The 72,089-nt window shown below is 40.7% G+C and overlaps 3 protein-coding genes across 3 annotated transcripts; all 3 read right to left on the bottom strand.

Annotated features, from left to right (window-relative positions):
* Nucleotides 1-2,169: 2,169 nt before the first annotated feature.
* Nucleotides 2,170-3,826, bottom strand: LOC137957193 (uncharacterized). Its single transcript, XM_068804929.1, has 2 exons — nucleotides 3,627-3,826; nucleotides 2,170-2,777 (listed from the first exon to the last, which is right to left on the bottom strand). The coding sequence occupies exons 1-2, from the start codon at nucleotides 3,651-3,653 to the stop codon at nucleotides 2,229-2,231; spliced, it is 576 nt and encodes a 191-aa protein (XP_068661030.1). The 5' UTR covers nucleotides 3,654-3,826; the 3' UTR covers nucleotides 2,170-2,228.
* Nucleotides 3,827-10,895: 7,069 nt separating this feature from the next.
* On the bottom strand, nucleotides 10,896-11,519 carry LOC137954888 (uncharacterized). The gene has a single exon (XM_068801786.1). It carries the CDS (start codon nucleotides 11,517-11,519, stop codon nucleotides 10,896-10,898), a length of 624 nt encoding a protein of 207 aa, XP_068657887.1.
* An 18,375-nt stretch (nucleotides 11,520-29,894) lies between these two features.
* On the bottom strand, nucleotides 29,895-31,082 carry LOC137954890 (xylose isomerase-like). The gene is made up of 2 exons (XM_068801787.1): nucleotides 30,822-31,082; nucleotides 29,895-30,716 (listed from the first exon to the last, which is right to left on the bottom strand). The coding sequence occupies exons 1-2, from the start codon at nucleotides 31,080-31,082 to the stop codon at nucleotides 29,895-29,897; spliced, it is 1,083 nt and encodes a 360-aa protein (XP_068657888.1).
* Between the last annotated feature and the right edge of the window lie 41,007 nt (nucleotides 31,083-72,089).

A 72,089-nucleotide genomic window follows, 5' to 3' on the forward strand; every position in this document is an offset into this window, starting at 1 on the left:
ACGAAAACAAATAAAAACTCTAAAAATCCTAGAAAGCAGTGGAATTTGGCTTCAGAGTCAAAATTCTGCCAAAACCGTAACAAGGAAAAACTTACAATTTTTTTTAATTTCTAGAACGAAATAATGATCACAAAGAGCACAAAAATCAACTAGAATCACTCCCCGGCAACGGAGCCAAATTTTGGTTTGATGTCGTAGGCAACAAAAAATAAAACCTATACTCCTAAAAATATATGTAGTAGTGCGAGTAAGGATAGATCCCACGAAGAGTGATTAGTCTACTTTTATGCTCCGTGAACAAGGATGGGGGGTTTGAGCATAACGAAAATATTTTTAAAAAAACAACTTATAAACAATTCAAATTAAAAGAATCGAAATCAATCAAGAGAACAAACCTTGGTCTAAGTCAGTATCCACCATCGAAATTCCACAACTGATCATCGATGCAAGCATATATCAATTCACACTTGAATATTCACCGTTGGAACTATCTTCCTATCTCTCCTTTCGTAGTTAATTAGAAAACAAGCGATCTAATTAACCCTAACAACTAAACAACCCAAGACAAGCACTAAAGGTTTAATCTAGCAACAACCTTAAGAAGTAGAGAGATCAATGAAGCTAAGCAACACAAGCACAAGTGGCTGCATTTAATTTAGTCCAGCGTTTTTCCCAAGATCTAATAATTTTTTATGCAACAAATCATCAAATCTCGATTGTTTCACAAGTTAGAGAGATCAAACAATTACGAATTTTACATCTAACCTAACAGTAGATTGCAGCGAGTAATAAACTAGTAGGCCTCCTAGGAATTAAATGAGACAATCATAAATGAAAAATTCAGAAGAACATCAGATACTAAAAACATAAATTGAATGATGAAAATAAATCAAATCTCATAGTTGTATGGATACTGAGGCTTTAGTTTCCTTTGACCAAGTCTGCAAGTTTAGCCACACAGGGCCGTGAAGAAATCTGAAGAAAAAAACTAGAGAAAAGAGAGAGGAAAAGTTTGAGAAGAGAAAATAAGGTCTGGGGCGCCGAACTCCTTTTTTTTTACTTTTAATTCTCCCATTTCTCCCCGTTTAGGGTTTTTCTTTTCGTGCATCTGGTTTGGGTCACAGTACACGTGCCGCAACTTCAAGCCAGGTTTTGACCTAGATACAACCCGTATTGCTTAAAATGCAAAACATAAAAGTTATAGAATGGTTTCTTGTAATCTTGAATCATCTCCATCCAAGCTCGGATGAGAGAGTTATGCCCAAATTACGAATCAATGTCGAAACTGTCCAAAATTGCCCAATTAACTTCGTTTTGCACTTAGCGCTTCCATTCACATCCTAAATCAAACTATAAAAATAATGAGTATATTTAGGCACCAAATAATTATAAAAGCCTAAGCATTAAGAGATAAAAATATGACATTTTGCATTCTCATCAAGTATTTTCTTCTTGTCCCCTTGATAAAAGATGGATCGAGCACTGGTAAGGTTTCCCAATTTGCAGTAACCAGCAATGAGAGCATGGCATACTGGTAGAGCTTGTTGGTCCCTGCTATCAAAAACGGAATGCTGATCTGTGATGTCGCTATATTTGGCATACATGTCAACCAAGGTCACTAGTAAATTGCTACTCATTGGAATATTGTTTCTATGAACCAAGGCATGAATCCATAGACAACTATCTATGTCCTTCAACTTGGCAGAAGTGGAGAGGACTGAAAAAACAGCAACACTCTCTAGCTTAACTCCTGCAGACCTCATATTTTTTAAGACCCCAATAGCCTCTTCAGGTGGCATAAGCAGGGCATACCCGGTAATCATACTAGTCCACATCTTGGGTCTGTTAGAAGAGGTTGGAGTGTACTGGTGACTAAGTTCAAGCGTTTCATGGGATTGACTTGCTCGACTAAGAACAGCCAACCTGCAGGCATCGTTTTCAGTCTTTGGAACCAGTCTATGTACAGAAAATTGCTCAGCAATCTTTACTAAAAGACCATAAGTGTAAGCACTGAACAGGCGCAGGTAAGTGACCTCATCTAGTCCAACGTCATGAGTTTTCATTTTACCAAACCATTCTAGTAAATCTCTGCATAACCCATGTGTTGCAAAACCAGCAACTTCCTCTATGGATCCATTACTATCCAGACCCATAAATAAGGCTGTCAAAGACAAAAAAAAAAAATCTGGAGCATCTGCTCAATTACCGCCAAAGAGTTATCTAGAAATTCACATTCTTGCATATAAATTCATAAAGGTAGAGCCTAGATTAATAGTTAGTTCCAACCTGTTCCATGTTATGTAGAATTGAACCCATTTGTCAGTCTCAAGAGGTCCAAGAATGGCACCTGCAGCAAAAACACATATTACATTTATTGCTGTCCCTGTGCGGCAAGAATCAGCAACATCCCACATAGGACTATATGTATTGCCCACAGCAACGGATAATTTTGCTTCATAATTTCTGCATTTGAGCTTTGCACCCTTGGCAACTGCTGCTTCTAAACTCAGGACTGTCTTATTAACAAAATCTACGGGTGGAGCCCATTCAACACATTGTGTCCGAACCTGCACAGCATTAACAGCCCTGGCGTGATTTGCCACCACGGCTTCCCCATTGGCAGAATGCAGCATGTCCCCGATAAGGGCAGAAGCCTTGGGAGACAAAGGAGAGTCGGATTTTGGAGGAAGATTTGATCCATATTTGTCAAGATCTGACCAGGAGAGGAGCTGTTGTTCTGATGCAGAGCAAAAGAGGGGGAAGTCGGTCCCATCATGCTGCATACATAATGTATAAAAAATATCCTCTAGTAAGCCCCAGTCATCACAGAATAATCGTAAAAATGCAAAGTAACTTCCTTCACAAAATTCCATATCCACATGACTGGCTGCTGAACTTTGCTTGTGTAACTTCTGCACACAAGGCCCACTGCCAACAGGTTGGGACTAGAATTTCAATTCCTTCAAAGTAACTGATATATACAACAAGGCAGGAGTATGCTTGGTCTTGAAATCACCTAAACAACCAATAGTAATTGGAAGAGTCTCAATAAATTTGTGCTTTCTCACCCTTGGAAGGTCAAGTGCTGGCTATGTCTAGCCACAAGCTGAGAGGACTGAAATAACAACAACCCCATCAAGCTTAACACCTTCCACTGGGTACAAGCCTCCTTGCCTGTTCTTAGCATACAATTTCATCATAAAAAAAGAGAACTTATCTGCCATTCTCTCAAACACCTTCACTATGGATTTGATAAACTGAGCTGGAGTGTCAATCCCGTCCCTTCCAAACCCACCCTGATTTCTGTAAGGGCAGGTAAATTTGGATGACAGCTCGCTGGATTTGCACTTCATCACTTCGGTGGTACCTCCCTTGAATACATAAGGGTTGCTACTCTTGGCATGATCCTGCAAATAATCATAAATGCTGGACTGAACATTGTGGACGCTAGGAGCCTGTCCTCCCGATAATACAACGCCAAGCTTCAATTTTTTATTCTCTCTGTAGGCTGTCGAAATAAGAGAGCTCGTTCCCAAGTCACTGCAGTCTGCTGGAATAAGAGAGCTTGTGCCCAAGTCGGTTTCCCATTCGGAGGTCGAGAGTGAGAGTGAGAGCGAGAGACTAACCTGATCCTGACGGCGAGCAGCAGCCATATGGGGCTTCTCCACTCGGAGAAGCTTGGAGAGGTTAGGTCAAAAATTTTATGAGACAGAGGTATCTTAGAAACGTTTCCTGTTCGGAAAAATCTCTGGAAATTTTTCCGTCTCCTGTTCGGTGAGACGTTTTGCTTGCCGTGAGAAGGGGTTGTTGCTGGCCTTGAGAAGGGAATTTCCAGGGTCCACGATGTCAAATTTCCTTGCTCGAGACTTTTTCTCCGTGACCTTTCTCTCTACGGCCTGGGAAAAATATTTGTCGATTACGGCCCCTTCACGCATTGCTGCCATTCATTTTCCCCTTTCGAGTATGTTGAATTGTTAGTTAAGAGTTGGGATTTCATCCAACTATTGCATGATCTGAGTAAACCTTGTCTCATTTTCTGCCTATGTGCATTCTTTTCTTTGATCAGCAACTCTCTTAACTCACTCTTATTGGTATGCCCCATGTTACCCTACTCTAATTATAGTTGTTATGGTCCTGGATCTCACACAGTGATTCATAGGGAAGAAGAAGAAAAGAGAAGAATCAAGCGGAAGGGAAGCTTGAAAACCATAGGTTTGTTAAAGGGAACGCACTCCCCTGAGCTCCTTGAGGAGAACTTTAAACCCTTGTTTACTCTAAATCAATACTTGCTTTTTCTCATTACTATAGGGTTCTTACACCTTTATAAGTACTAATGGTTTCTTAAGGTGCTAGGTGAATCATTGTTGTTATTTGAAAAACCTTGATGACTCCTACTGTTATGCGTGCAATAACATTGCTAAATTATTTAGAGTCTAATTAATTATTTTTATTTACTTTACTTTATTTTATTTCAGTTAAAGAATTAATAGGCCATAGGGGCATTTTTGTAATATTTTATCTTCAACCTTGTAAGGGTGAACCCTATTTAAAGGGTAAGAGTAATGAGAAAAAGCAAGTATTGATTTAGAGTAAATAAGGGTTTTGAGTTCTCTTCAACGAGCTCAGGGGTGTGCATTTTCCTTAACGAACCTAGAGTTTTCAAGTTTCCCTTCGGCTTGATTTTCTTCTTTCTCTTCTTCCTCCCTAAAAATCACTGTGTAGATCCGGGATCGTAATAACTGGTATCAGAGCAGGAACACAATGAGCGATTCTTCATCCCGAGAAAAATGGATGGCTATATTCGATCTATTGGGAGAAATACGCACAAGGGTTTTAGCATTGGAAGAAGCATCGTGTGATGGAATGGGTGAATTTTCCATTAAAATTTCTGTAATTGAGAGGCATTTTGCTGAGGCCGTAGAGAGGAATGTCGTGCACCCTCAAATCTCCGAGCAGGGAATTCCACAGGCCCAGTCTAGAGCTTACAATTCCAAATACGGGGAGAAGGAAATTCTAGAGGCATAGTCCAGAGCCTGGAAATCCAAAATTGGGGACGCAAAAAATTTGAAATTGGAGGAGTATTTAGCACAACCCTCATCGATAATGACCGATTTGGGTTCGGTATCAACAACCCTCTTCTCACTGGAAGCAAAACGTCTCCCAGAACAGGAGATAAAAAATCCCCAAGCGGAGAAGCCCAAGAGATGGAAAATCCCCAAGCGGGGAAGCCCCAAAGGACTGATGTTCACCATCGAAAAAAAGTAAGACTCCGTTGGAAAAAGGTCTGGTTGGCTTTGGCTTCAAGACTCTCTCTCACTCTCACTATTGGCGGCCCAGTGGGAAACCAACTTCAACCAATTTTGGGGTAAGTTTCTGAGACGATTTTCTCCAACATTTGTCTTCTCCTTCTCAAACCCCTCCAAGTTTTACGAAAACCCCCTCCAATGGCGTCGGGATTGTTCCATGAAGCAAAGCAACAGAGAGGTTACTCCAATTTTGACGGAGTGCCGATTTTTCTGTCTAAAATGAGAGATGGGAATTTTTTGGCTATTTTGGGAACGGTGGAGAAATTTCTATGGGTGATGATTTTTCTTGTTGTTGATGAGAATAGGACCAGTGCGTCTGTTCATTGTCGTATATCCAGTAGTAGTGGTCATTCTGAAAACTTTGTACTTAATTTTTTGGGTCATATGTATTCCGCTCGAACACTGTTTGTTGCAATTCTTCAACCAAGTGTGAGTTCTAGAAATGATATGGTAGCCGACATGAACAAAAATGGGGAGACTTCTGGGTTGAACAGACTAACGAAATTTCAACTTGCTGCTACTATTTCAGTGCAGAAAGGGGCACAATGACAGAAAATAAAAACTGTTAGAAAGGATACAGATGAGCAGCACTTGGAATATTTAGAGAATAAAAGGGATATTTCTATCAAAAATATTTCAGGAGAACACATGAAGACTGAGATGATGAAGAATTCTAAAATTGTTGATGTTGTTGCAGTGAAGAAAGATGCAGAACAGCAGAAGATGAAAAGTGACAGTAAGGATTTGGAAGAAGTTGAGTAGAATGAAGCAAGTGCTGTTAATTCTGGAAAGACTGACTTAATTTCATCAGTGGCAAACTTGGGTCTTCCAGTTGAACAAGGGACTGTTGGTGGCACTGCATTTCCTTCACCAATGGATGTGGAGAGGAGACAAGAGGAGGCCGCTGGTTGTGCAGCACATGGTTTTTGCAATGATTAACTTGAATTGTTTGGTAAAATGCACACTCAGGCCATTGGACTAGAACAAGTAACTTACCTGGGTTTGTTAAGCATGCTGCTAAGTGCTTGCACACATGGTATTTTAGTACAGCATGCTGGTAAATGTGTGTTATGGTCACTAGCCACGGATCTAGTAACTCAGCGAGTTGAATAAGGATCCAACACTGTTTGTGGGTTTCTTAACACGTTTTTGTGAAAAGAACTCTCTTCAACTTTTCCTGTTATGTTAAGGATTTATACCTGCATCTACTGTCTTATACGTAAAAGAGACCAGAGAAGACCTTTCCAAACACGAAAAAGGTAATCAGAAATACCTCTTGAAGATCTCCTCCAACCAGTAACTCAAAACCCTCCTCCTTTGATGATAAGGCTCACGCAAACCTCCCCCTCTTGCTTCTGGTTCGTGGCAGAGGTAGATTGCTCTTGCAGCTTGGTAGAGAAGGGTGATTCCTCATCCTTTTTCTTCCAAGATCTCCTCAAAGACTCCCCAATGGATGCAGCAAACCACCAAGAGAGTTCACACCAAGAACCCTAGAATAGGGATCCTAGCAAGAACCTAAATTACCCTAGTTTATGCTAATTCCGAACTTGCTTTATTTCTCCATCCTTACCCCTTAAATAGGGTAATTAACATCAACATAGGTTAGCTTTATAAAACCCAATTCCACCCTTACCTTTAAGTCTTATTACAAATCAATAAAATTTGAAATTAAAAGCAACATAAATAATAAAATTAAAGTAGATGACTCAGTGTTATTGAGTCCATAACATCTGCTCCCCCTTGGAGATCAAGCTTGTCCTCAACCTCAGAAGCTGGGTAGACCTAGTGGAAGTTGTCGAGCTGCTCCCATGCTGCGTAGTTGTGGCCGATTGCTGCCCAGTAATGGCATACAGGGAGACATCCGGTGGTTCTTCCTCTATCATATCCTCTGTCACCTTGATATCCTCATCTTCAACCTTATCGATCAAAAACAATCTTTTGCACCGATGCCCAACCTGATATGGTTCATCATAGTTGTAACATAGATTCTTAGCCCGCCGTTCCGCCATCTCAGCCCTTGTCAATTTTTTTATATAAGGAGGTGTAGGATGACTAGATCTCGGATCCCCTGTCAAAGTAATACTCGGGTTGTTTCTTGGAGGAATGCGCTCCCCTTGCTTCGTGGATGGATTGCTCCACTCCCCTGACCATGGAGGTAGTCTGTGCTGTGCCTTCTATCGCAATTCTAAAGCACGAGCTATATTCATAGCTCTGGATAAGTTAACAGGTGCATAGAGCTCCACCTCAAGCTTTAACACCTCAGCCAGTCCTGCTGTAAGCAACGCAACTTGCTGATCCACTTGTACAATACTGCTGGCTCATGCTAATTTTTCCTGGAACAGTTTTTGATATTGCTCCATGGCCCCAGTTTAGGGTAACAAAACCAAATCTCCCAAAGGGTTGCTATAAGCTGGAGGACCAAAACGGAGAGAGCACAGTAGCTTAATTTCATCCCAATCTACCACGTCGCTATCAACCTCAACTAACTGGTACCAAAGTTGTGCTTCCCCTAGTAAGTGGAAAACAGCCACGTTGACTTGGTCATAGGTTGGGGCTCGCTGATGGCCAAATTTTTTTTCGCATCGATACAGCCATATCAAAGGGTATTCTGACCCATTATAAGTAGGGAATTCCATTTTAGTATTCCTCGGAACAGTGCCTCCCCCCTGGTAGAAGTGTCCCCCCGGAATGAGGGGTCCTTGCTGTCCCGAGAAAATCGTGCACCTAGAAAATTCATCTCCCCCTCTATTATACGAATGGTCCCCTCCACTCTGATCTAGAATGAGAGGTACAATGCCTCCCCCCTGGTTGAGGTGTCCCCCCGGAATGAAGGGTCCTTGCTGACTTGAGAAACTCGTGTGTCTAGTAAACTCATCTCCTCCTCTGATCTGCAAATGGTCCCCCAGAATTGGGTTCTTGCCAGTACTCAGACCAGTCTCCATACTATCCATCCTTCCTTTCAAGCTTTCCAAACTGAGAGTGAACTTCTCCTCCAATGCAGCAATTTTTTTGCCAATAGTTAGACCAATCTCCATGCTATCCATCCTTCCCTTCAAGGTCTCCATATCGATATCAATTTTTGAGAACCTCTCTAAGACTGTATCAAATTTTCTTTCAAGCAATTCAAAGTATTCATTGGTGCTTCTCTCTGCCGATTTACCCTGCTATGATACCAAGTTGTTATGGTCCCTAGCCATGGATCTAGTAACTCAACGAGTTGAATAATGATCCAGCATTGTTTGAGGGTTTCTTAACTCGTTTTTGTGAAAAGAACTCTCTTCTACTTCTCCTTTTATGTTAGGATTGAAAAGGAGTTTCCTTTTATCAATTATAGATGCAACCAGCAAGTTAAAGGAATGTTTAACCACTCATATATGAATCCCCTATTTTATAACTCACGTCAACAGGTATAAATCCCTAAAACCATGCATCTACTGTCTTATATGTAAAAGAGACCAGAGAAGACCTTTCCAAACACAGAAAAGGCAATCGGAAATACCTCTTGAAGATCTTCTCCAAACAGCAACTCAAAAGCCTCCTCCTTTGATGATGAGGCTCACGCAAACCTCCCCCTCTTGCTGCTGGTTCGTGACAGAGGTAGATTGCTCTTGCAGCTTGGAAGAGAAGGGTGATTCCTCTTCCTTTTCCTTCCAAAATCTCCTCGAAGACTCCCCAATGGATGCAGCAAACCACCAAGAGAGTTCACGCCAAGAACCCTAGAATAGGGAGCCTAGCAAGAACCTAAATTACCCTAGTTTATGCTAATTCTGCACTTGCTTTATTTCTCGATCCTTACCCCTTAAATATGGTAATTAACATCAACATAGGTTAGGGTTATAAAACCCAATTCTACCCCTACCTTTAAGTCTTAATAGAAATCAATAAAATTTGAAATTAAAAGCAACATAAATAATAAAAGTAAAGTAGATGACTCAGTGTTATTGAGTCCATAGCAATGTGATGAACTTGGACAGGCTCCAACGATTGAAAATTGTGACTGCAAAGTGGCTGTTCTCAGTACAACAGGGTATGCACCTAAAAGGCCACCTGAAAAAGCTCATGGATTCTTCAACAAGATGATATCTGCAGGTTCCATTCTTAGAGCTCTTGACACTTACAAATGGGTTCAGAAACATAATAAGGAGCAGGTTGGAACTGCCTATTTATCTAGGAACTACTTTTCTGAATTTATATGCAAAATTTGAATTGTTAGATAACTCCTTGGCGGTAATTGAGCAGATGCTCAAGAAGTTTTTGTCTTTGACAACCTTAGTTTTGGGATTGGATAGTCATGGATCCTTACACGAAGCTGCTGGTTTTCCTGCACATGGGTTATGCAAAGATCCACCTATTGTTGGGGGTAATGTAGCCTGCAAGATCTATGTTGGCATGCTCAGACGGATTCAAACAACTGTTGGGTGCAGGTTTGAAATGGTGCCAATTGATATGAGAGGTGCCGCTGAAATTTTGTATGTCGTTCAAATAAATAATCTGGGTACTGCTAGTGGAACATTAGAGGCTACAATTTTTTTTTTCCAGCACTACACACTATTCTAGCAGTATTGAAGTGGCCAGTGAGTGCTCTCTGTGTGGTTCTTCTCTCTCTCCTATTCCGAAAGATCTCATGTATGAGATTGCAAGCTTTATTGGCTCGACTATTAAAATGACTTCGGGTTCATGTGTCACTCATGTGAATTCATCCACTGATACAACTCAAGGATGTTGCAGAAAGTTGGAGCTCCTTATGGGGATCTTGAATGGAAAGCGGATCCTCTCTTTTCATTTGGTTACAACGTTACGGTCCCGGGTCATGGGTCAAGTAACACGGCGTGGGAGTTGTGAATCCAGCACTGGTACTGAGTTGCTGGACTCAGTAAGGAGGGTTAAAGATCCCTTCTTTGGGTACTTTTCCACCAGTGATCAGTCTCCCTTTTTATGATCTCATTTTAGTGCTAAAGTTATAGCTAGAATGGAAGTAATTCAGGTGGAGAAAGAATGGAGGAATACTTATTCTTGCTCACGTTAATCAGGGTTTCAACCCTAATTTGATGCAGATCGTTCTAGGACTTGAAGGCCTAGCTTGGGGGGCAGCCTTGGCACACGTTGATGGCTTTCCTTGCTTTGTTTCCTTGATGAATTCCCAGCAATAAGAGTTGTTCTAACCCTTCACGTGAAAGAACCAGAATTCTTCCTCTTTTGCTGCTCGTCAAGAGGGAATTGAACCCTACTTGTGGTTGACACTGGTGCTGAGAGAAGACCCTCTCTTTGGGCTCGAAAAAGGGGCAGGGAGCTCCTTTTCTTAGTATGGATAATGAAGGATGAATTTGGGTGAAGATGGATGCCAATGGAGGGTGAAGGATAGGTTGGATTTTTGGAGTAAACCCTAAACTCGAGATCAAGAGGTGATCTCAATCTGTTTAGACTAGGTTATTCTAAAATCTCAAAGGTTACCTATTTCATTCATACCTTTCCCTTAAATAGGTCACGTCATGGAGTTTCAGGGTTAGGGTTACAATAATTCCCCATAATGCCCTTACATATAAAGTAATTAGAAATAACTCCTACTTAAAACAATATAAGAAATAAATCCTATTGAGTGAGTTGTTGTTGTCTCCTTCGTTGTGTGACTTGGTGTGCCATTGAGTCAACAACATCAGCCTCCCCATGGAGGAAGAGCTTGTCCTCAAGCTCAAAAGCTGGGTAGACTTGTTTGAAGATGTCCACACGTTCCCAAGTTGCAGCGTCGGGGTCAGTGTCCGTCCACTGAATGAGAATCTCCCAATGGCCATTGGTCAACTGCGCACGTAATACTGTGGCTGGGTTAAGAATAACCTCGCCATTATCAACTGGTGGTAGGAATGGAGTGGATGTAGGTTGTGCTCCGGGATGCGGTTTCAAAAGAGAGACATGAAACACATCATGAATTTTGGTTGTGTCTGGTAATTTGAGCTGATAGGGGACTGGTCCCACGCGTCGAAAAATGGGAAACGCCCCAAAAAATCTGGGTAACAGCTTATGACATGGAGGTTCCACAAGAGACAACTGACGGTAGGGCTGGAACCGTAGCCACACATACTCCCCAACCTCAAAAGAGACCTCACGGTGGTCTTTGTCGTAGACATCCTGCAATCGAGCTTGGGCACATCGTAGCCATTCTGTGATATTCTGTAGCAGCAGATCCCGGTCTATGAGTGCCTGATCATTTGTGTCCATGTGGGTGGACCCTGGGTTGTACGAGAGAAGGCAAGGTGAATCCCAACCATATATAACCCGAAAAGGAGTGGATTGCAAGGTAGAGTGGAACGAAGTGTTGTAACAGTATTCGACCCACGGAAGCCATTGAACCCATTGCTGCGGACGATCCCCCACCAAGCACCATAGATACATCTCGATGGTGCGGTTCACAACCTCAGACTACCCATCTTTATGTGGATGATAGGCGGAGGAGAACTTCAATTTTGTCCACTCAAGAGAAACAGTTCCCGCCAAAAGGTTCTCGTGAAAACTGCATCCCTGTCACTCACAATGGATTTTGGAATGCCATGTAAGCGGACTATCTGCTCCATGAAAGTTTGAGCAAACCGTGTTACTGTATATGGATGAGCCAGTGGTATAAAATGTCCGTACTTGGAGAATCTATCAACCACCACGAAAAGTACGGATTTGCCGGTGGACAGGGGTAGGCCTTCCACAAAATCCATTGAAATGTCAGCCCAAACCTGCGTAGGAAGGGCCAGAGACTGGAGAAGACCAGCTGGACTCAAGTGCTAGGCTTTGTTGCACTGGCATACCTGACAGTCATCCACATAAGTCGCAATAGAGGGTTTCATGGCTTGCAAGTAAAAATCAGCTCGAATTCTCTGCAAGGTCTTCTGGATCCCCTCGTGTACTGTCATGGTAGGACGAGAGAATAGCTGGAATCAACTCGGACTCAGGTGGAAGGAAAATTCGTTGCTTGTAATAAATAAGTGAATCCTGGATGGACCACATCAAATTCATTGTCCCTTCCGAAATCTTCTGATGCAGTTCTTGTAGTGCAGGGTGATTGGCATGTGCGTTTCTCACCAAGTCCAGAATGAGAAATCTTGGCTGGCTGATCGAATAGACTGACTACTGATCTTCAAAACACCGTGACAAGGCGTCTATCACCTTATTTAATCTCCTCACATGATACTCCACCGAGAAGTCAAACCCCAACAACTTATTGATCCAGTGCTGCTGTGGCAACGTCGTCAAATGCTGTTATAGTAGGAATTTAAGGTTGTAGTGATCCGTGCATATGAGAAAATCCCGGACCCAGAGATAAGGCCTCCAATGTTGGACTGCTTTGGCCAACCCAATCAATTCGTGCTCATAGGCTGCCAGCTTGTGATGATGGACTACCAACTATCTGCTAAAATACGCAATAGGATGGCCCAGCTGCTGTAAAACGGCCCCAATGCCCACTCCCGAAGCGTCGCACTCTACCATGAACAATTCGTCAAAGTTGGGAAGTTGTAATACTGGCATGGATGCGAGGGCAGCTTTGAGTGCCACAAACGACATGGTAGCCCTCTCATTCCAAATAAAGGAATTTTTCTTGAGTAGACTCGTTAATGGTGCAGCCACTGGCCCATAGTTTTGAATAAATTTGTAGTAGTAGCCCGCAATACCCAAAAAACCCCATAAAGCAGAACAAGACAGAGGCTGTGGCCACTCGTGAATAGCTAGGATCTTCTTGGGATCCACCGTAACCCCCTCATGTGAGATAATGTGTCCCAGATACACCACACGTGAAGTCGCAAAAGAACACTTGGAATGTTTCAAATAGCTGATGTGCTCGTAACAAGTTGAAAACAATCCTCAAGTGTGCCAAGCACTCCTCAACCGACTTGCTATATATCAAAATATCATCGAAAAATACAAGAAAATTTTTTCGAAGATAGGGCCTAAATACCTCGTTCATCAAAGCTTGAAAAGTGGAGGGTGCATTGGATAACCCGAACGGCATGACGACAAACTCAAAGTGGCCATGGTGCGTGCGGAATGTTATCTTCTCGATATCAGAGGGGTGCATCCGGACCTAATGGCATCTCGAAAGGAGGTCGAGTTTAGTGAATACCCACGACCCATGTAACTCATCCAGGAGCTCATCCACTACCAGAATCGGGAACTTGTCTTTTACTGTCTGCACGTTCAACTCCCGATAATCCACGCAGAACCTCCATGTCCCATCATGTTTCTTCACAAGTAAGACAGGTGAAGAGAACGGGGAGTGGCTGGGACGAATAAGACCCTGTTTCAACATCTCATGGCACTGACCCTCTATCTCGTCCTTCTGAAGGTGTGGGTAATGGTATGGTCGCACGACCACTACCTTAGAACCTGGTTTCAAACAGATCCTGTGGTCACAGTGCCTCATGGGAGGCAACCCAGAAGGCTTCTGGAAGAGGTCAGAGAACTCCTCAACTAGACCATCACTAGTACTGTCAGGCTGATCCTGTGTCTACAAAGTGTGCATGCGGTGGGCCCTGTCCACCTGACAACTCTGTAAGAGCACCCGACTTCCGGCTAAATCAAAGCTCATGGTTAAAGCCGAAAAGTCCCACAGAATGGGCCCCAATGTTTGTAATCATTTCATGCCTAATACCATATCAAATCCCGCCAGGGGAATAACAAAATTTTTTACAGTAAACAAAGTAAAGCCAATGGAAAAAGTTACCGCCTTACTAATCCCATAGCTAGGGACCTTCTCGCCATTAGCCACTGAGCGGTGGCTGTCGGATGAGTGTGTATATGGAGCTGGAGAGGTTGTACGGCTGTCAAAATCAGAAAATTGTGTGTAGTCCCCGAGTCGACTAGTCCCACCAGTTCTCGGTCGATGACATGAGCTCGGACTTGCATTGTAGTAGGCGATTTCTACCCAGTAATAGCATGCAAGGATATCTCTGGTGGTTCCTCCTCGATAATATCTTCTGGCTCCTCTGGATCCACTGAATCCTCCACCTCGAGCCAAAACAATCGTTACATTGGTGTCCAACCCAATACTGCTCATCGCAGTTATAACATAAATTTTTGGACTACCTTTTTGCCATCTCCGCAGTCGTCAATTTTTTATAAAGCTCGGTAGGGGATTACCAGGGTGGGGATCGGCTACCCGAGTCGTAGTCGGAGTGTGTCTGGATGGTGCTACTGTAGATGCTCCCTGAGCTGAATTATAGCGGTGCCCTTGCCACGTGGAGGAAGTGTTCCTCTCACTCGACAAACCCGGCTTACGTTGCTGCAGTTGTTGTCATTATTCCATTGCTCGGGCCATATTCATGGCATGAGCTAAATCCATGGTCATAAGGAGTTCTACATCTAGCTGTAAATACACATTGAGTCCTGCTTTGAATAAGGAGATCTGCTGGTCAACCAATACCCTCTCACCAGCATGAGCCAACATTTCCTGGAATAGTTTTTGATATTGTTCCACTGAACCCGTTTGTCTCAATAGGACTAACTCTCCTAGGGGGGTTGCTGTTGGCGGGAGGCCCAAATCTAACTGTGCATAGATTTTCAAATTCTCCCCAAGTCATTCCCGATCTCTCTTTCTCTACTTGAGTAACCCATAACATGGCTCCATCTGTCATATGGAAAGAGGCCAATTGCACCTTATCCCATTCAGTAGTCCCTTGGTTCATTTTTTTTTCCACATCTATGCAACCAAATGAAGGGATCTACAGAACCATTGAAAGAGGGAAACTCTAACTTGGTGTACCTTGGGAATGTGCCTCCATGCTGAGGTCCATGGACAATAGTATGCCCAGGCCACTGCTCCCCTCTTCTATGATACGGTTGAGCAACCTCTCTCACCTTTGGACTCTGATGTCTCTCTGTCCTCAAATCCTGTAGTATGTTGATGACTCGGCTCATCTCTTCTTCCAAACCACAAAACTTTCCCAACACTGGTTGTGCTATTTCAAGGCTATCTTCTATCTTTTGTATCCTGATTTGGATTTCTTCATTGCTGATATTATCCCTCATCTTACCCTGCTATGATACCAAGTTGTTACGGTCCCGGGTAATGGATCAAGTAACATGGCGTGGGAATTGTGAATCCAGCACTGGTACGGTGTTGCTGGACTCGGTAAGGAGGGTTAAAGATCCCTTCTTCGGGTACTCTTCCACCTGTGATCAGTCTCCCTTTTTATGATCTCATTCTATTGCTAAAGTTATGGCTAGAATGTGTTGGAAGATGGGCTCAAGCCCACGAGCTCAAGACAAGAAGCCCTCACGTCAAAGGAGTGGCATATGTGTAAAATATGGTACTTTCCATAAAGATGGCATAGAAGTGTAAATATGTGTTCCTTTTATGTCTTTTGTTTTATCAAGTTGTAGCCCTAAGGGTATTGTAAAACCATAAATAAAGGCATTGGCTGAGAGGTAGGGCATTGAAGCACTCTCCTCTCTTTTCACAAATTCGTCCAACCCTCATTTTTCTTTTTGACGCAACCCTCTTCTCCCTTAATCCAAACTCTCTTCTTCCACGTTCTTCTTCTTCTCTTCTCCTTCTCTCTTCTTCTTCTTCTTCTTTCTTGTTGATCTAAAGTTCCTTTCATGAGATCCTAAATTCTACATGGTATCAGAGCAAGGAGTGTAGGATCTCTTCATGGAGTTATTATGAAATATGTTCAAGAAGTTGTAAAAGGAGTTCAGTCATAAAGAAATAAGTTCATCATCTTCTTATTTACGTTTTTTTTTTGTTAACATACTCCTTTTTATTGTTTTTCTTTACTTCTTGAATTTTGAGTCACATCAAGTCAAGATAAACCTTTATATGTTTTAAAGATTTATTTCTATGACTAAATTGATGTTATAATCTTGACTCCTTGTAAATCAATTACAAGAGTGATCAAGATCATTTGCTATTTGCATCTTATTAAGATTGATGGGTGAAATTCAATTACCTCTATGTAATTTGGATCCATCTCATTTGAGGTAGAATTCCAGCACATGTTGCTGTATCTTCTCCTACTTTAGGTTGCTCATGGGTTTGATGAAATGCCAACAGCCATTTACCCTTTGTAGTTCCATTTTTTTTAACTTCAACAATTGAATTTTTTCTTACGTTGAAGTCTCCCATGAGCTGAAGATAAATCTCTTCCAAGTGTCATGGTTTGTCGTTAAATCTTCTCTAAATTTTTGTCTATTGTTCGTTTGTGTTGGAGTTTGGATTAAGGCCTAATCGGTTGCATCTACTTTCTTCTCTTTGTTCTTATGAATACAAGAGAAGTTGAGTGATGACTGGATGTTATTATCACTTTCTAAAGGCACAAATTTGTTGTTAATTTGGTGCTTGCCCTTGTGAAAGAAATTGGTTCTTGTTCTCTTTTGTTGGTGATTGATTTGGTCTATGGGTTCTTCAAATTACATAGAGTAATTGTTCTTTGAAGAAGGCCTTTTCCCTTGACCTCCATATTTTACTTGCCTCATCATGGGGATTGGATACAATAGTAATAAGAGTGATATACTCCGTATTACTACAATTCCACTTAGAGGTCTCTCCAATTACATGAGCTGGTCACAATCGGTTCGAAGGGTTCTTATTACTCGTGACCTCTTGAGCCACATTGTTAACTTTCCTCCTCCGATTGATGAAGAAGATGTGTCCTACCACAAGTGGGTTAAGGATGATAACATGGTGATAAGTTGGCTCATTAATAGCATGGAAGAGCAAGTGGCCAACAATGTGGTCCACTTGGAAACCGCTAAGAACATATGGGACACTTGTGCCAAGCTTTACTCAAGCACTGCTTCATTACAAAAAATATATGATGTCTTACAAAACATGCTGCATACGAAACATGGAGATAATATTCACGAATTTTTGGCACGGTTTCGCGGTCTTCTTCAAGAATGGAAACTAGCTCAGCCATATACCACTGATAATGGGTTCTTCTGCTCTTCCATCCTTCGATGATATTAGTGCTACATTACTTAGGATACCGAATCCATCCCCTCCTTCTCCTATTGATGCTCCATCGGCGATGTTCTCTGGAAATCGGGGAACAACTTCCTCATCCCAAGGACGGGGCAAAAATATGAGAGGGGGTCGAACTTTGAGAGGGGCTGAAAATAGAGGTGGTAGAACGGGTTAGAATTCTTTCCGTACTGAGCCTCAACTTTGCACTTATTGTGGCCGTCAGAACCACCTTGTGGCATCATGCTGGAAACTTCATGGCAAGCCTGATTGGGCCACAGCTAACCAGTCTTAGTTAACGTTGAGAAAAATGAAGGTAAGGCTGAATCATCATCCGAAAATGTGACTCTTACGGCTGAGGACTATGCTGCATGTCAGAAAATGAAGTCCTTCATGGAATCATCTATTCCCTCATCATCTACTGCTACCACTACTATTGCCTCAGGTATGCTTTCTTCCTCTTCTTCCTCTTCCTCTTGGATCATTGACTTCGGGGCCTCCGAACATCTATCAGGTAACAAACACTTGTTACAGTCCTTATCTCCTTGTTATCCTCATAAATTCGTTACTATTGCTGATGGTACCAAAACCAAGGTCCTTGGCAAAGGTTCCTCCTCTCTTACTTCATCTATTCCCCTTCAAGACGTTTTGTTTGTTCCTCAATTTCCTTTAAATTTTCTCTCGGTTAGCCAATTGACCAAACAATTAAATTGCTCTATCACCTTCTTACCGTCTTCTTGTGTCTTTCAGGATCTCACTATGAAGCAGGTGATTGGTGGCGGCCATGAAAAGGGGGGTTTGTACTACTTCACTCTTCCACCATTAGCTGCATTATCGTCCACTACATCTGAGGCCCAACTTTGGTACAACCGACTTGGTCATCCTTCTACCCCTTCACTTTGTTCTTTGGCTTCATCTTTAAAAGGACTTTCTAATATCAGTTGTGAGGTTTGTCAATTAAGTAAACATATCAGTAGTACATATTCTCCTCGTCTTACAACTACAAGTACTGCTCCATTTGAGCTAAGACATTCTGATGTATGGGGCCCTTTATGTGTCTCAAATATTTCCCAAGTTAAATATTTTGTCTTTTTTGTTGATGATTTTACTCGAGTGACTTGGTTTTATCTATTTAAAGAGCGTTCCGAAATTCTTCCTTTGTTTAAAAATTTTCATGCTATGGTCTTGACACAATTTGGGAAGAAAATTCAAACCCTTAGATCTGATAATGTTAAGGAATACATGTCTCGTGACTTCAAATCATTTTGTGAGAGTAATGAGCTTGTTCATCAAACATCATGTGCCTATACTCCTCAACAAAATGGTGTTGCTGAAAGGAAGAATCGTCATCTTCTTGAAGTTGCTCGGGACCTCCTCTACTCCATGAAGGTACCATATTTATATTGGCCTCATGCTATACTTATAACATGCTTTCTCATTAATAGGTTACCTTCATTAGTCCTTCATCATAAAACTCCATACTCTGTGTTATTTAATGTTGAAGATCCTTTTTCTCTTCCTTTGAAAGTGTTTGGATGTACATGTTTTGTTCATGTTACATCTCCACATAAAAATAAACTTGATCCTCAGTCTATGAAGTGCATTTTTTTGGGATACTCTCGCACCCAGAAAGGTTATGTCTGTTACAATCCTACCCTTCGGAGGATGTTTATCTCTAGGGATGTGACCTTCTTAGAGGACACTCCCTTCTACTCCTCCCATGATGCTCCTCTAGGATGGACTTGTCCTTCTACTACTCTTTGTCCGCTTGTGCCATTTAATCTTGAAGTGGATCCATCCCCTAATGCACCAGCCGCACCTTCACCTGTGGAGTTGTCGGATCCACCCGAGGTAACTCCTTCTCCTCCTATGTATGGGCCTGAATTTGATACTCGGCCTATTGCTTTAAGAAAAGAATGTCGCTCTTGTACTACTTCGCATCCTATCTCAAATTTTATGTCTCACCATCGCTTGTCTTCCGAGTGTTTTCAGTTTCTTGTGTCCCTTTCTTCTATTTCCGTTCCGCAGTCGTATCAGGAGGCCCTAAGACATCCAGGATGGAAGGCGGCTAAGGATGAAGAAATGCATGCCTTATACAAAAACCAAAGCCGGTACTTAACATCACTCCCAAAAGGTAAAAGACCGGTTGGTTGTCGATGGGTTTTTTCGGTGAAACATAATCCGGATGGATCAGTTGCTCGTCTTAAAGCTCAACTAGTTGCTAAGGGCTATATGCAGTGCCATGTGATAGATTATGAGGAGACCTTCTCTCCTGTTGCAAAATTGAATTCGGTACACATCATCTTATTTATTGCTGCTAACTCCTCATGGCCCGTCTATCAGTTGGATGTTAAAAATGTTTTTTTAAATGGTGATATCAGTGAGGAAATTTATATGGTTCAACCACCTGGTTATGTGGTTGAGGGGGAGTCAGTATGCCGATTAAAAAAGTCTTTATATGGAGTTAAGCAGTCCCCTCGGGCTTGGTTTGATAAATTTAGTCAAACACTCCTATGGTTTGGTTTTTATCGGTGCTCAGTTGATCATTCCATATATTATAAAGATACAGTTAAAGGGAAAATATTATTGGCCGTATACGTGGATGATATTATCTTAACTGGTGATGATGCTTTGAGCATACAAGAGGTGAAACAGATGATATGTCAGGAATTCAAGACTAAAGACCTTGGTATGCTTAAATATTTTTTGGGTATAGAAGTTCTTCAATCCAAACATGGGATAATATTGTCTCAAAGGAAATATGTCTTGGATCTCCTTGAAGAAACAGGAATGAAGGGTTGTAGACCAGTTGACACACTTATGGATACAAATGTAAAATTATGTGCCACAAATGAAGAAGATATTGATATTGGCAAATATGAAAGACGCGTGGGAAAACTGATTTATCTCACAGTAACTAGGCCACACATATCATATGCTGTAAGTGTGGTGAGTCAATTCATGCATAAACTAAAAATTACCCACTGGCTGGCATTAGAGAGAATATTACGTTATCTAGAAGGAGCTCCAGGAAGAGGATTGTTGTATAAAAAACATGGGCTACAGAGCTATGGCCCATACCGTTAGTGAACTTTTATGGATTAGGACCCTTCTTATTGAACTAGGTTTTTATAAAAAGGGGTCCATGAATCTGCATTGTGATAATCAAGCAACCATTCATATCACTTCAAATGCAGTTTTTTATGAAAGAACTAAACATATTGAGGTGGATTGTCATTTTATACATGAGAAGTTTCAAGCAGGAATAATCTCTCTCAAACGTGTCATTTCAAGAGCAAGTAACTGATATTCTCACTAAACCCGTTACATCTAAAATCCTATCGTTTATATGTGGCAAGCTGGGTATTTATGATGTCTTTTCTCCTCCAGCTTGAGGGGGAGTGTTGTAAGATGGGCTCAAGCCCACACGTCAAAGGAGTGGCATATGTGTAAAATATGGTACTTTCCATAAAGATGGCATAGAAGTGTAAATATGTGTTCCTTTTATGGCTTTTGTATTATCAATTTGTAGCCCTAAGGGTATTGTAAAACTATAAATAAAGGCAATGGCTGAGAGGTAGGGCATTGAAGCAGTCTCCTCTCTTTCCACAAATTCGTCCAGCCCTCATTTTTCTTTTTGATGCAACCCTCTTCTCCCTTAATCCAAACTCTCTTCTTCCACGTTCTTCTTCTTCTCTTCTCCTTCTCTCTTCTTCTTCTTCTTCTTTCTTGTTGATCTAAAGTTCCTTTCATGATATCCTAAATTCTACAGAATGGAAGGAATTCAGTGTTGTGGACTCAATAGCACACCGAGTCACACAACGAAGAAGACAACAACAACTCACTCAATAGGATTTAATTCTTATATTTCTTTGAGTAGGATTTATTTCTAATATTGTTTTAAGTAGGATTTATTTCTTATATTGTTTTAAGTAGGAGTTATTTCTAATTACTTTTTATGTAAGGGCATTATGGGGAATTATTGTAACCCTAACCCTAAAACTCCCTATTTAAGGGATCGGTATGAATGAAATAGGTAAGCTTTGAGATTTTAGAATAACCTAGTCTAAATAGGTTGGGATCACCTCTTGATCCCGAGTTTAGGGTTTACTCCAAAAATCCAACCTATCATTCACCCTCTATTGCCATCCATCTTCACAAATTCATCCACCATCATCCCTACTAAGAAAAGGAGCTTCCTGCCCCTTTTCCGAGCCCAAAGAGGAGGTATATCCTCCTTCTTGGCAGCAGCAGCAAGAGAGGCCCAATTCCTCCCTTACCAAGCAGCAAAGTGAGGATTTTTATCCTTAAATCTTGAGCAATTCCTGGTGCAACGTGGGAGCTGATCATAGCATCAAAGAAGAGGTATTAATCTATCCCAAACTCATGTTTCAAGTTATTTAAGAAAGAAGGATTGCATTCTTAGCTAGAGCAGCAACAAAGAGGGCCAAACCCTCTTTGCCGTGACCAAGAAAAGAGAGCACCTTGCTCTAGCAAGGTCAGTGGGGTCTTCTACCTAGCACAACAACTCGGTAGGACCCTCAAAAGAGGATCTTTCCTCCTGGCCAAGCATTGGTTAAGGAGAAATACTCATACACAGACCCTTGACGTGAAGTGAGTAAATTCTGAGTGCTGGATTCACAAATCCCACGCCGTGTTACTCGATCCATGACCCGGGACCGTAACATTCAGGTGGAGAAAGAATGGAGGAATACCTGTTCTTGCTCACGTTAATTAGGGTTTCAACCCTGATTTGATGCAACTCGTTCTAGAACTTAAAGGCCTAGCTTGGGGGGCAGCCTTGGCTCACGTTGATGGCCGTCCTTGCTTTGTTTTCGTGATGAATTCCCAGCAAGAAGAGTTGTTCTAACCCTTCACGTGAAAGAACCAGAATTCTTCCTCTTTTGCTGCTCATCAAGAGGGAATTGAACCCTACTTATGGTTGACGCTGGTGCTGAGGGAAGACCCTCTCTTTGGGCTCGGAAAAAGGGCAGGAAGCTCCTTTTCTTAGTATGGATGATGAGGGATGAATTTGGGTGAAGATGGATGGCAATGGAGGGTGAAGGATAGGTTGGATTTTTGGAGTAAACCCTAAACTCGAGATCAAGAGGTGATCTCAACCTATTTAGACTAGGTTATTCTAAAATCTCAAAGCTTACCTATTTCATTCATACCTTTCCCTTAAATAGGTCACGTCATGGAGTTTTAGGGTTAGTGTTACAATAATTCCCCATAATACCCTTATATATAATGTAATTAGAAATAACTCTTACTTAAAACAATATAAGAAATAGATCTTACTCAAAGAAATATAAGATATAAATCCTATTGAGTGAGTTGTTGTTGTCTCCTTCGTTGTGTGACTCGGTGTGCTATTGAGTCCACAACATACAACTTGTTTGGCAGCTCAGTATCTGTTACAATGTGGGACCCACCATGAGGACGTGGGATACCAAGAGGAGTCCTCACCCAAGTTAGTATGAGTTAAGAAGATAAGAAGCACAAGCTAAAATGAGTTAGAAAACTTGAAGATCAAGTGGGACCCACAAAGATACCATGAGCTGGTAATCTTATGAATATGAGCTGGAAGATCATGTGGGACCCAAAAAGATAAGGCCACGAGCTGGCCTCCTCCCTTATATTCACGTTATTGAAGAAGAGTTCCAGTTCAACTAATTTTAGATTTCTAGTAGATTGTGTTATCTTTTCACAATAGACTTATCTTAGAGAGTTAGAGTTGGTATGTAATTAGGAGATTGAAAGGTTAATTGTATCAGGACTCTATCACTTCCTCTACTATAAATAGAGGTGTTGTAATTCGGAATTAATCAAGTTACACATCTCGTTCTTGAGTAAATCTCTCTCTCTTTGCTTGGTGAACATCTCTCTTTTCTTTTTTTCTTCTCTCTAACCGATAACTCTTCTTCCCTTTTCTTCTTTTTCTTTCTCCTTTCCCTTGCTCAGAATATTGGACAATGGATCCTAAATTCAATGTGGTATCAAAGCATTAAATTTAGGATCCCTCGTCAAAAGGATGCTCTAAAGAAGTTATGATCAACACCACTCAAAGAAGGCTCTTTTGTGAAGAAAGATCACAAACCGTGAGATAAGTCCTTAATTTTTTTTCCTTCATGTTACTGGTTTCAGAATTTAGAAGATGATTTAAAGATGAGTATGAGAATTTTTTTCATTTTATGATATTGTGGATATGGATGCCTCTCCATCTAGAAGAAGCTATCAAAATAGTTTTGTTGGTTTAGAAATTTTGTTAACCAAGACCGGTCCATGATTAGATTGTTAGAATTTTTTTTTTGTGGGACCAAGAAGTTCCTGATATAGAAAATTTTTATTGAGTCTTTTATAAGTGGTATTAGAGAAAAAATATCAGAATAATAATTTAGCATCAATGCTAAAGTTCTCCATACATCAAGTTGTTTGAAGAATACTACTTGGTGTTACTGTTAGTATTCTTGGGCCATATTGAGTTCTTAAGTGATTTGTAAGAATAGGTAGTGCACATATTGAGTTAATAGGTAGTGCACATATTGAGTTCTTAAGTGATTTGTAAGAATAGGCTGGATTCATTGTGAAATTTTGACACTTTCATGGGCATGTACTAACTACCTTTACCAAAACGTTAACTTTTTATATTATTGTATTTGGCCACTTCAGAAATAATGTTGATTTTTTTTTTAAATAGAGAAATGTTGTTTATGTAACAATAGAGGTTCCGCAACAAGTGGTATTTGGGTGCATTTATAGAAGTGTGCCATTACACTACATCTACCGTAGCATGCATTTACTGCTGGGTCAGTATTTGGGTTCTTTGTTACAGACACTAAAACGTTAGACAACTTTGGAAGCTTATTATTCTGTTGGCCAGTTTTATACTAGCCAGGTTTCTGGAATCTGGATGCCACGATGGATATTTAATCTAGTGGTAGCTGATCTTTCATTTCTGGTTCCACTCTTACTTATCTTTAGGTCCATTATCATAATATGTTTCACCAACAATGTTGATGTTGGATGCAGGACCCTCTTTCATGCTCTTTTCCAATTGAGAACCGAATAAATCCAGTCACCTTGTAAAAGGTCTTTAGGACTTCCTACAAACGGTTACCTGACAAAGATAGGGGCGAAAATCTCGCAGATTCTCATTAACCAAATCCTGGTATCTCTTCAAGCCCTCTTCAAAATCACCCTGCATATTGTGAAAATAATTTTCTTATTCATCTAAATATTTGAGAGCAATTTGCTGTCAGTCTGTGACCCACTCTTCAATAAGTAGACAAAATTCTCTCCTCATTTCATTTCTTTTATTCACACATTGAGCTTGGACTGCTGAGAGCAGAGTACTAACCGAGGTAACAAGGAATCCATTTTTACGACTTCCAGTATGGAGCGCAATTCATTTCAGAATCTGAGACATCGTGGATGCCGGAAGGCCTGATTCTCGCAAGACGCGCAAAATGGTAAGCCGCTAGAGAGATTTATCAGAAGGGAGGGGGAAGGGGCTGGGTGAAGGGAACCCGACTTAAATATAGCCTTGTCATTTGCTATTAAATAGTTTTTTTTTTAAAAGTCATATCATGTTATTGAGTTAGCAATCCTTTTGTTTTTGACAAAAATAAACGTTGTGTCATCTACCTTTTGTTCCTTTTGGATGTTTTGGACAATCAGGGCATATTAAAAGAATCGTGAAATTTCGTGTTAACTTGAAATGGGAGCGAGCTCTGCTACTTGGATCAACTTAAAGATACACTAACAGAAATTCTTCCCTGTTCTGCGGAATTTACTGGATTTCATGTGAAACTAAGCATACGTTCTTAAAGAATCCAACTATGCATCATATGGCCCTTTTTGTAGATGAACTTCATCCTCGGAACCCCACGACGCTTAGCTTAGATCCTATGGATTTCACAACACCGGGCTTCTTCCTTTCCCCTCTTGTTCTTGGGCTGGTAGGAGAAGAAGTTTTTACTGGCTTTGCAAGAGTTACAGGCTTTTTTGAAGAAGGGCCTATCAAGGCCGTAGAGAATATGAATATCAAAAGTGATATATTGAAAATTACCACTATACCCTTATGTGGGGTATCAAATTTTATGAGTTGGTCCACATCGGTTCTGAGGTTCTTATAACAAAAGACCTACTTAGTCACCTCACCAGCCGAGCACCTCCTATTGATGAAGATGATATTTTTTTTATAACAAATGGTTGAAAAATGATACCATGGTGATTAGTTGGCCAATCAATAGCATGGAAGAATATTTCTCCAACAATCTCATTCATCTTGACACTACTAAAAAAATTTGGAAGACATGTGCTTAATTGTACTCTTGCCCGGATACTCTACATAGACCATATGATATTCTTCAAAGGATGTTGAATGCTAAACAAGGAGAAAATATCCATGAGTACTTGGCCCGTTTTAGAGGCTTTCCTCAAGAGTGGAAGTTAGCTCAGCCTTCAACCACATATATTTCTATCCAAGACAAGCAGAAGGAAGCCTTAATTACTATTTGCCTTGCAAATATTAAACCCCATCTTGAGATTGCCAAGAGTCAACTTCTGAGTGCTTCTATTGTCCCCAAGTTTGATGATGTCTGTGCAACACTACTCCGTATTCCAAACACTTCTTCCTCCACAACTGAAGTATCATCCGCTATGTATTCAGATCATAGAGGAACATCATCTGACCACGGCTGAGGCCGAGGAAGAGGTGGAAGGACTGGTGCCAGTAGAGCAGATAGGAAAGAATGATCTGATTGTAAGAAATTTGGCCACACTATAGATCAATGCTATTACAAAGATTACAAGGCATGCAATTATTGTGGACAATATGGTCATTATAAAGAAATGTGTTATAAAGCCAATGGACACTTAGAATTGACAAAGGCTAATCAAGCTTTTGTAAGCGATACAAAAGAAGAACAGCCCACAAAATGTTATGGGACAACAATCACAATGCGTCAGACAGGTGGATCCTGGGTTAAGTACCTATGCCTTCCGCTCCTAACAGGCTAGTCTTTTGGGTAGTATTGGCTAGGTGCTCAACATTTGGTATTAGAGCGAGTGCCACGTTGCGAGTTCGATTCCCGGGGCACATAGAGGCTGGATTAAAATTACTGGTAGGTCGCAGAAGTTGGATTAAAATTACTAGTAAGCTGTGGTTGGGCCAGTATCGCTGCGCCGCCATGGTCATCGGTGGGAGTACTGTTATGGGACAGCAGTAACAGTGCATTAGACAGCTGCATCATGGGTTAAGTACCTATGCCTTCCGCTCCTAACATGTCGGTCTTTTGGGTAGTATTGGCTAGGTGTTCAACACCAATTCATCAGCACAAATGTTTTTTACTAATGAAGAGTATGATCTATTTCAGAAAATGAAGACAATGCTTGGTTCTTCTCCTATTTGCCTCATCTTCATCTTGGATAATTGACTCAAGAGCCTCCGAACATCTTACAGGTAGCAAAAATTTATTACATTCTCTATCTCCATGTTTTTCACACAATTTTGTTACTATAGCTGACGGTTCTCAAACCAATGTCCAAGAGAAAGGATCCACTTCTGTCACACCATCACTTCCACTCACTGATATTCTTTTCATTCCTATTTTCCCTTTGAATCTATTATCTGTTAGTCAGCTGAAAAAATACTTTAATTTCTTTGTTACCTTCTCACCCACTTAATGTATATTTCAGGATCTTATAATGAAGCAGGTAATTGGTAGAGGCCATGAACAAGGGGGGCTTTACTACATTGACGTGCCAAAAATGAATATGGTTTCCTCTACTAAAAATGAGACAAGGTTATGGCATAATCGGTTGGGACATCCATTTGTACAGTCTCTTCATTATATGTTTCCTTCTCTTAAAGTAGGTCAGAATTTCATTGTGAGGCTTGTCAATTGAGTAAACATCAAAGGATTACATACTCTCCTCATCCAGAAGTCAAAAGTGTTACTCCATTTTCTTTAATTCATACTGATGTCTGGGGACCCTTGAGTGTCTCCAGCATTTCTCAAGCAAAATATTTTATTACATTTATTGATGATTTCACTCGTACAACTTGGTTGTTTGTATTTAAGAAGCATTCTGAGATACCATTTATTTTTAAGTCATTTTATGCAATGGTACTCACACAGTTTGGTCAGAAAATAAAAATATTCCGGTCTGATAATGCCAAATAATATGTTTCCAAAGACCTTGACTCTTTTTTAAAAAAACATGGCATAATCCATCAAACATCATGTGTCTACACTCCTCAACAAAATGGTGTAGCCGAACAATAAAATTGTCATATTCTTGAGGTAGCTCGAGGTTTATTATATGCCATGAAAGTTCCCTACTTTTATTGGCCTCATGCAGTCCTTACGGCTTACTTTCTTATAAATCATCTACCATCTTTCGTTCTTGGTAATAAATCTCCTTACTCTAGATTATTACCAAATGATGATCCATTTTCACTACCTTTGAAAGTCTTCGGATGTCAATGCTTTGTTCATAATTCATTTCCTAGACACAACAAACTTGATCCTAAATCTATCAAGTGTATCTTCTTGGGATACTCTCGCACAAAAAAGGGTTATGTTTGTTATAGTCCCACTCTTCAACATTTATTTGTGTCTAGGGATGTAACATTTTTTGAAGACTCCTCATTTTATTCTGACATTGCTCCTCCTGGTCTGTCCTCAGTACCAGGTTCCCCTCGATTGGTTGTGCCCCATGATACAGAGATTATTCAACCCCCAGAGCAAGTGGCCGATAGCACACCTGTCAACTTAACAGGTCCCACAGAGGTAAGTCCTTCATCCCCAGTTATTTTTTTCCCTCAATATGATACTTGTCCTATTATTATAAGGAAAGAACCTTGATCATGCACTAGATCTTCTACTTCTCATCTCATTTCATTTTTTGTGTCTCATCATCGTCTCTCAACTTTATGTTGTCAGTTTCTTTCTTCTGTTCACTCCATATCTGTTCCACAGTCCTATCAGGAGGCTTTACAACATCCAGGGTGGAAGACAACAATGGATGAAGAAATGAAGGCACTTGATGACAATCAGACATGGTCACTGGTTCCTGTTCCATCAGATAAAAAACATGTTGGTTGCAAATGGGTTTATACTGTCAAACATAATCCGGATGGGTCAATAGCAAGACTGAAGGCTCAATTTGTAGCCAAAGGTTATACTCAGTGTTATGGAATTTATTATGAAGAAACCTTCTCTCCAGTGTCAAAAATGAACTCGGTACGCATATTATTATCTCTGGCGACCAATTCATCATGGTCGATATATCAACTTTATGTGAAAAATACATTTCTGAATGGGGATATTAAAGAAGAAATTTATATGCAACAACCACCTGGGTATGTGGTTGAGGGGGAGTCTATATATCGACTAAAAAAATCTTTGTATGGTCTCAAGCAGTCCCCTTCGGCAGTGTTTGAGAAATTTAGTCAAGCCCTCATACTGCCCGGCTTTTATAGATGCTCTGGAGATCACTCAGTATATATTGAAAACACATTGAGAGGTAAGGTAATTCTAGCTGTATATGTTGATGATATCATTCTAACTGGTAGTGATTACGTGGGTATCCAAAAAACAAAGGAGAAAATATGTGCTGAATTCAAGACAAAGGATCTTGAACTACTCAAATATTTTTGGGTATTGAAGTATTACAATCCAGTCATGGGATTGTGCTATCCCAAAGGAAGCATGCTCTTGATCTACTAGAGGAGACAATAATGATGGGATGGAAACCAGCCGACACTCCTATGGATTCAAATACAAAATTATGTGGAGGCACTGGAGAAGATGTAGATATTGGGAAATATCAAAGACTAGTGGGAAGACTTATTTACTTGTGTATAACAAGGCCGGATATATCATATGCAATAAGTGTGGTAAGTAAATATATGCACAATCCACAACTTAGTCATTGGCAAGCACTTGAAAGGATACTATGATATCTAAAAGGAGCTCCAGGAAGAGGGCTTCTCTATAAAAACCATGGTCACTTTAACATTGAAGGATTCTCAGATGCAGACTGGGCTGGATCCCTAGATGACAGAAAATCTACTCCAGGATTTTGTACGATGGTTGGAGGGAATTTGGTTACATGGAAAATCTACTCACAAGATTATGTCAACCATCTGCTGCAAGCTGGGCATTTATGATGTTTTCTCACCCCAGCTTGAGGGAGTGTTACAATGTGGGATCCACCATGGTGTACGAGCTGGTGAGACCCACCATGAGGACGTGGGATACCAAGAAGATTCATCACCCAAGCTAGCATGAGTTAAGAAGATAAGAAGCACAAGCTTAAATGAGTTAGAAGACTTGAAGATCAAGTAGGACCCACAAAGATACCACGAGCTGGTAATATTATGAATATGAGCTGGAAGATTATGTGTGACCCACAAAGATAAGGCCACGAGCAGGCCTCCTCCCTTATATTCACATTATTGAAGAAGAGTTCTATTTCAACTCATATTAGACTTCTAGTAGATTGTGTTATCTTTTCATGATAGACTTTTCTTAGAGAGTTAGAGTTGGAATGTAATTAGGAGTTTGAAAGGTTTATTGTATAAAGACTCTATCACTTCCTCTACTATAAATAGAGGTGTTATAATTTGGAATTAATCAAGTTACACATCTCCTTCTTGAGTAAATCTCTCTCTTTTCTAGGTGCACATCTCGGTTCTGACCCAACTCATCCAATTCACCCTCATCAATAAGTTTTGCAATACTATGAAGCCCTCGAGCCAGGGTATCCATCCTAGATATATGAGCAATGAATAAATATTTTGGATCTGTAATCTCTTTCCGAAGTTTTGCATCAAAGTTGAATCCCCCAAGTGGCAGGCCTCCCTTTCTAACCACACATAGCATAATCAGAGTGGCCTCTCCAATGTCCACGAGGAATTGAATAGTGTCCCAACAATTCTGAGGGTCGCCGATGTTTGCATCAATGTTGCTAAGCAACCCACTGATCCTTGCAATTTCAAGTTCATGGAAACAATTGTGTTTGGATAGGGTAGCATGGTTACACTCACTGTTGGGTTCAAATTCCCCTGAAAGACCATATTTTAGGAGAAAGCTTGCTGGAGTTGCAGCATCCCACTCATACTGGTGCATAGTGGGTTCTTGTGGTTTAGTTCCAATCAAAAGAGTACCAATAAATCCAATTTTCTGCTTCCAATCAGCCGCAATTTTAAGAAAAGTTGCCATATGATCCAACTCCCTTTTCATATCTGTGTGTAAGAGAGATTGATATCCTTCCCTTCCACCCCAAAAAACATAATTTTGTCCTCCAAGATAATGAGTAACCTCCATGGCTGTCTTGACTTGCACTGCAGCCTTGTCAATTGAGTAACGACCCCACGCACAGTGACTGTGCTCATCAACAGCAAAATATAGCCCCTCACAAAAAAATTCAGCAATGGAAAAGATTTTGCACTCCCACTGAAATGAAACGTTTCCACTAACAATGCCCTAACAGCAAATAAATCATCCACAAAACAACCAAGCCACCCAAAAAAAAAAAAAAATTCAGAGGTCCCAAAAAACATTTTCCAATGGGTCCCGGCATTCTCCAAAAAAATTCAGCTCGAATTGCATATCCCCAATCTGAAATTCCAGCACTTGGGCATTGTTTCGCTGCTTCACGAACAGAGACCCTTCGTCCACAATTTTCGAGCAGCATTGCTGCTCCTCAGCCCCTCTAAGCCACATCAACGCCCTGAAAAACTTATTTTGATCTAAAATTTGAGGGAGTTTCTGACCTTCTTTGATCCTAAGATCAATCTCATTCAAATCTCTCCAACGCATTCCAGCAGGAAAATTAACATACACACCGGTATTGTGCTCATAAACAGAAAAACAGAGTTGCTTAAAAAAATTTTTGCCGAGACGCTTACCCCCTCCCCCCCCTCCCCCCCCCTCCCAAAATTTGAATTTGGGTTTGCGCTGGTCTGCCGAGAAGTAGATTGCGAGTGGGATGTGTTGGCTGAAAATCCAATCCCATCAGAGTTGTTTTCGAGTGCACTGACTGAACCTCCTCTTCCTCCAGTGGCCCACAAGAGGACGTCAATGTTAGGTTCTTCCCTTGCCATGGATTGAGTCACCCTTCTTTCCTCTCTTCCCTCCATGGATGATCTTGACGTTGGAAGAGAACCCTTGTTTCTTGAACGAGTAATGGTGGAACTCAATTTAGAATGAAGGAGCTTTGGAGGAAGCTCAACCTTGGACCTCAAAGGGAGAATCCGACCTTGATCTCTGAGGGAGAATCAGACCTGTAAAATATAATTTTCTCAATACTTGCCTCTCTTTTCCTTCACGTCCCCCTAAATAGGGTTGAGGACGAAAATACAAAGATGACCCATTAGGTCAAGTGGTTCACGCCATATTACACTGAACCAACCCAAAGTAAACCAAACCAAATAAAGTAAACCAAACCGAATTGAAAATTACATGAAAAGTATATTGACATAATTTAATTCCTATGCCTATGGATAACTCGTGATGCTATGGAGTCCATAACAGTCAAGGTGTCCCTGCTGGAGGATTTTCCATTGCCTGTTCAAGAGGCATTCTGATGCCCCTTTTTCCCGTCGCCCTTTCTCCCATGTGCTCCGCACCATGCCGGCTGCCAGATTGACGGACCCCAGTGGAAAGGTGTTGCGGTTGGGTGCCCACTGAACATTCTCCGACATGAAAAACACCTCTTAGGGGCTTCTCCGTGATAAGGGGTTTGGGAAATACCCCTCCGATTTCCTAAAATCGCCACCATCTGATTGCAGAAGGTCTAAGTCCAAAATCGGATTCGTGTCCTTCTCAACAATTTCCATGGTTTTCGGTGTCGGATTTGAGGTTGCCCCCAAACCTTCCGCAGGTGCTTCGGCCGGTAAACGGGATGAAAATTTTGATTTTTCCGGCCCTTGGCCTGTTGTCCCGTCCGAGATAGCTTCTGCTACCTCTTGTGCGCATATGTGGTTGCAGATTTGAGGTCGTGTGACCTGTTTTGCTGCAGTAGCGAGTTCCTCCCTTACATAACGTTCAATGGAAACATCAAACCATGCTCGTATTTCTTCCAATTCGTTACCCATAGCAATCCATCTTTCTTGGGATATAGAATAACCCATTGTGTTCCCGCTCTGATACCAGTTGTTACGGTCCCAGATCTGACACAAGGAATCGTTGGGAGGATCTTGGATCTGCCACGGGTTACGGGTATGCCATGCATTACTATAGGGATAGTAGGAAGACATGGGGAAGATGAAGATCAATGGAGGATGAGAGAATACATGGGTTTTTGAGGAAAACCCTAACCTCGAGATCAAGAAGGTGATCTCAAGCCTGTTTACGCTAGATTTAACCTAATTCTTAATGTTTGTCCATCTCATTACTCTTATCCCTTAAATAGGGTTCACCCTGTTAGGGTTTAATAAAATATTAAAAAAAATTCCCTATGAATAAAATATTGCAAAAATATCCTTATGAATAAATAATTCCAAAAATACTCATGTGACCTAAAACTAAAATAAAATAAAGTAAATTAAAGAAAACAACTAAAATAATAATGTTATTGTGTGCATAACACCATGACAGAACAAATGAAGGCATCCATAAAACATTGCATCGCGTTTGGGCAGTTTTTTATTGGTTGCCCATGATGACCACCAATGCAATATATGTCATAGTCTGCCATGTATGTCAACGCAACAAGGCCGAACACTTAAGTCTAGAAAGTCTAGGCCGATATTTCTATGAACTTCGTCGATGGTCTTCCCTAGACATCCGGCAAATAGCTATTATTTATGGTGGTCAATAGGTTCTCCAAGTATGCACATTTTATTCCTATGGCACACGCATATACAACATCCCGAGTGGCACAAACCTTCCTAGAGCCTATGGTCAGCTTGCATGGCATTCCAAAATCCATTGTTAGTGATCGGGTGCGGTCTTTACCAGCACTTTCTGGCGAGAACTTTTTTGTCTGACCGGCATGAAGCTGGAATTTTCATCATCATATCATCCTCAGACAGATGGCCAAATAGAGGTGGTAAACCGCACCATAGAGATGTATCTTCAGTGCCTTGTGGGCGATTGCCTCAAAAACTAGGTTTAGTGGCTACTGTGGGCTGTGTATTGTTACAACACTTCCTTCCACTCCGCCTTGCAATCCACTCCAATCAGGATTCTATATGGCAAATATCCTCCTTGGCTTCTCTCTTATACTCCAGGTTCCACCTGCGTGGAAGCAATTGATCAAGCCCTCATGGACTGCGACCAGGTACTACAGAATATTATAGATCGCCTCCTGTGAGCACAAGTTCGTATGAAAGATTTGTACAATAAGGGGCATAGAGATGTCTCACACGAGGTGGGTGACTACGTTTGGTTACACCTCCAACCATACAGACAACACTCCATTGCAGGACCACCGCGCCATAAAATCTCACCAAAGTACTTTGGGCATTTCCCCATTATTCAACGCATGGGACCAATGGCATATCAGCTGTAACTTCCAACCACAACCAAGCTACAAGATGTGTTTCATGTCTCCCTACTAAAACCCTATAAGGGCTCTCCACCCCCTACCACTCCGTTCCTTCCTCCATTGGACAATGGACATGTCATCCTTACACCAGCCACAGTGTTATGAGCCAGATTGGTTAATGACCAGTGGGAGATTCTTATCCATTTGACAACCACTGAAGCCACCTCAACTACATGGGAACAGTTCAAAAACTTCAAACAGGTCTACCTAGCTTACGAGCTTGAGGACAAGCTCTTTCTCCAAGGGGGGGCAAATGTTGACTCAATAGCTAACCTAGTCATCCAAAGGAGGTGCACTGAGTCACTCAGTTAATTTCTTTATTTCCATATTGTTTTAAATTCGTTTTTATGCTTGATTTAAGTTAAATTACCATAGGGGAAAAATTGTCAAATTAAACCCTAACACTATGTTGGTGTCAACCCTACTTAGAGGGGAAGGAGAATGAGAAAAGGCAAGTCTTGAATTAGGTTAAACAGGGTTTGGAGTTCTCCTTGACAAGCTCTAGGGTTTGGAAGTCTCCTTCACGAGCTCTAGGTCCAGGTTCCTTGTTGAATCTGAATTTCTTTCTTCTCTCTTTTATTTTTTGTTTTACCTTACTCTTGACCGAAAACAAGGAGGGATTTCTTCCTCTTTTCCAAACTCGACAAGAGGCTTTTAGCCTCTAATCCATGCAAAATAGAAAGAGAGGATTTGTCTCTTTTCTGAAAAAAAGATAGAGGCTTTCCCCCTATACTTAGAGCAGAAAAGGCCAGAGGTTCTTCAGCCTCTAATCCAGCGAGCAGCAAGATTAGGGACTCCTAACCTCTGATCCATGGACTGCCCAAGTTAGAGGCTTTTCAGCCCCTAACCCGGACAGCAGCAGGAAGGGTCCTAACCCCTCTCAACCGTGAGAAGGAAGGGGCCATCCCCCTCCTATTCGAGAGGAGCAAGGGCTTCCTAGCCCCTTACCAAGAACAGCAGCCTTGCTGCAAAAAGGAGGCTCTTTTCCTCCTAACCGAGATCAGCAGCTCTCTTACAATGCCGGATTTACAAATCTCATGCTGAGTTACTCAATTCATGGCAAGGGACCATAACATAAATCTGATGTCTTTGAAACGTTCAAGAGATGGAGACCAATGGTTGAGAATGAGACAGGTTTGAAGGTGAAGTGTGTTACAATGTGGAACCCACCATGGTGCTCGAGCTGGTGGGACCCACCATGAGGATGTAGGATATCAAGAAGAGTCCAAGAGGACGTGGGAAACCAAGAAGAGTCCTCACCCAAAGCAAGCACAAGTTAAGGAATCAAGAAGCACAAGCTGAATTGAGTTAGAAGACTTGAATATCAAGTGGGACCCACAAATATCTCACGAGCTGGCACTCTTATCAAGAGGCACTGGGAGATTATGAGGGACCCACAAGGATAAGGCTATGAGCTGGCTTATTGTTATGCCCCATTGGGATGGATCGATTCACCCAACGTTCTTCTCTCGGTTCCTAATTGGAATACGTTTGAGAAGAAGGGTTGAAGTTCTTGGAATCCCAGATCTGATATAGGGACTCGTAGGCAGGCCACCACCTGAACCCGTAGGCAGACATGGAGAGGAAGATGAATATAACCAAGCTTTTGAAGGAAGCTTGCACCTTGGACCTCAGAGAGGGAGAATCCGACCGTCTACACTATTTTTTATTCAATGCTTACCTTCATTCATCACCCGACGTCCCTATAAAAGATTAGGGAATGCACACCAACAAATACAAAAGAAAGGGCCATAAGTTTGAAGGAAATTACAAAAATACCTACTAATTGCAAAAGTTGGAAATTACATAAGCTACCCTCTACGTCTACTAGTTAATCTAGATGCTATGGAGTCCATAACATCACTCCCCTCCTGGAGAACGAGCTTACCCTCAAGCTCGAAGGTAGGTCTACTTGCCCATGCTGATATTTCCATCCAGACACAAATGGCAACCATGGTATCTGTGTCAGCCCTCATGACTACAAAAGTAGAGCATCCAACCAGAGGATCAAAAAAGATTTTTTTTTACCCAACTCTTCTCAAATTTTCGGATCACCCACTTGGAGTTTTATGTGTTCTGTCTAGACCTTCTTGGTCGTGGGCAGCAGCATCTGCCTTCTCATTTTCTTCTGCCTAGCCACCACTAGCACCTTGTTGGTCACCTGTAGCTGCAGAGCTTTTCTTTTCTTTTAGCGGTGCTTGAACAAGAGCGTGTTACTTTCCACCAAAGATAACCCCAAAAATGACGGTGACGAGGAGAACCACCACGGAGACCAGAATGCCAATAGGAAGGTTAGGCTGACACCCTCCCATCGCAATGACATCAATGATCTTGAAATGAGATGCTGCGAAGAAAGGAATATCTGAAATCTGGTAGATCACATCAAAGACCTTCTGATGAACAGCGAAAATTCCACCAGATGCGGCAATTGCCTCTTCCTGCTGCGTTTCCATCTCCAATTCAAACTGAGGCTTCGATGCAGTCACCCTGATAGATTCTACAGTCTCCTCATCCCCCTATAGGAATAGATTGTCAAAAAATACCCCAGCTTGTAGCGTCCCTATCTCAATTCCAATAGCACAACCAGGAGTAGAGTCACACGCAGGCTTATCAGTCGGCGGTGCCTCCCATGCACCATCCTCATCAGCAGCCCAATCTGCGGGCTTCTTAGGTTCGATGTCATCAATCTCCTCGGTTTCACCAACCAACCATCTGTCCGGCTTCTCGGCCTCCTCATCTTCAATTGTAATTGGGGCAACTTCATCCCAATCGTCAGGTTTTAGAGCTCTAGGATCTGGAATCTTAGTTCTCTCATCCCCATCCTCAGGATTCATAGCATCTGGATCGTGTATTGTCTTAGGTGGGATAAGTGGAGGCCCCAATTCAGCAGCAGCAGGACCCACATTCGCTGGTTCAGTATACTATGGGCAGCACTGATGTGTCAACAACTGTCAAAAGGACAATAGCACCCAACTTCCAAAGTTGCAAGTGGTCCTGAAATTCAGAAATTGCATTACTATGATAGATAGAAATAATTCTAATATGCAAGCTAACCACTAATTTTTTGACAGCAGCACCATAAGAAATCTGCACAGCAATAAAAGCCCAGGTGTGAACTGCATAATGATTAGGGTTGCCATCCTGTCCGTGATAGAAATTTTTGAGATTGTCACAAATTATGGCAAGATCCTTTTCATAGTTCCTCAGTAACTGTTCCACCGCCTTTCTCTCATGAGTACCACCAAGCTTCTCCATAGCTATATACACTGTTGAATCCCCTATCTCCAAACCTGTCCTCTGGATGGATGGAGGGCCCCTCTTCTCAAAAGTTTGCACGAAAATAATAGGACGTTGTATAAGTCCATTGCCAAATGAAGCAACCTATTGAAATAGACTGTTACTGCTGGAACAATGACCAGAAATAGCCACGCTGGTGCAGTGTGCATCCACAACTAGATAACTTGTCCCAAAAAAATTGATATAATTCCTCCGCAAACTAAATGTCAGCACCCCGATGTCAATTTGACTAGCCAAAAGAATTCTATCTCCCTTCAACAAAGAATATGAAACATGTCTTGCATCCATGTGTGCAGCCAAAATTGGAAGAGGCTCAGTGCTACTGTTCTCAGTTGTGGAAAAGGAAAACAACTTCGAACAAAAATTTCATGGCCGATCAGCATACATGGGATCCAAAAAATTAAACCCAAGGTGTGCAGATTGACTAGTACTGCTGGAAAGAAGAAAAAGAACAAACACACTAGTTCTGTTCTCATCAACATTAATAAAAAATTTCACCCATCGCATTTTCTCTACCGTTGCCAGAAAACCCAAAATTTGTCCGTCATGCATTTTATACAGGCAAACCTGAATTCCAGCAAAAATGTTTTGTTGCACAGCTTCACGGAACAGAAACCCGCCGTCCTTAATTTGAGGGCAGCGTTGCTGCTGCCCAGTCCCTTGGAACCCCAACAACCACCCGGAACAAGTGAATTGACCGTAAAATAGATGACGTTTCAGAAGCTTACCCCAATTGCGTTGACGAGGGTTCCCCACCGGACTGCCAAAAGCGAGTTTGCGACTGAGAGTGAGAATCCGAAAGCCAAAGCCCACCGAAGTTGTTTCTGATGGCACTTCCTCTTTTTCCGGTGGACTCTTGTGTCTGCTGGTGCTTGTAGATTTTCTGAGACAGAGGAGGGATGGCCGAACTGATTCGCCGTGACCAAGTCAGATCGAAATGCTTCTGTCTGCTATGCGGGAAGATTTTTTGCTGGCTGTGAGAAGGGGATTTGTGAGGTCGAACCCAAATCAGGCTGTACCGACGAGATTTTGGCAAAAAACCCTTCCAATTTCCAAAAATCTGGGTCCCCACTGTCTGATTTTGGAAGTTCGGAAAGCTTTTCTGAGACAGAAAGCTCTCGGATTTGATGCGTTTGTTGTTCAGGAAGACCTATGGCGTCTAGTAAGAAATGTTTGGATGGTGAACCCCCTTCCATTTTTTTCGACGTAGGTGGTGCTGAATACCCTGCCGACTTTGGACATTCGGAGTTCCCAATTGCAGATATCACTGTCACTGGAGAAATAGGGGGCTCTCTGATTTTATTGGGTCTGTGTTTCAACCCAAAATTCCTCTAGTTGCTTCCGACAATCGTTTAGAGAAGAAGAATCGCAGATGATGGTCCACTCTGATACCAAGTTGGTATGCCCCATTGGGATGGATCAATTCAGTCGATGTTCTTCTCTCGGTTCCTGATTGGAATACGTTTGAGAAGAAGGGTTGGAGTTCTTGGAAGCCCGGATCTGACACAGGGACTCGTAGGCAGGCCACCACCTGAACCTGTAGGGAGACATGGAGAGGAAGATGAAGATAACCAAGCTTTTGAAGGAAGCTTGCACCTTGGACCTCAGAGAGGGAGAATCCGACCGTCTACACTACTTTCGATTCAATGCTTACCTTCATTCATCACCCGACGTCCCTATAAAAGATTAGGGAATGCATACCAACAAAGGCCAATGAAAGGGCCATAAGTTTGAAGGAAATTATAAAAATACCTAATAATTGCAAAAGCTGGAAATTACATAAGCTACCCTCTACATCTACTAGTTAATCTAGATGTTAAGGAGTCCATAACACTTATCCCTTATATTCACGTGAATGAAGAAGGACTCCTAGTTCAACTCAAGTTAGTCTTCTAGTAGTTTAGTTTGAATAAACTTATATTAAAGAGAGTTAGAGTTGGAATGTAATTAGGATTGAAAGACAAGTTGTATAAGGACTCGACCTCCTCCTCTACTATAAATAGAGGTGTTGTAATTCAGAATTAATCAAGTTACACATCTCATTCTCAAGTTACTCTCTCTCTCTCTCTCTCTCTCTCTCTCTCTCTCTCTCTCTCTCTCTCTCTCTCTCCTTGCTTGGCGCAACCTCTCTTTGGCCTTTTATTTTTTCTTCTCTTTACCCGAGAGTTCTTCTTCCCTTTTCTCTTTTTTCTTTCTTCTTTCTCTTGCTCGGAATTATGGAAAAGGGATCATAAATCCAACATGGTATCAGAGCATTATATTTAGGATCCCTCTTCAAAGGAATGCTCTAGAGAAGTGATGATCAACACCACTCAAAGAAGGCTCTTTGAACACAAGCCGAGAGATAAGTGTTCAATTTTTTTTTATGCTACTGATTTTCGAATTTAGATGATGATTCAAGGATGAATATGTGAATGCTTTCATCTTATTATGTTATGGATATGCATGCCTCTCTAACTAGAAGGAGCTATCAAAATAGTTTTATCTGTTTGGGAATTCTGTTTACCGAGACCAGTCCATTATCATACTATGGAATTATGTTTTTGTGGGATAAGAGTTCCCTGATATAGAAGATTTTTATTGAGCCTCTTATGAGTGGTTTTTGAAAAAAAAATAAGAATAATAATTTAGCATTGATGCTAAATTTTTCTCATACATCGAGTTGATTGAAGAAGTGCTACTTGGTGTTATTATTAGAATTTTTTTTGAAGAAGAGCCTATCATGGTTGACAAAAATATGAATAACAAAGGTGATATACTAAGAATCACCACCATACCCTTACGTGGGTATCAAATTTTATGAGTTGGTCCACATCGGTACGGAGGTTTCTTATAACAAAAAAACTACTTGGTCACCTCATTACCCGAGGACCCCCTGTTGATGATGATGATATTTTTTATATGTGTTGGAATATATGATGTAATTAGGGTGGCACTGATGTAATTAGTTTATGTTTCCTGCTTTTTCTTCATTACTCGGAGGAGGGATTTTGATAACATGATTGAGAACGTCACGAGTGATGAGAACCCTCCAAACCGGTTGTGACCAGCTACGGTAATTGCAAAGACCTCTTAGTGGAATTGTAGTAATTCAGAGTATGTCACTCTTATTACTCATATTTCCACTCTCCATGTTGATGCAAATCAACTAGTAAGGTCAATTGTCAAAGGGGCTCAAATAACAATTACACAACGTAATTTGAAGCAACCGTAGACCAATTTAGCCACCAAAACTAAGTAGAGAATATTTTCATGAGAATAAGCACCTAGGTGCTTTTGTCAAGTGATAACAAGAACCAGCCACTACTCAACTTCTCTTATATTTATCAAAAAAATATAGAGAAGAGAATAGATGCAACTCTTATCCTTAATCCAAACTCAACCACAAAACTGAGAGCAACTTTAGACAAGGCCTTTCTTGGCAAATTGAGAGCAATTTCTTGGCAAAAGAAACTCCAACTCATGAGAATAATTCAACAAGACAAAAGAATTAATTGCTGAAGTTCAAACACAACAAATAATAGGGATAAGTGAGTGCTGGAATTTCATCAAACATATAATGGGCATCCAACAACATGACACACTCCCATTAGTAGCATTAGATTATAGAATTGACAACAACATATGCTGGAATCCCATATCAACAATGTCTGATTCCCGTTACATAAAGGTAACTGAATCCAAATAACAAACAAAAAAAGTAACCGTTGATCAATCATGTAATTGTACTACAAGATGATCAAGACTACAATATCCTTTTAGTCATACATGATAGATCTTCACAATTTTTATGAAGATTATCTTGCCTTGACATGAATCAACAATTCCAGAAGAGAGGAAAAAAAATTGAAACCGTAAAGAGAGAATATGAAAAAAAATGAAATTTTACCTATCTCATCATGGCAGAACTCCTTCTATACACAACTTCTTGAATGGATGACACAACTACTTGAATAGGGATTCTAACCTCCAAGCTCTGATACCATGTAGAAGTTAGGACCCCATGAGAATGACTCTAGGTTAACGTGGAAGAAGAAGGAGAGAAGAGAGAGAAGAGGGAGAAAGGAGAAGGACGTTTGAGAGGAGAGTTTGGATTAAGGGAAGGAGAGAATGCGTCAAGAGAGAAGAGGGGGTGGCTGGACGTTTTTCCAAGTAGAGGAGAAGGATTGAATGCCTTACCTCTTAGCTAATGCTCTTATTTATAGTGTTACAAAGCCCTTAGGGTTACAACTCAATAAATTAAAAGTCATACTAAGACAATGTATTCACATCTCCATGCCATCCTTATGGAACATACCATAAATAACCACTTTGCCAATCCTCTGACGTGTGGGCTTCCAGCCTTGAGCTTGTGGGCTTGAGCCCAGCTTCCAACAATATGAAATGGCTGAAGAATGATACTTTGGTAATTGGTTGGCTAATAAATAGTATGGAAGAACATGTCTCTAGTAATGTTATTCATCTTGACACTGCTAAACAAATTTGGGAGACATGTGTTAAACTATACGCATGCCCGGATACACTACATAGACCCTATGATATTCTCCAAGGAATGTTGAATACTAAACAAGGAGAAAATATTCATGAGTACTTGGCCTACTTTTGAGGCTTTCTTCAAGAGTGGAAGTTAGCTCAGCCCTCCACCACTGATATTTCTATCCAATACAAGCAGAAGGAAGCATTAATTACTGCTATTTGTCTTGCAATTGTTAAACCTCATCTTGAGATTACCAAGAGTCAACTTTTGAGTGCTTCTGTTATCCCAAAGTTTGATGGTGTGTGTGCAACACTACTTCGTATTCTAGACACTTCTTCCTCCACTACTGATGTATCATCCGCTATGCATTCTAATCATAGAGGATCATCCTCTGACCACAGCCGAGGCCGAGATAAAGGTTATAGAGGGGGCAGAGGAAGAGGTGGAAGGACCGGTGCTGATAGAACAGATGAACCCAAATGTACTCTGTTATGGACTCTATAGCATCACGAGTTACTAGCAGGCGTAGGAATTAATTAATGTATTTTCAATTTCCATGTAATTGAATTTGGTTTGGGTTGGTTTAGGTTGGTTTTGCATTTATTGGTTTGAACCATGGTCTCAAGGGGTCAGAATTGTATTGGGCGTCCTCAACCCTATTTAAGGGGATGGCTAGGTTAATGAAAGGTAGCAATTGAGTCTACTTTAGCCTAGAGTAAATTAGCTAAACAGGTCGAGAGATCCTTCAAGCTCTCTCCCATTTTTTTCCCCAATTCCTTTCCGAAATTCTTTCTTCATCATTCCATCATTGTACCTCAATGTCAAGCAAGGCAATGGAAGGAAGAGAAGAGAGGAGGGTGACAAGATCCATGGGTCGTGAGGATCCTAACAACATGGTATCAGACAGGTCCACCCTCGGTGACTCATTTTCTCCAGAGGATATATGTCAAGTGCTTTCAGAACTTCAACAACAATCCACTCTTCAAGGTACTGAAATTACTCACATCCACAATATATTACACATGCTGGAATCCTCTCTCCAGACAGTCATCCGCCAACTTGTTGCAATTCAATCGACAACGCCACCACCAGCCACCACCTTTCAACCCCAGCCAGTACATCACCCACACTTCATGCCACCACCACCTCCACCACTGCGCCAGGAACCTGTTCCCAACACTAATCACGCACAAAGACCAACTACGGTTTCTAGGTACTTCAAACTCAACTTTGCTACATATGATGGCTCTAAAGATACTTTACTATGGTTCACGAAATGTGAACAATTTTTTTATCATCAACAAATGGTGGATATGGACAAGGTTACACTGGCTGCCAACCACCTGTTCGATGAAGCGCTCATGTGGTTCCATCACTACCGAAATGTCCATTCCACTCAGGATTGGCTACACTTTAAAAATGCTTGCCAGATGAGATTTGGACCTCCAGCTAGCAGCAACCCAGTGGGAGAATTGATTAACTTTAAAACAGACTGGCACCTTAGAATTCTACCAAAAAACGTTCTAAGAAAGGTTGGCCCAAGCCAGTGAATTTGTTCCTCCTCACCTACATGTTTAGATTTTTAATGCTGGATTGACTGAGGCGGTTAGATTGGAAGTGGAATTACTTGGTCCGATAGACTTGGACTCAACCATGAATTATGCCAGAGCTGTGGAACACAAACAAAGATTTCTAAAAGAATCTTTAGGCAGAAAACCATTTTGGAACAACAGAATACAGGGTACTGCATTTGGCCAACATTTTGGCTCCTCTGCCCCTAACTGAGCAGACCAGTTTACCCCCCACACTCTTCCACGTAAATTTTTGACTAGACAGGAAATGGAAGCTAGAAAGGCCAAGGGCCTATGTTTTAATTTTGATGAACAATTCCTTTCAGGACATACCTGTAAACGTTTATTCAGTATTGAACTTTGGGAAGAAGGTACAGAAGAGCTTCCTGAAAATGAATTTGTTGAAGAGGAACAACAAGAACTAGAACTCTCCCTCCATTCCATGCATGGCGTGCGTAGTTCTAATACAATGCAGGTAAAGGCCAAGTTACACCACCTCATGCTACTTGCTTTAGTTGATTCTGGCAGCACACAAAATTTTATCAGTGAACCCGCAACGCAACAATTGGGATTGGAAATTCAACAACAAAGGGGTCTCTCGGTTTCAGTGGCCAATGGGGCTAAAATTTCCAGTGTGGGGTTATGTGCAAACACTCCTTTTACCATTGAGGGACATTCATTTTAGGCGGACTTACTGGTCATTCCTTTGGCCGGATTTGATTTGGTGCTCGGGGTCAAATGGCTTTAGTTATTAGGCCCTATATTATGGGACTTTCAGGCTCGAACTATGACATTTACAGCACCACAGGGCTAGATTACATTACAGGGTATTGTGGCACAGGTACCTGATACACTTCACACCTTACAGCTACAGAACACTGGTGATGGTCAGTTAGCGCCGTTACTTACAGCATTTGCAGATTTATTTAATGACCCTACAGGTCTACCACCAGTGCGTCACTGTGATCACCACATTTGTTTAAATTTGGGAACTGATCCAGTAGTGGTGCACCCTTATCGTTACCCACATATATAGAAAGATGAAATAGAAAGACAGTGCATGAATATGCTCGCTCAGGGAGTGATCCAGCCCAGTCGGTCTCCCTTCTCCTCACCTGTGTTACTAGTATACAAAAAGGATAAAACATGGAGGTTTTGTGTTGACTATAGGCAACTCAATTTGAAGACAATTAAAGACAAGTTCCCCATTCCAATGGTGGACGAGTTGCTGGATGAGTTACATGGTGCTACGATTTTTACCAAGTTAGACTTGAAATCGGGTTATCATCAAATTAGAGTTCACCCAACAGATGTGGAGAAGACTGTCATTTCGAGTTCCTCGTCATTCCCTTTGGTCTCTCCAATGCACCCTCCACCTTTCAAGCCCTCATGAATGAGGAATTTTCCTCGCTTCTATGCAACTATGTGTTAGTATTTTTTTATGACATCCTGGTCTACAGCAAGAATTGGGTCAAACATCTCCAACACCTCCATCGGGTATTTACCATTCTACGCTCTCATCATTTGGTTTTGAATAAATCCAAATGTTCTATGGGTACCTCCGAAGTGGCATATTTGGGCCGTCATATTAGCTGTCGGCGTGAAAGTTGACCAAAGCAAGATACAAGCGGTAACAGATTGGCCGATTCCCACCTCCATCACCGCATTAAGGAGATTTTTGGGCCTAGCGGGATATTACAGAAAATTTATCCAATCTTATGGCCAGATAGCAGCACCACTCAACAACCTTCTCAAAAAACATGCATTCAACTGGTCTTCTTCAGCGGATCAGGCCTTTCAACTCTTAAAGGAGGCCTTAGCCTCAACGCTAGTACTGCAATTACTAGATTTCGATGAAGACTTTGTGGTGGAATGTGATGCATCCGGGGGGGGGTATAGGGGCAGTGTTACAACAATTGGGACACCTCATTGCTTATTTCAGCTGCCAATTGGGACAACACCACCATAAATTAGCTGCATACGAGAGGGAACTGATTGGGTGAGCCAAGGTTGTCCAACATTGGCGACCTTATCTTTGGGGATGACAATTTCTCATTCGTACATATCATTGCAGCCTCAAGTATCTTCTTGAACAACGCCTCACCACATCACCACAGCAACATTGGTTAACTAAAATCATGGGCTTTGATTTTACTGTTCACTATAAGCCAGGTAGTTTGAATTTGGGGGCTGATTCTTTGACACGTCGAGATATTTCAGCAACACAAGTTTATGCTATCAGTCACCCACGTTCACTTTTGTTGGATTCTATTCATGAGGAAACACATCAATATCCGGAACTCATGTCATTATATCAGGATATTCAGCAAGGGACATCAGCTCAGCATTGGACTATTCAAGATCGTCTTATACTCTACAAAAACAAGATTTTTATGCATCATACGTCCCCACTTCTTCCCACCATCCTATCTTCTATCCATGATAGCAGACATGAGGGTCGACAGAAAACATATTTCCAAATCAGTTGGGATTTTTATTGGAAGGGCATGAAGAGCACAATTGTTGATTATGTAGCTGCTTGTCAGATTTGTCAACAGAACAAGGCCGAATCTTTAAGTCCTGTCGGCCTACTGCAACCTCTGTAACTACCGTCTCAAATCTGGTCTGACATTTTAATGGACTTCATTGATGGCCTTCCACTTCATCCTGTAAATCAGTGATATTCGTTGTGGTAGATCATTTTTCAAAATATGGTCACTTCATTGCTTTGGCGCATCCATATATTGCCGCTCAGGTCGTTCAGTTATTTATGGACAACATTGTCCGATTACACGGAATTCCCACATCCATTATCAGCAACAGGGATGCCATTTTTACCAGTATCTTTTGGAAGGAATTATTCAAATTACAGGGCACCCAATTGGCATTTTCGTCTGCATATCATCCACAAACTGACAGACAAATAGAGGTCATCAATCGCACGATTGAAATGTATCTTCGTTGTTTTGTGGGGGACTCACCTAAATGGATAGTTTATGGCAGAGATCCACCTCGTCTATTACCATATGAACCTAGGGCATCCAAATTCGTCACTTTGGACCAAGCGTTAGCTGAAAGAGATGTTATGATCACTGAGGTATGTACTCATCTCCAGGAGGCCCAACACTCTATGAATCTCTATTATGATAAGAAGCACCGTGAGGTATCTTATGCCCCAGGAGACTATGTGTGGTTAAAGCTTCAACACTACTGCTAGCTGTCCCTAACTACCTCCAACCGCCATAAACTGTCTCCAAAATATTATGGTCCATTTCAGGTGTTGGACAAAATTGGCCTCGTGGCCTACTACTTGAAGCTACCAACTAAGGCAAAGATACATAATGTATTTCACGTATCCCAACTAAAACCATTCCAAGGTGACTCGCCCCTATTGCACACTCCTCTACCGCCTCTCCATGAGGGCAGAGTCCTTTCTACTCCACTTCAAGTATTGAAAGCATGCCACATTCAAGGTGATTGGGAAATTCTCGTCCAGTGGGCAAATGCAGACCCCAGTGACATGACCTGGGAGGCGTTATTAGCATTTCGACTTCTCTATCCTTCATTTGAGCTTGAGGACAAGCTCTTTCTCCAAAAGGGGGTAATGTTATGGACTCTATAGCATCACGAATTATCAGCAGGCATAGGAATTAATTAATGTGATTTTCAATTTCCATGTAATTGAATTTGGTTTGGGTTGGTTTAGCATTTATTGGTTTGAACCATGGACCCAAGGGGTCTGAATTGTATTGGGCGTCCTCAACCCTATTTAAGGGGACGTGTAGGTTAATGAAAGGTAGCAATTGAGTCTACTTTAGCCTAGAGTAAATTAGGTAAACAGGTTGAGAGCTCCTTCAAGCTCTCTCCCATTTTTTCCCCAATTCCTTTCTAAAATCCCCTTTCCGAAATTCTTTCTTCATCATTCCATCATTCTACCTCAACGTCAAGCAAGGCAATGGAAGGAAGAGAAGAGAGGAGGGTGACAAGATCCATGGCTCGTGAGGATCCTAACATACTCATTGTAAATTTTTTGGCCACACTATACATCAGTGCCGATAGAGGGCATGCACTTACTGTGGAAAATAGTGTCATTATAAAGAAATATGCTATAAAGCAAATGAAAAATCAGAATTGACTAGGGCTAATCGAGCCTTTATGAGTGAGACAAAAAAAGAACATTTCACAACAATAGCTGCACAGAAAAATATTATTGACGAAGAGTATGAGCTATTTCAGAAAATGAAGACCATGTTAGGTTCCTCTCCCAGTTCCTCCGCATGCCACTACTGCTTTAGGTATGCTATCTGCCTCATCTTCATCCTGGATAATTGATTCAGGAGCCTCCAAGCATCTTACATGTAACAAAACTTTATTACATTCTCTATCTCCGAGTCTTTCACACAAGTTTGTTACCATAGTTGACGGTTCTCAAACCAAAGTCCAAGGGAAAGGTTCCACTTCTGTCACCCCATCACTTCCGCTCACTGATATTTTTTTTGTTCCTACTTTTCCTTTGAACCTATTATCTGTTAGTCAGCTCACAAAATATTTTAATTACTCAGTTACCTTCTCACTCACTTCATGTGTTTGTCAGGATCTTGTAACGAAGTAGGTGATTGGTGGAGGCCATGAACAAGGGGGGCTTTACTACTTGGACATGCCAAAAATCAATATGGTTTCTACTACTGAAAATGAGACACGTTTATAGCACAATCGGTTGGGACATCCTTCTGTACAATCTCTTCATTATATGTTTCCTTCTCTTAAAGTCAGGTCAGAATTTCGTTGTGACGTCTGTATTGAGTAAACATCAAAGGAGTACAAACTCTCCTCATCCAAAAGTCAAAAGTGATATTCCATTTTCGTTAATACATACTGATGTTTGGGGGCCCTTAAGTGTCTCTAATATTTCTCAAGCAAACTATTTTATTACTTTTAATGATGATTTCATTTGCACAACTTGGTTGTTTGTCTTTAAGGAGCGTTTTACGATACCATACATTTTTAAATCATTTCATGCTATGGTACTCACACAATTTGGTCAGAAAATAAAAAATTTCCGGTCTAATAATGCCAAAGAATACATTTCCAAAGACCTTGACTCTTTTTGTCAAGAAAATGGCATTATCCATCAAACATCATGCGCCTACACTCCTCAAAAAAATGGTGTAGCCAAAAAAAAAAATCATCATATTCTTGAGGTAGCAAGAGGTTTGTTATATGCCATGAAAGATCCATACTTTTATTGGCCTCATGCTGTCCTTACAACTTGCTTTCTTATTAATCGTCTGCCATCTACTGTTCTTGGCAATAAATCTCCCTACTCTAGATTATTACCGAATGATGATCCATTTTCATTACCATTGAAAGTCTTTGGATGTCAATGTTTTGTTTATAACTCACTGCCTAAACACAACAAACTTGATCCTAAATCTATCAAGTGTATTTTTTTGGGATACTCTCACACACATAAGGGTTATGTTTGTTATAGTCCTAGTCTTCAACATTTATTTGTGTCCAAGGATGTAACATTTTTTGAAGACTACTCATATTATTCTGATAGCGCTCTTCCTGGTCTATCCTCAGTACCAAGTTCCCCTAGACTGGTTGTGCCTCGTGATACAGAAATCATTCAACCCCTAGAGCAAGTGGCCGACACCACACCTGTCGAGTTAACAGATCCACCAGAGGTAAGTCCTTCATCTCTAGTTATTTTTGGTCCTCAATATGATACTCGCCCTATATCTATACAAAAAGAACCTCGATCATGCACTCAACCTTCTACTTCTCATCCTATTTCCAATTTTGTGTCTCATCATCGCCTCTCACCTTTATGTTGTCAGTTTCTTTCTTCTATTTCTTCCATATCTGTTCCACAGTCATATCAGAAGGCTCTACAACATCTAGGATTGAAGACAACAATGAATGAAGAAATGAAGGCCCTTACTGACAATCATACTTGGTCATTGGTTCCTCTTCCCACAGATAAACAAGTCATTGGTTGCAAGTGGGTTTATACTAACAAACATAATCTGGATGGGTCCATTGCACGCCTGATGACTCGACTGGTGGCCAAAGGTTATACTCAGTGCTATGGAATTGATTATGAAGAAACATTCTCTTCAGTGGCAAAAATGAACTCAGTACGTATATTATTATCTCTGGCAGCCAATTCATCATGGCCAATTTATCAATTGGATGTCAAAAATGCATTTCTTAATGGTGATATTAAAGAAGAGATTTAAATGCAACAACCACCGAGGTATGTGCTTGAGGGATAGTCTGTCTGCCGCCTTAAAAAATCTCTATATGGTCTAAAGCAATCCCCTCGGGCATGGTTTGAGAACTTTAGTCAAGCCATCAGACGGGCTGGTTTTCACAGTTGTTCTGTTGATCACTCAGTATTTATTGAAAATACAATGAGAGGTAAGGTGATTCTAGCGGTATATGTTGATGATATTATTATAACTGGGAGTGATTCCGAGAGCATTCAGAAAACAAAGGAGAGAATATGTGCTGAATTCAAGATGAAGGATCTTGGATTACTCAAATATTTTTTGGGTATTGAAATATTACAATCATGTCATGGGATTGTCCTATCCCGAAGGAAGTATGCACATGATCTACTGGAAGAAATAGGAATAATGGGACGCAAACCAGCAGACACTCCTATGGATGCAAATACGAAATTATGTGGAGGCACTAGAGAAGATGTTGATATTGGAAAATATCAAAGACTAGTGGGGCGACTTATTTAATTGTGTGTAACAAAGCCGGGTATTTCATACGCAGTAAGTGTGGTAAGTTAATACATGCACAAGCCACAACTTAGTCATTGGCAGGCACTTGAAAGAATACTACGATATCTGAAAGGAGCTCCTGGAAGGGGGTTGCTCTATAAAAACCATGGTCACTTCAACATCGAAGGATTCTCAGATGAAGACTGGGATGGATCTCTAGATGACAGAAAATCTACTTTGGGATTTGACAGAAAATCTACTTTGGGATTTTGTACGTTGGTTGGAGGGAATCTGGTTACATGGAAAATCAAAAACAAAATGTAGTAACATGGTCGAGTGCAGAAATAGAATACAGGGCCATGACACACACTGTAAGTGAACTCATATGGATAAGATCTATTCTCACTAAATTGGGATTCTACAAAGAAACTCCAATTGATTTGTATTGTGACAATCAAGCAGCTATACACATTACATCGAATCCAATCTTCCATGAAAGGACAAAGTATATTGAGATGGCCTGCCATTTTATATGAGAAAAGTTCAAAGCCAGTTTCTTATCTCTGAAAGCATATTTCATCACAAAATCAAGTTGCAACATTCTCACCAAACCGGTCACTCACAAGATTATGTCAACCATATGCAACAAACTGGGCATTTATGATGTCTTCTCACCCCCAACTTGAGGGGGAGTGTTACAATGTGGGACCCACCATGGTGCTCAAGCTTGTGGGACTCACCATGAGGACGTGGGACATCAAGAAGAGTTCTAGAGGATGTGGGACACCAAGGAGAGTCCTCACCCAAAGCAAGCATGAGTTAAGGAATCAAGAAGCACAAGCTGAATTGAGTTTGAAGACTTGAAGATCAAGTGGGACCCACAAATATCTCACGAGTTAGCACTCTTATCAAGATGCGCTGGGAGATCATGAGGGACCCACAAGGATAAGGCTACGAGATGGCTTATCCCTTATATTCACGTGAATGAAGAAGGACTCCTAGTTCAACTCAAGTTAGTCTTCTAGTAGTTTAGTTTGAATAGACTTATATTAAAGAATTAGAGTTGGAATGTAATTAGGATTGAAAAACAAGTTGTATAACTCTACTATAAATAGAGATGTTTTAATTAGGAATTAATCAAGTTACACATTTCATTCTTGAGTTACTCTCTCTCTTTTTCCCTTGCTTGGCACAACCTCTCTTTGGTCTTTTATTTTTTCTTCTCTCTACTCGAGAGCTCTTCTTCACTTTTCTCCTTTTTCTTTCTTCTTTCTCTTGCTCAGAATTATGGAAAAGGGATCCTAAATCCAACAAAGTGGTTGCAGTCAGATTGTTAAACACCTAGCTAATACTACCCAAAAGACTGGCCAGGTAGGTAGCAGAACGCCAAGTACTTAACCCCAGGATCATAACAATACTCCCACCGTTATGGGCTAAAGTCCACGACAGCCACTCTAGCGACCCGGACCGCCTTTTTGCGCTACACAGGTCTCTAGGTCGCCCCCTCTAGGTCGCCAAACCCTAAACAATGAGCTGCCTTTTTGCAAGGGGGCTGGGAAGCCCTTGCTGCTCTCGGACAAGAGGGGGATGGCCCCTTGCTGCTCACGGCTGGGAGGGATTAGGACCCTTCCTGTTGTTGTCCGGGTTAGGGGCTGAAAGGCCTCTAACTTGGGTAGTCCACGGATTAGAGGTTAGGAGTCCCTAATCTTGCTGCTCACTGGATTAGAGGATGGAGAAGCTCTGATCTTTGCTGCCCTCGGTATAGGGGCTGGAAAGCCTCTATCTTTGCTAAAAAACAAGAGAGATAGATCCTCTCATGCTGTTGTGCCTGGATTAGAAGCTAAAAGCCTCTTGCTGAGCTCGGAAAAGAGGAAGAAATCCCTCCTTGTTTTCAGTGAATAGCAAGGTAAAAAAGAAAATCAAAGAGAAAAGAAATAAATTCAGATTCAAGAGGAAACCTGGACCTAGAGCTCCTCAAGGAGACCTCCAAACCCTAGAGCTCCTCAAGGAGAACTCCAAACCCTATTAAATATATAATTTGCAATAAGAAAAACTCCGTATAGAGGTAAAAAATGCAAAGAAAACTATAAGTATAGGGACTAAAAAAAATAACTTCGAACCTAGACTTAGGGTTTAGGGTTTAGAGAAAATGATCACCTTACCTTCGTGAGTTGACCAAGTCAACTTGCAGAACCTGCTCTGATACCATGTTGAATTAATGAAAAAGTGAAATACTTCATTGACCTCAATAACTTGTTGTAATTAGAGTACATGAACCTTTATTTATAATCGAGGAAGGTAGTAGAGTCCAATTACAATAAAACTACCATTGTTCCAATTACACCCAAACTCTAACACTTAAAGATAAGTCCTAGCATAATTAAATAACTCAATATTGATAAAAGACAAACATAACTCAAACTAAAACTCTTCTTGGTCATGACCCTAAGATAAAGATATTTTTGTGAGTCCTTCTTGATCTTCCAACTGATGTGATAAGGATGTCAGCTCATGGTAATCATTGTGGGTCCTACTTCTTATGGGCTTGGGTCCATCTTGTGAGCCTTACTTGGTCATTGGCCCATCTTATAATAATCTTAGATATGTGGGCCTTCCTTGGTCGTGTGGGCTTGAACTTATCTTCCAACATCAGGTATGGAATTTGGGGAGGCTTTACTTGGTTGAATTCTGAAAATTGGGTTTTGGATCACATGTGGCGTTAATTATCGAGGAAGCAATATGAGCAAAAGAAAGAAACAAAAAAAATTGGTTTCTAGAATCCTGAAAACCATACTTGTGTGTCCTAAAAATCAATGTTTTGATACTATCTTGATTTTCAGAACTATATGGATTAGCTCATGGAGAAAAAGGAGAGACATCATATTGAGGAGAAAATAGGAGGAAGAATGAGATTATGGGCTTATGTAAAAACTCTCCCCCTGAAGCTCAATTTATAAATTAATAAATTATAATAATAATAATTATACCCCTGAAACTTAACTAATTATATCAATGCAATCTTTATAATATGATTCTTTATTTACCATCATGCCACCATGTGTGGGCCTTCTCTTTGGTCTATGGGCTTCAACCCATCTTCCACCTCTCTTGTGAGCCTTCCTTGGTCATGTGGACTTGAGCCCATATTTTAACACATTTGGGCGAGTAGGCCTTCCTTGATCGTGTGGGTTTGATCCCATCTTCCAAAAAACTTCTCAATGGGTTTTGCACTCCTAGTGTGTTCTACATCTCCCAATGTGTTCTACACCACATAGTGGGCTCTACACCTATTGTTATGTCGTATACCTCTCAACGAGTTCTAGTCCTCCTAGGGGGTTCTACTCTTCTTCTTCATTCAAACTTTTATTTCTCTATATGCAACTCCTTTAGTAGTCTCTCTCACTCATTATAAAGGTTTAAATACTTCCCTAGGGGTCAAATCCTTAAATTTGATCCTTTTCTCCCGTATATTCTCGCTTCCTTTATGTATTCTCACTGACTTCAATAGATGGTTTTGACTCCTTCAACCTTTGACACTTTATTTGATCGCCTTCTTTTACCCTTTACGCTAATTGCCTTTTCTTGACAGGCTTACCTCCAAATGCTATGGATAGTTTTTTTGGATGATGTGCTTCATGACACAAGTTGTTTGTTCTTGTTGGAAGATATGATGTAATTAGGGTGGCACTAATATAATTAGTTTAAATTTCTTGTCTCTTATTCACTTCTATTAGGGTGAAGGGTATAGATGTAATATTGATACTTTTGATACCTACAAATATGACTTATGGGAGAGGTTTGGAATAAGTCCAAGACCATAATTTTTGCTTCCTTTTTTCCTCATGTATTCTTCTCTCTTTTCTCTCTTGGATGTGTATCATACTCTTTCTTCTCTTCCTTCTGCTCCCATGTTCTGATATCAGAACTGTGATTTTTATGATTCAAATTATTTTTCCCTTTTGGATTATGCGTCATGAAGGCGTTGTTATTTTGATGAAATCTGACAGAGTCTTATTCTGAGCAGGATCCTCTTCTCTATTTGTTTATTGTTGTAAAGCATAATTAGATTCTGCTCTGATTGATTCTGAGAGCTCAATATGCTGCCTCTCTTTGCTATCTCAGCTGGCTCACGTATCGTGGGGAAGAAGGAGACATTGATTAAGACCCTGTCTGTCGGCATTCTGTTGGAGTCGAGCAGTCGGCTCTCTGCTTCATTTAGTAAGTTGTTGTCTCTATTGCTGGCATATTTTTTCTGAAGCATACCTGTTCAATTGGAGCTTGGGATGTCTTGCTATGTTCATAAGTGTGTTGTTGTTTCTGGAGTCTTAGAAATCACCAGCATCGTGGGGAAGAAGAGGACGTTGGTTCCTCTGTTTGATGGCTGATTTGTGTTTTTTCGATATTTCTAATCCTATCTTTTGGTATTGCTATTTTTCGAGTTGACTCTGGATTGTATCTTCACTACTGCTATCCATTGGGAAACTCTGGTTTTCCTCATTTCCTAGTCATAACCTATACCGAATGTGAGTTGATTACTTTCGAGTTATCTGACTGATTAATTACTCTGCTACATTGCTTCAGCATTAACCCACTCAAGTTAATTACTGCTGAGTTGATTACTCTATTGAACCTACTAGATAAGATCTTATTTCTATCGTTGCTACTATTTTTCAGAAATCACAAAGGAAGTCTTTTCAAATCAGAAATTTCCTACTATATTCGGAAGTTATTTTTGTCGCTTGATTAGCAGTCCAATCTGATTCTTACTGTTGTCGATGTAGTTGATTTATCGTCTTCTCCGTTGTTATTTTTCCATTTCTGGACAACAAATCAATCTTGCAAAAAGTAATCTACAACAACATCTTGATTGCAATCTTCTCTAAACTTGCTCTATTACTCGATATCCAGCTTGTCGTCTTTGATCCTTCACTCAGTGCTACCTCTCCAGGATACTATTGCTGGAAGATATCTTCTCCTTCGCTCTCGATGGTTCATCGCTGGCTATCCTATCTAGTTCTGATTCTACTCTGTTCTACATCGTAGGGAAGAGGAAGATACACTGTTGAAAAATTAATGTTTCCCTAAGTTAGGAAACTGGGTTTTATCGAGTGTCGGTTTTGACCAAGGCCCGGTCCAGTTCGACTTGAGCCAAAAACCAGAGACCAGAGCTTACTGCTTCCACACCAGTCTACCAAGTTATCTTGGTTCAGGTCAACCTGACTCAACCCACTTATTTTCTGCCTCGGTAATACGTGTTCAGTTTCCGAGTTCTATAGATATTTATTTTGTGACTCGGTTATATTAGTCTACTAGTTTGACTCAGTTCGACTAGGTTCACTATCTCCAGTTGGATTATTATCTTGGATTATTACTCGATTCCAACATTCTATTTGTTGCAACTTCATTATTTATTGATGAACTTGTTGTGGACAATTTCATTTGTCCTTATTACTTTTAAGGACTTTCCCACTGCTATACAACTGCACATGTGGTGCATGTTCTTTGGGAATTGGCCCATTTCTGCTGCTGCTATTGTGTCTCTTTGATTGAGACATTATTTCTGAAAAAATCCTTGGTTGCTTGCCTTGGGTTCAATATTTGATGATTGTTGTTGGCATTGGTTAAACTGATGCAAATTTTGAATTTCTTGGAAAAATAAAGCACATGGTGGCCTCAACATCTTATCTTCCTCTGGACTCATTACCCTTTGGCAGTCTTTCTCCTACCATTCTTTATTTGACTCTCACTTACCCTTGTTGGCCAATCCTTTTAAAGCATTGCTTTGGTTGGTCCCTTTTATTCATATGGGTGTTTTAAGTCCATTGAGACTTTTTTATTGGTACCCGGGGTCTTTTATCGTCATCTTGTGAATGACAAGCATTACCCACTCTAGTGATAATTATCACTCTATTTGTTTGAAATCCTTTGAGTTTGGTTTTAACTTATGTTTGTCACCCATTTTGACCCTTTGAGAGTTTGTACCTGGTGTCATACTTATCCTTGGGACATCATGATGGAGGAGCTTATTACTACATCTATCTTATTTGGTTCAAGTTGGGATCACTGCCATTACCTCCCAGCTTGAGGGGGAGTGTTTGAAGATATGATGTAATTAGGGTGGCACTAATGTAATTAGTTTAAATTTCTTCTCTTCTTCATTCTTATTAGGGTGAAGGCTATACATGTAATATTGATACTTTTGATACCTAAAAATATGACTTATGGGGGAGGGTTGGAATAAGTCCAAGACCCTAATTTCTGCCTCCTTTTTTCCTCATGTATTCTTCTCTCTTTTCTCTCTTTGACATGTATTATCTATCTCCTCTTCCTTCTTCTCCCTTCTTCCTCCTCTCCTTTGCTTAATCTCATTACCTATGGAATCCTGAAAATCAACAGTTCCTAAGCTTTTGATGTATGGTGTTTTTCAAACATTCTCTAGCCATTCAAACTTATAGGCTACCAAAAATTTCTAATAGAGAGCTACACAACATACTTAGTACATATCATTAGTAGCTTGAATGTTGTAGAATTTAGGATCCCATGTAGAGGACTTAGATCAAACCATGAAAAAGAAGAGGAAGGAGAAGAGAGGACGAAATGATCAACTATAAAAGGGAGAGAGCTTGCACTAAGAGGAAGGAGAGGTGACCCGACCAAGGGAAGGAGGGAGGTTGGAAGAATTTGGGAGAAAAGAGGAGGGAGCTTCAATACTCTACCTCTTAGCCAATGCTTTTACTTATATCTTTTATAATGCCCTTATGGCTACAAGTTTATAAAATAAGAGAAATAAAAAACACAAGTACTTACACCTTCATGCCCATATGCCATCACTTAGACGTGTGGGCTTCCTTAGCTTGGACTTGTGGGCTTGAGCCCATCTTCTAACACTCCCCCCCAAGCTGGAGGAGAAAAAAACATCGTAGATACCCAGCTTGCCACATATAAAGGATAGGATTTTAGATGTAACTGGTTTAGTGAGGATATCTGCTACTTACTCCTCTGATGAAACATATTTGAGGGAGATTATACTTGCTTGAAATTTCTCCAGTATAAAGTGGCAATTCACCTCAATGTGTTTGGTCCTTTCATGGAAGACTGGGCTTGAAGTAATATAAATGGCTGTTTGGTTATCACAATGTAGATTCATGGGACCTCCTTTATAAAATCCTAATTCGGTAAGATAGGACTTCACTAACTGTGTGGGCCATATCTCCGTATTCTATTTTGGCTCTAGATCTTGAAACCCCATTTTGCTTCTTACTTCTCCATGTAACCAGGTTCCCTCCAACAAGAGTGAAATATCTAGACATAGACTTCCTATCATCAGGTGATCCAACCCAATCTGCGTATGAGAAACCATCTATGTTGAAGTGGCCATGTTTTTTATAAAGTAATCCTTTTCTCGGAGCTCCTTTTAAGTATCGTAAAATTCTCTTCAAGGCCTGCCAGTGGGTAAGTTGTGGTTTATGCATGTGCTGACTCACCACACTTACAACATATGATATGTCTGGTCTAGTTATCATGAGGTAGATCAGTTTGCCCATAAGTGTTTGATATTTACCAATATCAATATCTTCTCCAGTCGTTGCACAAAGTTTTACATTCGTATCCATAGGTGTGTCAACTGGTCGACACCCCCTTCATTCCTGTTTCTTCGAGGAGGTCCAAAACATACTTCCACTGAGATAATATTATCCCATGTTTGTATTGAAGAACTTCTATGCCCAAAAAATAATTCAGCAGTCCCAGATCTTTAGTTTTGAATTCCTAACATATCATATTTTTTACCTCTTGTATGCTATGTGCATCATCACCAGTTAAAATAATGTCATCAACATATACAACCACTAATATTTTTTCCTTTTGAGGCATCTTTAAAGTATACTGAATGATCTACCATGCACCAACGAAAGCCAACCATAGTAGTGCTTGGCTAAAATTTTTAAACCATGCCCAAAAGGACTGTTTAAGCCCATATAAGGAGTTTTGTAACCGGCATACAAACCCCCTCTCAACTACATAACCAGTTGGTTGAACCATATAAATTTTCTCACGGATATCCCCATTTAGGAAGCCATTCTTTACATCGAGTTGATATACAGGCACAATGAGTTAGAAGCAAGAGATAATAGGATACGTACTGAATTTAACTTGTCCACGGGAGAAAAGGTCTCCACATAATTCACTCCATAACATTGAGTGTATCCTTTAGCAATGAGTCGAGCTTTCAGATGAGCAACGGATCCATCCGGGTTTTGTTTAACCAATATCACCCATTTACAATCGACTAGTTTTTTTTCTTTTGGGAGCAGTGCTAAGTGTCAGGTTTGATTGTCATATAAGGCATGCATTTCCTCATCCGTAGCCGCCTTCCATCCTGGATGCTGCAAGGCCTTATGAACCTCTTATTGAACTCGAAAAAGGAGATTAATGGCCCCCTTGCTACTCATGGATGAGAGGTTGAGAAACCTCTTGTTGTTCATGGAAAGAGAGGATTTTGAGCCTCTTGCTATTCACGGAAAATAAGAATTGGAACCTCTTTTCTCTCGGTAAGGGTGTAGAGAATAAGAGAGATAAAAAAGGGGTAGGAGAGAAATCAGATTCAAGAGGGAACTTGGACCTAGAGCTCGTCAAGGAGAACTCTTAATCCTATTTAACCTAAAATCAGATTTGTCTTCTCTTCATTCCTCTACCTTCTTAATAGGGTTTGACGCAAATAGAGTTTAGGGTTTAATAATTAATATTTTGTCCCTACGACATCTTGCCAAAAACAATTAATGAAAAATATAACTTGAAAGAAATATAAAATATGAAACTAAAAATAATTAACTCAGTCAGTTAGTGGTGTCTCCTTTGGATGACTCAGTTAGCTATTAAGTCCTCAACATTTCCCTCCCTTGGAGAAAGAGCTTGTCCTCAACTTCGTAAGTAGGGTAGACCTGCTTGAAGTTGTCCAACTATTCCCATGTAGTAGTTGCTGGTTCGGTGTCCTTCCATTGAACAAGAATCTCCCATTGGCCATGAATAAGTTGGGCATGCAATATTGTGGCAAGAGTAAGATTAACCCATCCATTGTCCACCAGAGGAAGGGACGGGGTGGAAGGAGGGAGTGAGCCTTGAAAGGGTTCAAGTAGGGAGACATGAAACACATCGTGAAGCTTGGTTGTGGTTGGATGTTTTAGTTGATAGGCTATCGGCCCCACTCGCCGAATAATAGTGAAAGACCCAAAGTATTTTTGTTAAAGTTTATGACATTGTGGCCTAGAAATTGAGTGTTGTTGGTGAGGTTGGAGGCATAACCAAACGTATTCCCCTTCATTGTATGAGACATCCCAGTGTCCCTTGTCATAGAAGTTCTTCATACGAACTTGTGCCTTGAGAAGGCGATCCAAAATATTTTGTAGCACCTAGTCCCGTTCAATGAGTGCCTGATCAAAAGAGTCCACTCGGCTAGAGCTCAGAGTATAAGAGAGAAGCCGAGGAGGATCTCTTCCATAGAGAACTTGGAAGGGAGTAGACTACGAGGCTATGTGGAAGGAAGTGTTGTAACAATATTCAGCCCACGGTAGCCATTGAACCCAATTTTTAGGACGATCGCCCACAAGGCACCAGAGATACATCTCCACGGTGCAGTTAACCACCTCGGTTTGGCCGTCTATTTGAGGATGATATGATGAGAAAAATTTCAGCTTGGTGCCGTATAGACGAAAAATTTCCCGTCAAAAAGTGCTGGTAAAGACCGCATCATGATCACTGACAATCGATTATGGAATGCCATGTAAATGGACAACATGCTCGAGGAAAGTCAGGGCTACTCTGGATGCAGTATATGGGTGTGTCATTGAATAAAGTGAGCCTACTTGGAGAACCTATCCACTACCACAAATAATACCAATTTGCTTCATGAATGTGGAAGACCTTCTATGAAATCCTTAGAGATATCGGTCCAAACTTGTGTAGGGAGTGAGAGAGGCTGCAGAAGACCCTTTGGACTAAAGTGTTCGGCCTTGTTGCGTTTACATACCGGGCAGGCTGTGACATATGTTGCAATGCAGGTCTATATGGCCTGCCAATAGAAATCTGCTTGAATGCAATGCAAGGTTTTCTATATGCCTTCATGAGCGCTGTCATGGTAGGTAGAGAGGATGGCTGAAACCAACTCAGAAGTGTGTGGCACATATAAGCACAATTTATAGCAAATAAGAGAATCCTTAATTGACCACCTAGACTCCATTGTCTCTTCTATAATTTTTGTGTGCAGATCTCGTAGGATCGGATTGTTGGTATTTTTCTCCTTAATCAAGTCCAAGAGAAGAAAAAGAGGTTGGCTGATGGCATAGAGAAGTGGTGAATTCTCCAAAAGTCATGGCAAGGCATCTGCCTCCTTGTTCAACCGCCCGGTGTGGTATTCCACTGAAAATCCGAACCCTATCAATTTACTAATCCAGTGTTGTTGAGGAGAAGTCATGAGGAACTACACTAGCAAATATTTAAGACTGTAATGATCACTGCGAATGAGAAATGCATGGCCCCATAAGTGTTGGACAGCCTTGGCCAAACCGATTAATTCACGTTCATATGCTACCAATTTGTGATGCCATTCTGCCAATTGTCTGCTATAATATACACTAGGAAGGAAGTTCTACTATAGAACGGCCCCAATGGCCCCACTAGATACGTCACACTTGACCATAAATAATTCCTCAAATTTTGGAAGATGCAGAATTGGTATGGATGCAAGAGCAAATTTGAGATCAGTGAAGGACTGTGTGGCCTGGTCATTCCAAATAAAGGAGTTTTTCTTGAGGAGGCTGGTCAATGGTGCTGCTAACAACTCATAATTTTTTATGAATTTTCTACAATATCCTGCTAATCCCCAAAACCCTTTCAAAGAAGAGTTATTCGTAGGTTGTGGCCAATCGGAAATGGCTTGAATCTTCTCGGAATCAACTGTAACCCCATCATGGGAGATAATATGGCCTAGATAGGCCACATGTCACTTTGCAAAAGGGCATTTAGATTTATTTAAATATAGCTGATGTGCTCGTAACAATTGAAATACCAATCTTAAATGCTCTAAATGCTGAGTTCAGGACTTGTTGTAAATGAGTATATCATAAAAAAAGTACAAATTTGTGGAGATATTTTTAGAATAACTCGTTCATTAATGCCTGAAAAGTGGATGGGGTGTTGGATAACCCAAACGACATTACAACAAATTCAAAATGGACATGATGAGTGTGGAAGGAAATTTTCTCGATGTCGGCTAGGTGTATACGAAGCTAATGATATCCGGAACGCAAGTCCAATTTGGTGAATACCCATGAACCATGTAATACATCCAGGAGCTCCTCCACTATAGGGATAGGGAACTTATCTTTTACAGTTTAGGCATTCAAATCCCTATAATCGACACAAAATCACCATGTACCATCATGTTTCTTAACGAGGAGGACTAGTGAAGAAAATGGTGAACAACTGCTGTGAATAAGGCCCTGTTGCAGCATTACTTGGCACTGTCTTTCTATTTCATCTTTCTGGAGGTGTGGATACCTGTATGGTCTAACCACCACCACATCTGAGCCAGGTTTTAAACAGATCCGATGGTCACAGTGCCTCGAGGGAGGCAGCCCTGAAGGCTCTTGGAACAATTCCGAGAATTCATCTAGGAGATGTTCTAAAGTGATGTTTGGATTGTCCTGTGTGTGTAGGGTATGAATGTGATATGGCTTGTCAATTTGACTGCCTTGTAATAGTACTTGGTGTCCACCCATTTCAAAACTCATAGTTAAAGCAGAGAAGTTCCATAAAATAAGGCCCAAGGTTTGCAGCCATTTAATACCCAATACCATATCGAACCCAGCTAAAGCTATGACAAAAAAATTTGAATGAAAGAAAGTCGTGCTGATTGAAAATTTTACTGCTTTGCTAATGCCATAGCTAGGAACTTTCTACCCATTGGCAACTAAAACTGTGGTTGTTGGGTGGGGAAGGATCTGTCGTTGAAGGTGTTGAGCAACTATTAAACTGAGAATATTATGTGTACTTCCCAAATCCACAAGGTTGACAAGTTCCTAGTCCATCACTTGAGCCCTGACTTGCATAGTTTTGGCCGGTAATGGCATTCAGAGAGATTTTTGGTGCATCTTCCTCAGTATTATCATCACTCTATTATGCTTGTTCTAGTTCATCAACTTTTAGCCAGAACAACCATTTACACTGATGGCATGTCCTGTACGATTCATCACAGTTGTAACATAGGTTCTTTCCCCTGCGGTCAGCTGTCTCCAAACTTGTTAATTTTTGAATATGCTAGGCAAGTGGGTTGCTGGGGCATGTATTTGCTGCTAGAGTAGTAATTGGATTATTTTTGGCCTATTGCACTACTGGAAAAGTTATCTGAGGGGAAGTGTTGTGCCTCCCTTGCCAAGTTGTCCTCCAATTTTGAACTTTTTGTCTTGTTTCCAGTTTTTGAGATAAATTCATTGCTCGAGCCAAGTCAGCAGGTGCATGGAGCTCCACCTCTAACCTTAAAGAATGATTAAGGCCGGTTGTAAATAAATTGAATTGCTGGTCTATGTGAACCATTCGGCTGGTTCGGGCTAATTTTTTTTGGAACTGTTTTTGATATAGTTCCACTGACCCAGTTTATCGTAACAACACCAAATCCCCCAATGGGTTGTTGTGGGCTGGAGGACAGAACCGTATAGTGCATAATTCTTTGAACTCTTCCCAATCCAGCACCAATCTATTATGGTCCCTTGCCATGGATTGAGTAACTCGGAGTGGGAATGGTGAATCCAGAGTTTTAAGACAGTTGCTGCTCTCGGTTTAGGAGGAAAAGACCCTCATTGTAGCTGTTGCTCTTGGTAGAGACCTAGAGAGGCTTTGTGGCTGCTGGATTAGAGGTAAAAGAGCTTCTTTTTTTCTGCTATGCTTCTGTCCTTGGTAAGGGGCTGGGAAACCACTTGCTGCTCACAGAAAGGAGGGGGATGGCCCCTTGCTGCTCACGGTTGAGAGGGATTAGGACCCTGCCAGCTGCTGTCCGGTTTAGGGGCTGAAAAGCCTCTAACTTAGGCAGTCCACGGATTATAGGTTAGGAGTCCCTAACCTTGTTGCTCTCTGGTTTAGAGGTTGACGAACCTCTGGCCTTGTTGCTCTCGGTATAGGGGCTAGGAAAGCCTCTAGCTTTTCTCGAAAAAGAGAAGGGAAATCCTCTCTTGCTGTTGTGCACCGATTAGAGGCTAAAGGCCTCTTGTTGAGGTCGGAAAAGAGGAAGAAATCCCTCGTTCTGGGTCAAGATAAATGTAAAATAGAAAATCAAAAAGAGAAGAGAGAAATTCAGATTCAAGAGGGAACCTAGACCTAGAGCTCATCAAGGAGACCTCCAAACCCTAGAGCTTGTCAAGGAGAACTCTAAACCCTATTTAACCAAATTCAAGACTTGCATTTTCTCATTATCCTTCCCCTCTAAGTAGGGTTGATACTCAGTGACTCAGTGCACCTCCTTTGGATGACACAGTTAGCTACGGAGTCCACAACATATCCTCCCCCCCCCCCCCCCCCCCCCCCCCCCCCTCTCCCCTTGGAGCAACAACTTGTCCTCAAGCTTGTAAGCTGGGTAGATAGACCTGCTTGAACTTGTCCTATTGTTCCCATGTAGTTGGGGCTGGTTCTGTGGCTGTCCAATGGACAAGGATCTTCCATTGGTCACTAACCAATCTGCCTCATAACACCACGGCTGGTGTAAGGATGACGTGTCCATTGTCCATCGGAGGAAGGAATGGAGTGGTCGAGAGGGTGGGGTGAGCCCTTACAGGGTTTCAGTAGGGAGACATGAAACACATCATGCAGCTTGGCCGTGGTTGGAAATTGCAGCTGATAGGCCACTGGTCCCATGCGCCGAATAATTGGGAAAGGCCCAAAGTACTTTGGTGAGAGTTTATGGAGCGGCGGTCATGCAATGGAGTGTTGTCTGTATGGTTGTAGTCATAGCCAAACGAAGTCCCCCACCTCATAGGAGACATCTTTGTGCCCCTTGTCGTAGAGATATTTCCTACAAACTTGTGCTCGCAAGAGGTGATCTGTAATATTCTACAATACCTGGTCGCTGTCCATGAGGGCCTAATCAATTGCTTCCATGCGGGTGGAACCTGGATTATAAGAGAGAAGCCTAGGAGGATCTCTGCCATATAGAACCCTGAATGGAGTGGATTGCAAGGCTGAGTGGAAGGAACTGTTGTAACAATACTCAGCCCACGGTAGCCACTGAACCCAGTTTTTAGGATGATCACCCACAAGGCACCATAGATACATCTCGATGGTGCAGTTAATTGCCTCTATTTTGCCATTTGTGTAAGGATGATATGAGGATGAAAATTTTAGCTTCGTGCCGCTCAGACAAAAAAGTTCCCGCTTGAAAGTGTTGGTAAAGACCGCATCCCGATCACTGACAATGGATTATGAAATGCCATGCAACCAGACAATATCCTCAAGGAAGGTTTGTGCCACTCAGGATGTTGTATATGGGTGTGCCATAGGAATAAAATGTGCATACTTGGAGAACCTATTGACCACCACAAATAATACCAATTTTTCGAATGTCTGGAGAAGACCATCAACAAAGTTAATAGAAATATCGACCAGACTTGTGTAGGGAGCGCGAGAGGTTGAAGAAGACCTACTGAACTTAAGTGTTTGGCCTTTTTGCATTGACATACCTGGCAGGCTGTGACATATGTTGCAATGGTGGTCTTCATGGCTTGCCAATAGAAATCTGCATGAACGCGATGCAATGTTTTCAAGATGCCTTCATGTGTGTTGTCATGGTAGGCAGATAGGATTATTGCAACCAACTTATAAGTGTGCAATATAAAAATCCTCATGCTGCAGCAAATAAGTGAATCCTGGATGGACCAGTTAGAATCCATATACCCCTCTGTAATATTTTGTGCAGCTCCTATAGAGCCGGAATAGTGGCATGTGGCTCCCTAACCAAGTCTAATATGAGGAAACGAGGCTGTCAGATAGCATAGATGAGCTTCTGGTGCTCCAAACGCCGTGACAAGGCATCCGCTGCCTTGTTTAATCTTCTAGAGCAGTACCCCCATCGAAAATTCAGATCCCATCAACTTACTGATCCAGTGCTGCTAAGGAGAAGTAGTGAGTCACTGTTCAAGTAAGAATTTAAGGTTGTGCATATGAGAAATGCACGGCCCCATAAGTAAGCTTATCAGTGTTGGACAGCCTTTGCCAAACTGATTAATTTCCATTCATACACGGCCAATTTGTGATGCAATGCTGCCAACTGCCTACTGAAATATGCAATGGGGGTGGGAGTGTTGTTGTAAGACGACCCAAATGCTCCCACCGGATGCGTCGCACTCTACCATAAATGTTGAATTTATGGAAAAGAGAAATACTTCATTGACTTTATTAACTTGTTGTAATCAGAGTACATGAACCTCTCTTTATAATAGAGGAAGGTAGTAGAGTCCAATTACAATAAAACTACCCTTGTCCCAATTACACCCAAACTCTAATACTTAAAGATAAGTCCTAGCATAATTAAATAACTCAATATTGATAAAAGACAAACATAAATCAAACTAGAACTCTTATAGGACGTGACCATAAGATAAAGATGCCTTTGTGAGTCCTTCTTGATCTTCCAACTTATGTGATAAGGATGTCAGCTCGTGGTAATCATGGTGGCTCCTACTTCTTATGGGTTTGGGCCCATCGTGTGGGCCTTCTTTGGTTGTGTGGCCCATCTTATAATACTCTTAGATATGTGGGCCTTCCTTGGTCGTGTGGGCTTGGGCCCTATCTTCCAACACTCCCCCTCAAGCTGGGAGTGAGAGAACATCATGAACTCTCAGCTTGCTGCAAATGACATATAGAGTCTTTTTGTATAAAATGGTCGTCCTCCCATCGTCCAACACTCCCCCTCACACTGGTGCTCTTTTCCATGAGGCCCATTTGGCCAATTCAAGGGGGAAGTAATATAAATATAATAATAAGTTCCACCATCATGGACTTCCAACCACAAATATTTTTTATATTTTTTACGGGGATGAAGTTCCTCTGTCATGGACTCCCAACCACAAATAATTTTGATATTTTTGACGGGGATGAAGTTCCTCCATCATGGACTCCCAACCAAAAATAATTTTGATATTTTTTATGGGAAAAAATAAATAATGGTATGAGGAAAGATACTGAGGCCACCTCTTCTTCAATAATAATGTCTCATCTAAAGAGACATAATAGCAACAACTGTAATGTAACATGACCATCTTCCTACACATATAACACAAACCAAAATAATAAACCTCATAGAAGAACCCATGAAAAAATCATAATCCGAAATAAATATTTTTTCTTAGATGTAGAAGCTTCATCTTCTGTGCTCCCCCTTGCTTGAATATTTTGGTCACATAAACTCATCTACAACATATGGAATAAAATACCTCTTTCTTGTACTTCTTCTACTTCTCCTCCTCAAGCTGGGATGTAATGGCAGTGATCCCAGCTTGAACCAAATATCATAGATGTAGCAATAAACCCAAATAATAGAGATGTATAAATAAGCCCTCAAACTAGGGAGAAGCGAGATATTTTCCTGATATATCAACTCAAAAAGTGACGCAAAACAATGGGCATAAATTCGAATTTTCCTATCCAACAGAATACCAACATGATCTTTGATTCTTCCAATGTGATTATTTCTTTAAATATAGATCAGATTGAAATAAGATTTTATCCTTATAAAACTATACTTAAATACATTTGATCAAATTATAACTTCAATTCATAAAATATAATTATCAGAAGATAAATAATCTGATAGATTTCGGTCTCTGTCATCTGCCGAACTAAGTATTGTTTCTCTTTTTTTCCAGCGTGACCATGGAATATTCAGAGATCAATATCTCCTTAAAAAAATCATACCGAGAATTTTTTGAATATTTAAGAAACTAGACTTAAATATATTTCTTCTGATATCAAATTATCCATATAAAGTCTCTTTCTTGATAGTATAAAATACCTCGAAATTTAAAGCTTTTTACTGCAGCTCGAACCTCTTTTTCAATCTGATCTTTGCTACTTCAATTATTGATTTCTCTTTGCAGATAACTCAAATAAAAAAATGGTTGAATAGGTAAAAGAATAGACTTACATATATTTATTTTGATATATATTTCTCCATATAAGGTCTAGTTCTTGATAGCAAAAAATATCTCGACATCTGAAGCTTTCTGCTGATGCTCGAAACTTTTTGTAATCTTACCTTTGCTCATTCAAATATCTATATCTCTCTGTAGATAACTCCGATTGGAAAAAAAATAGTTCTTCCTTGGAAAGTAGACTCTAATATCTTTCCATCATTATATTATTTTCAATATGAAAATCTAATTAAAGAGGTAAAAAAGGCAAAGAAATCTATGGGTGTAGGGACAAAAAAAAACTAAGAACCTAGACTTAGGGTTTAGGGTTTGAGAAAAAAGGATTTCATTATCTCTGTGGGTTGACCAAGTCAAATCACAGAACCTGCTCTGATACCATGTTGAATTTATAGAAAAGAGAAATACTTCTTTGACTTGTTGTAATCAGAGTAGATGAACCTCTATTTATAGTAGAGGAATGTAGTAGAGTCCAATTACAATAAAACTACCCTTGTCCCAATTACACCCAAACTCTAATACTTAAAGATAAGTCCTAGCATAATTAAATAACTCAATATTGATAAAAGACAAACATAAATCAAACTAGAACTCTTCTAGGACCATAAGATAAAGATGCCTTTGTGAATCCTTATTGATCTTCCAACTTATGTGATAAGGATGCCAGCTTGTGGTAATCATGGTGGGTCCTACTTCTTATGGGCTTGGACCCATCTTGTGGGCCTTCTTTGGTTGTGTAGCCCATCTTATAATACTTTTAGATATGTGGGCCTTCCATGGTCTTGTGGTCTTGGGCCCTATCTTCCAACAATAAATAATTTCTCAAAATTGGGAAGTTATAGTACATGTGTGGAGGTGAGAGCTACTTTGAGAGCCTGGAAGGACTATGTGGCTTCTTCAATCCAAATAAAGGAATTTTTCTAGAGGAGACTGGTCAATGGTGCTACCAAAGGCCCATAATTTTGGATGAATTTGCGGTAGTATCTGGTTAGGCCCAATAATCCTCTCAAAGCGGAGCTATTATGAGGTCGTGGCCAATCGGTAACTGCTTGAATCTTCTCGGGAACAACAGTGACCTCTGCATGGGATATAATATGGCCGAGATAGGCGACATGTGACTTTACAAAAGAGCATTTATATTTCTTAAAATAGAGTGGGTGGGCTCATAATAATTCAAATTCTACCCGTAAATCTGCTAAATGTTGTTGCCCGGACTTGTTGTATATGAGTATATCATTAAAAAAACACAAATTTTTGGAGATAGTTGCGGAATACCTCATTCATCAACACCTGAAAACTGGATGAGGCATTTGATAACCCAAATGGCATCACCACAAACTCAAAATGGACGTGATGAGTGTAGAAGGCTATCTTCTCGATGTCGAACGAGTGCATACGAAGCTGATACCCTGAGCGCAAGTTCAATTTTGTGAAGACCCATGAACCATGTAATTCATCTAGGAGCTCCTCCACTTCTGGTATAGAGAACTTATCCTTCATGGTTTGGGCATTTAATTCCCTATAATCAACACAAAATCTCCATGTGCCATCATGTTTCTTTACAAGTAAGACTGATGGAGAGAAGGGGGAGCTGCTACGAATAAGGCCCTATTGCAGCATGGTATGGCATTGTCATTTGATTTCATCATTTTGAAAGTGTGGATACCGGTACGACCTAACCACCACCACATCTGAACTTGGTTTTAAACAGATCTCATGGTCACAATGCCTCAAGGGAGGTAATCCGGAAGGCTCGTGGAAGAGGTCTGAGAACTCGTCGAGGAGTTTTTCCATAGTGCTGTCCGGTTTGTCTTGTGTGTGGACGGTATGAAGGTGGAGGAGCTTGTCCACTTGACTGCCTTGTAATTGCACTTGGCGTCTGCCGGTTGCAAAGCTCATAGTTAAAGCAGAGAAGTCCCACAAGATGGGTCCCAATGTTTGTAACCATTTCATGCCCAAAACCATATCAAATCCTGCCAAAGGTATGACAAGAAATTCTAAATGAAATGGAATCGTACCAATTGAAAATTTTACCGCTTTGCTGATCCTATAGCTAGAGACTTTCTCCACATTGGCGATTGAAACCGTGGTTGTTGGGTGTGCATGGATATGCTACCGAAGATGCTGAGTAGCTATTAAGCTGCGAAAATTATGTGTGCTTCTTGAATCCACGAGTCCCACGAGTTCCTGGTCCATGACTCGAGTTCTGACTTGCATAGTTTTGGCAGATTTTTGCCCTGTAATGGCATTCAGAGAGATTTTTGGTGGGTCCTTCTCAGCATGATCATCACTGTTTTCTGGTTCTTCTTCTTAATCTACTTCTAGCTAGAACAACCATTTACATTAGTGGCCTGCCCTGTACGATTCATCACAGTTGTAGTATAGGTTCTTGGACCTCTGTTCCGCCATCTCTAAACTTGTTAATTTTCTGATATATTGAGTTGGTGGATTACTAGTGCGTGTATCGGCTGCCAGAGTAGTGATCAGATTATTTTGGGGTGGTGGTAATGCTGGATATGCCACCTAAGGGGAATTATTTCACCTCCCTTGCCAATTCGTGGAAGAGGTCCACTCCCCTTACCAAACTGGTCTTCGATGTTGGAGTCGTTGCCTTTGTTCCATCGCTCGAGCTAAATTCATTGCCCGAACCAAATCTGAAGGTGATTGAAGTTCCACCTCTAACCTCAGAGATTCATTGAGGCATGTCGTAAATAAGTAAATCTGAAGGCTAGTCCCACCTTGTCAAACTCAGCAGTCCCATGATTTGAAAAAAATTATCACATCTATGCAACCAAATTAGGGAGTCGACTAACAAAGTAAATGTAGGAAAATCCAATTTTGTATACCTTGGTATTGTGTCTCCACCCAACGGTGCAAGAACAGTGATGCGCCCAGCAAAATGCTCCTCCCTTCCGCTATGCGAATTATTCTCCCCCCTTTGGTTTGAGGTAGTGTGTCTATTGAATTTATAGAAAAGGAAAATACTTCATTGACATCAATAATTTGTTGTAATGAGAGTACATGAACCTCTATTTATAATAGAGGAAGATAGTAGAGTCCAATTATAATAAAACTACCATTCTCATAATTACACCCAAACTCAACACTTAAAGATAAGTCCTAACATAATTAAATAACTCAATATAGATAAAAGACAAACATAACTCAAACTAAAATTCTTCTTTGACGTGACCATAAGATAAGACACTTTTGTGAGTCCTTCTTGATCTTCCAACTGATGTGATAAGGATGTAAGCTCATGGTAATCATTGTGGATCCTACTTCTTAGAGGTTTGGGCCCATCTTGTGGGCCTTCCTTGGTCGTGTGGGCTTGAGCTTATCTTCCAACACTCCCCCTCAAACTGGGGGTGAGAGAACAACATGAACTCCCAGCTTGCTGCAAATGATGTATAGAATATTTTTGTATAAAATGGCACATCTTCCAATACTCTCCCTCACGTTGTTGTGTCCTTCTTCGAGGCCCTGCTGCAGAGTAAAAATCACTCCTAACCAATAAGTCATTGCTCTATACTCCAGTCCTAATGCTGGATGTGGGGCACACTCCATCTTCTATTGGAAGTGTGTCTATCGGCATTGCTCTGAAGTGTCCACCACCATTTCCCTCCATAGGACAACGATTCTCAAGTGGTAGGAGACATAAAAGCCATTACAAAGGGGTGGCAGGGGGGGGGGGGGGGGGGGGGGGGGGGGCTGGGTGAGGGAGGGAGGTTTCCCAACCATGATATATTTTGACAGGGTAAAATAAATGATGATATGAGGCCACCTCTTCTTCAATAATAATGTCCTAAAAGAGACATAATAGCAGCAATTGTATATAACACAACCATCTTACAACACATATAACACGAACCAAATAATAAACTTTGTAAAATAACCCATGAAATAATCCGATAGAAAATTTCTTCTTTGATGCACAAGCTTCATCTTTTGTGCTCCCCCTTTCTTGAATATTTTGGTCACATAAACTTATCCACAACATAAGAAATAAAATACCTCTTTCTTGTACTTGTTCTACTTCTCCCCCTCAAGCTGGGAGGTAATGGCAGTGATTCCAGCTTGAACCAAATATCATAGATGAAGCAATAAACCCAAATAATAAAGATGTATAAATAAGCCCTCAAACCAGGGAGAAGTGAAATATTTTCTTGATATATCAACTCAAAAATTGACGCAAACAAATGGCATAAATTCGGATTTTTCAATACAATAGAATACCAGCTTGACCTTCGATTCTTCCAATTCAAATATATCTTTCAATATAGATCAGATTGACATGAAAAATTTTCATTATGAAAGTAAACTTAAATACCTTTCATGAAAGTATAACTTAAATTCATAAAATATAATTTTTAGAGGATAAATAATCTGATATATTTCGGTCGCTGTCATCTGGCCGAACTAAATATTGTTTCTCCAGTTTTTCCAGAATGACCATTGACTCTTCAAAGATTAATATCTCCTTATAAAAAGATCATACCGAGTGTTGGTTGAATAGGTAAGAAAATACACTTACGTATCTTTCTTTTGATATATATATCTCCATATAAAGTCTCTTTCTTGATAGCATTAAATACCTCAAAATTTCAAGTTTTTTGCTGCCGTTCGAACCTCTTTTTCAATCTGACCTTTTCTGCTTCAAATATCAATTTGTCTTTGTAAATAACTCAGATAAACAATTGGTTGACTAGTTAAAAGAATAACCTTACATATATTCCTTTTAATATAAATTTCTCCATATAAAGTCTGGTTTTTGATAGCAAAAAAAAAAAACTTGGAATCTGAAGATTGATGCTGCTGCTCGAACCTTTTTACAATCTGACCTTCGGTCATTCAAATATCTATATCTCTTTGTTAATAAAAATTACACTCAAATATCTTTCCGTAAATATATAATTTTTAATATGAAAAACTAAATATTGAGGTGAAAGACACAAAGAAACTACGGGTGTAGGGACTGAAAAAATAACTACAAACCTAGACCTAG

Source organism: Aristolochia californica, unplaced genomic scaffold, assembly GCF_029961685.1.
Source record: "Aristolochia californica isolate CCGP_79_NKW_82.1479 unplaced genomic scaffold, dmAriCali1.0.hap1 SCAF_2, whole genome shotgun sequence".
NCBI classification, from domain to species: Eukaryota; Viridiplantae; Streptophyta; class Magnoliopsida; order Piperales; family Aristolochiaceae; genus Aristolochia; species Aristolochia californica.

Bases quoted from the DNA above. Each gene is read 5' to 3' on its own strand.
- LOC137957193 (XM_068804929.1), bottom strand. From the start codon at position 3,653: ATGGCTGCTGCTCGCCGTCAGGATCAG. The intron at 2,778-3,626 runs GTTAGTCTCTCG...TTATGTATGCAG, and splicing joins CTGCTCGCCGTCAGGATCAG to CATGATGGGACCGACTTCCC.
- LOC137954888 (XM_068801786.1), bottom strand. From the start codon at position 11,519: ATGGACACAAATGATCAGGCACTCATAGACCGGGATCTGCTGCTACAG.
- LOC137954890 (XM_068801787.1), bottom strand. From the start codon at position 31,082: ATGCGTTGGAGAGATTTGAATGAGATTGATCTTAGGATCAAAGAAGGT. The intron at 30,717-30,821 runs GTTTTTTGGGAC...GTTTCATTTCAG, and splicing joins GCCGGGACCCATTGGAAAAT to TGGGAGTGCAAAATCTTTTC.